The sequence below is a fragment of the Homarus americanus genome, unplaced genomic scaffold (assembly GCF_018991925.1).
Source record: "Homarus americanus isolate GMGI-L3 unplaced genomic scaffold, GMGI_Hamer_2.0 scaffold367, whole genome shotgun sequence".
NCBI classification, from domain to species: Eukaryota; Metazoa; Arthropoda; class Malacostraca; order Decapoda; family Nephropidae; genus Homarus; species Homarus americanus.
This window is the reverse complement of record NW_024743709.1, coordinates 46,396-118,484: the sequence shown is the minus strand read 5'-3', so window position 1 is coordinate 118,484 and position 72,089 is coordinate 46,396. Positions and strand designations below refer to the sequence as shown.

The window sequence follows — 72,089 nt, the reverse complement described above, 5'->3', positions numbered from 1 at the left end:
AATAATAATAATAATAATAATTAACGGTTTATTGAAAGAGCTTACAGCCAGAAGGCTGAAAATACAGTTACATATTTGGGGAATGGGGTGTGTGTGTGTGTGTGTGTGTATGTGTTTTTTTCTGTGTGTGTGCATGTGTGTTATGTATAGGGGGAATGTGTGTATTTGTCTGTATACACAAGTCAGATATATATATGTGTCTGTGTGTATGTATATGTATGTATACACCTACACATCAACACAGTACATATTGAAGCACATAAACTAACCCTGACCTAGACCACACTATCCCAGGAGCCAGGAGGAGTCGACTTACAAGCACACGATCACAGTGGGTGTTTGTTAAGCAGTTAGTGAAGTGATTTACCTGTGTAATTATGATCTCCTTATCACCTGGTATTTCCTGTTTACCTGTGTGTGTGGCACTAGACTACGTGGGGGGTCTGTTGTATTGGTTTATATGTAACTATGTATGTCTGTGTCTGTAAATATGTATATCTGTGTGTGTATATGTATATATGTATGTGTATATTTATGTAGATCAGTTTAACGCTACGGTGATACATGCTACCACTATTAAAACACCTACTACCTTATTGTAGTAACTACCACCACCACAGTCAGCGCTTCTATCACCATTACAGCGACAGTTCAGAAATAATGACGTCATCAGTATTTATAATGAACCAGGGTGAACCGCAGTACAGTCATAAACATTATATAAATTCTTTCACCCCTTATACACATTACTACACCTCTCATGTATATTGTTTCGCCATAGGAGTGTATAGGGAAATGTTGCTATAGTTCTGATATATAATGTATGTATGTATGTATGTGCGTATGTATGTGTGTATGTATGTATGTATATATATATTATCACGGTCCTTCACTGGTCAGAGAAGAGAACCTCTCTCTCTCTCTCTCTCTCAGGATCTAATTACTAATGCTTCCCGTAAATATCTATATATCTGTACATATATATAGTACACATATATATATAGTATATATGTATATAGTATACATATAGCAAAGTATTACCATAAATAAAATAAAAACTCAATAAATGTTTATAAAAAATTTCCCTCAATTTAAAAGTTTAAACAAATACTTACGAATCCAAATTAACAATACGAATAATAACAAAACTTATTATAAGGACTAAAATACTTCTATAATGTGTGTACACCACTAACACACCTACAGCACATAACAAACTGCTATGTCTCTTTTAAAACACACACTCAGGTGGTGGTAATGCTGAGAGCCGCCACCAGATGTCAGTTTAGTGGCGCCCTACAACCTGTGTTTGTTGGCCACAGGTAAATTGGATAATTACCTTCTGCTGTTAATGTATCTTTTAAAGTGGGAGGAATTTGTCGTGTGTTGGAAGGAGTGTGTGTGTGTGTGTGTGTGTGTGTGTGTGTGTGTGGTGTGTGTGTGTGTGTGTGTGTGTGTGTGTGTGTACTAAAGAATGTTCGCTGTATCCAAGTCTCGTGTTCGCTGGAAGTGTTTCAATAATAAGTATATCTCTAAGTGTTCGCTGGAAAGTGTTTTGTTTTTCCCTACTGTCATAAGTAAAGCTGTGTGCTGGCAGTAATGTACGCTGGCCATCTTGAACGCTGGTATAATTGTTCCTGGAAATATTCAGCTGGGTGAGTGTTGTTCTTCCGGGTCCACAGATAATGTTTAAAATTTATCACTGGGTACATACTCACCTGAAGATTAGACACCCCAAGCTTATATCACCAGTAGATTAGACACCCAAGCTTATATCACCTGTAGATTAGACACCCCAAGCTGTAGATTAGACACTCAAGCTTATATCACCTGTAGATTAGACACCCAAGCTTATATCACCTGTAGATTAGACACCCCAAGCTTATATCACCAGTAGATTATACACCCCAAGCTTATATCACCAGTAGATTAGACACCCCAAGCTTTATATGATTAGACACCTCAGCTTATATCACCAGTAGATTAGACACCTCAGCTTATATCCTGTTAGATTAGACACTGAGAAACGACTACTTGATAGATTAGACACCTCAAGCTTATATCACCAGTAGATTGAACACCTCAAGCTTATATCACCTGTAGATTAGACACCCCAAGCTTATATCACCAATGATAGATTAGACACACCAAGCTTATTTCACCAGTAGTTAGACACCCCAAGCTTATTTGCCAGTAAGATTAGACACCCCAAACATATCACCTGTAGATTGAACACACAAGCTTATTTCACTGAAAGATTAATCACTACAAAGGAACCTGGGTTTATAGGTTAGGTTAGCGTTAGGGGGTTCAATCTTCAGGTGAAATAAATGAGTTCATTGCCTTTCATTAATGGTGGAGAGAGAGAGATAGGCAGGTATAATAAGCTCCCTGCACACAAAAGCTTATCTTAAGTACTGTACTCCTGTGTGTGTGTGTTGCACTCAATCAGTCGTCTTCACTGAGAGCTATCTTGAGTATTCCTGGATCTAGGCCTGTTCGCTGGAAGTGAGTGTGTGTGTGTGTGTGTGTGTTCTAAGAAGTGTGTGTGTGTTTTTTGTATTTATTTTGAACGACTACTACCAGCGACCACTTGTGTGTGTGTGTGACAGTGACGTAAGGAAGTCTCTCTCTCTCTCTCTCTCTCTCTCTCTCTCTCTCTCTCTCTCTCTCTCTCTCTCTCTCTCTCACAGCTGGTCGGTAAAAAAAAGTAATTATCCGTAAAGTCGTTCGTCGAATGTCCGCTATTTTTGTCCTGGCTATTTATAATTATTGTTGTTGTTATTGTGGTGGTGATGGTGGTTGTTTTTATTGCTTCTAGAACAAGAAACACAAAGAAACACAAGAAGAAGAAGGAGAAGAAGAAGAAGGAGAAGAAGAAGAAGGAGAAGAAGGAGAAGAAGGAGAAGGAGAAGGAGAAGGAACAGGTCACTACAGTATATAAATAATTAGTGATGTATTACAGAAGCTTCAGCCAGGCGCCATCTTGTTATATATTTAGGTGTGTGTGTGTGTGTGTGTGTGTGTGTGTGTGTGTGTGTGTGTGTAGAAACATGTCACACTCTCTCTCTATCTATCTATCTATCTATCCATTCATCCATCCATCTATCTATCTATCTATCTATTTTTCTATCTAGTCATCTATCTATCCATCTATCTATCTATCTATCTATTTTTCTATCTATTCATCTATCTATCTATCCATCTATCCATCTATCCATCCATCTATCTATACACCAACACTATCACCACTACCATCCCTCCCTATCCCCGGCACGTGGCTGTGGTGTGGCTGTGGCCCTAATGACCATCACCACTGCTTGGTTATCAGTGTTATCACCCATTAACTCTCTCTATGTTCCTTTTCTTCATCATCATCATCATCATCATCATCATCATCATCATCATTAACAGCCATTGTTTGGGTATCCGGTCAGCGTTCGTCCGGCCATGAGGTGGAAATCCGGATGTGGTCGGATTTTGACTTACACGAACGATAGCGATTAGGAATTTTGCCTTGTTGGTGATATTTTATTTTGTTTGTTTGTTTGTTTGTTTGTTGGTTGATTGGTTGGTCAGTTTATTCGTTCATTCGCGTTTATTCATTTACCTGGGTCGTCCTTGAGAGGTTAACCAGGTCGTCCTTGAGAGGTTAAACGGGTCGTCCTTGAGAGGTTAACCAGGTCGTCCTCGAGGGGTTAAGAACCAGGACCAGGATGAAGGCTTGGGCGCGTCACGTGTTGCATAGTGAGTGTGTGTGTGTGTGTGTCTGTCTGTCTGTCTGTTCTCAGCGTTGTTGATATCTTGAGTTTGTTGTATACCTGGTGTTGCAGTGTTGCCATGTGTTCCTCCCTCCCTCACTTCCTCCCTCCCTCCCTCCTTCCTTCCTTCTCCCCCTCCCTCCCTCCCTCCCTCCTTCTCCCCCTCCCTCCTTCTCCCCCTCCCTCCCTCACTACACTGGGAGACTTGAGAAGTTTTCCTTGAACTTAGACGCAGTGTGGTGCTTGACCCCCAAGGTGAGAGAGAGGGAAGGAGGGAAGGAAGGAGGGAAGGAAGGGAAGGAGGGAGTGATCAAGGTCAAGGTCACTGCCACAGAGGTCAAGGTCACTGACGCCTTAGTGGCAGTAACCTTAACCATGGCAATTCTATCATGATGAACCTATTCTATCATGTCTTGGCTACCATGATGGGAGAGGTCGGCCAGTACGAGTAAGAATGCAAGGCTGACCGGCATGGTAGGGGAGGGGGGGGTTGCTAGTTGGACCCCACCTCCTCCCTGGATTCCCGGATACGCTAAGGTGTGTGTGTGTGTGTGTGTGTGTGTGTGTGTGTGTGTGTGTGTGTGTGTCAGGCGCGGCTGTACTCTCTCTCTCTCTCTCTCTCACTCTCTCCTTGCCTGTTCTTTTGTATAATTTCCTGCAATTATTATTATCTATTCTGAAAGCGATTATTATTATTGCTATTATTATTATTATTATTAGTAGTAGTAGTAGTAGTAGTAGTAGTAGTATTAGTAGTAGGGTAAATAAATGGTGGCGAAGGTGTGGCTATTGGGGGAGGCTGGAGGCCACGATAAAAAAAAAAAAAAAAAAAAAGTAGTAGTAGTAGTAGTAGTAGTAGTAGTAGTAGTGTAGTTAAGTAGTCACAAGCAAGTGTTCCTCAAGTAAGATATTGAGGATGTAGTGTTATAAGCAGCAGCGGGAGACAGTGTACTGAGACACGTGAAATCACCCAACCTCCACCCACCCCCTCCCCCACACCCCCGCAACCCACACCCACCACCCACCCCCACACATGCCTCCCACCCCCATAACCCACACCACCACCCCCCACACACACACATGCCTCCCCACACCCCCCTAGCCCACACACCCCACCACCCCACCCCGAGGACCCAAGTTTCACAACGTCCTCATGGAAGTTAGAGATGAGTTAGGTACTCAAGGGGTTAAGTCATCGTACTCTCAAGGGGGTTAAGTCATCATGCTCTCAAGGGGTTAAGTCATCATACTCTCAGGGGTTAAGTGTCTATTCTCGCAGAGAGTTAAGTCATCAATATCTCAAGGGTTCAGTCTCATGCTCTCAAGGGGTTAAGTCATCGTACTCTCAAGGGTTAAGTCATCGTACTCTCTCAAGGGTTAAGTCATCGTACTCTCAAGGGTTGGTCATCTGTTACTCCTCTCAAGGTTAAGTCATCATGCTCTCTCAGGGTTAAGTCATCGTACTCTCAAGGGGTTAAGTCATCGTACTCTCAAGGGGTTAAGTCATCGTACTCTCAAGGGGTTAAGTCATCGTACTCTCAAGGGGTTAAGTCATCGTACTCTCAAGGGGTTAAGTCATCGTACTCTCAAGGGGTTAAGTCATCGTACTCTCAAGGGGTTAAGTCATCGTACTCTCAAGGGGTTAAGTCATCGTACTCTCAAGGGGTTAAGTCATCGTACTCTCAAGGGGTTAAGTCATCGTACTCTCAAGGGGTTAAGTCATCTTACTCTCAAGGGGTTAATTAATTATGACAGGTAGAGGTTTTGCGTGACAGACTGTTGAGTGAGTGAGTGCAGGAGTATCTATAGAGTGAGTGAGAGTGATGACAGTGTGTTGTGATGGAGGTGTTCCGAGAAGGATATTATTGTTGATTGTTCTAATGGTCTTTGTCTGTACCTGCCCACAGTGTACCAACCCCACAGTGTCCCAACCCCACACCTGCCCAGAGTGTTCCAACCCCACACCTGCCCATATATTTGACGGCCCGTTACAGTGTGGATAGTTAAGCCTTTGTAGAAGAGGCGAGAGTGTGGAAGAGTAAGTCAGGATTAGGTGAGTATAAGTGAGTGACCAGTATAAGTGAGTGACCAGTATAAGTGAGTGACCAGTATAAGTGAGTGACCAGTATAAGTGAGTGACCAGTATGAATGAGTGACCAGTATAAGTGAGTGGCCAGGATAAGTGAGTGACCAGGATAAGTGAGTGACCAGGTTAAGAGAGTGTTAGGGGACATACAGTAACTCTTCTTGCCTATAATACTGCCACTTACTATGAGTTATTGTACCTCTAACTTCCTATACCTGGGTGAGTAGGTTTGAGTTACAGTATGAGTAGGTCTGAGTTACAGGATGAGTAGGTTTGAGTTACAGTATGAGTAGGTCTGAGTTACAGGATGAGTAGGTCTGAGTTACAGTATGAGTAGGTCTGAGTTACAGTATGAGTAGGTCTGAGTTACAGGATGAGTAGGTCTGAGTTACAGTATGAGTAGGTCTGAGTTACAGGATGAATAGGTCTGAGTTACAGTATGAGTAGGTCTGAGTTACAGGATGAGTAGGTCTGAGTTACAGTATGAGTAGGTCTGAGTTACAGGATGAGTAGGTCTGAGTTACAGGTTTATACATTCCAAGATTAAGGCATCTCCAGTGTAAAACTCTCACTACATTACAGCGACTGTATCTGTACTTTTTGCCTTTATATGTATGTTAAGAAGAGTACAGCGATCAAGTGGATATGCTGTAATACTTGGCTTCCCATCCATCCATCTGTGAAGGAGTGACTAATTTTACCGCCAGGGAAGTGAAGGTGTCGGGGTGTACTGACTGGCGGTCACACATCTGCCTTGTATACCCAATGTTTATTACACAGTGTTGGTGTATACACGGCCCTCTGTTGTATGGGGACTCACTTTTCACAATGTTAAGATCGTTTTCACTTTATTTCTCATCAGAGTTAGACTAAGGCGCCACCGCTCAATGGTTACCGTGGCTCACTGTCTTAGTATCTGTGAGGTGAGTGTGTCCAGTCGTCCTTCTCAATACTCCAGCGTCAGGAGCCCGTTTTAAAGAGTCAGGCCTCCGTCAGCTCGTTGCTTTATACGTGGGGGATATTATGACACCGTGGTACTGGTGGTACACACAACACTGACTCCACCCCGGCATCTGGCCACCTCGCAACAGAGAGAGATGTTCCTACACAAGCAAGTCAGGTGGTGGTGGTGGTGGTGGGACCTACTTATACCTGAACTAGCACAGGTAACAGTTAACAAGGTGACCTCACTCCACCTGCCCAATCCTGCTGTTCTGTATTGACCTGTGTGTGACCTGGAAGTAGAGGCCGTGACCGCTCTCGTGTTATAGTATTGAATTGAATTGAAATAGTTTATTTAGCCAGAAAAACACAGACACAGAGTGGATAATAATAACAATATTAACATGGCTGAGAACCTGAGCTGCACCTGATATATACTATACATTTATCTCAAGGAAGTATTATGTAACATTTAGTATCATCTGGAATAGTACAACAGCATGGTGGTAATAAGAACATGTTACCACGGTTATCACTTCAATATTTATTTATTTTATTTATTTAAATTTTGTTTTTTTTAGCTTTAGTGGAATTGAAAAACATAAGTATAATGGGGGAGCAGTACAACAAGGGTTAATCTACCTCTACCTCTACCTCTGCCTCTACCTCTACCTGTACCTCTGTCTCTACCTCTACCTCTGCCTCTACCTCTGCCTCTACCTCTACCTCTGCCTCTGCCCCCACCTGCACACCTGTCTCTCATCTGTGCCTCTACCCTTGTAATCTCCGGCCCCCACCCGCACCTCTGCCCCACCTCTACCCCGCCTCCACCTGCACCTGTCCCCCACCTGCACCTGCCCCCACCCCCACCCCGCCCCACTCCCCACCCCCGCCCCACCCCACCTGCACCTGCCCCCACCTGCACCTCCTGCCCCACCTGCACCTCCCGCCCACCCTGCACCTCTGCCCCCACCCGCACCCTCCGCCCCCACCCCACCTCCTGCCCCCCACCCCCACCTGTACCCCTGCCCCCACCTCTAATTCTCCACCCCCACCTGCAATTTCCGTCTTCACCCGTACCTCTGCCCCACCTGCACCTCTGCCCCCACCTGCACCTCTGCCCCCACCCGTACCTCTGCCTGTACCTCTACCTCTGCCTCTGCCTCTGCCTCTACCTCTACCTGTACCTGTACCTCTACCTCTGCCTGTACCTCTACCTCTGCCTGTACCTGTACCTCTACCTCTATCTCTACCTCTGCCTGTACCTCTACCTCTACCTTCTACTTTGCGCTTAAATTATAATTGTAGATTCTTTTATACAGAAATTTTTAACAATATTACCATTTTTCTGATGTTGTCACCAGTTATTGTGTCTTCGTGGAGTCATTGGCAAGAGTTTATAAGTTAATGTTATATACTTTTAACGCCTCCGTCCACAACAACAACACATTAACCTCAACAAATACAACCCGTGTTAACCACCACTTAAGTCTTCATTATATATTCCGTCACCTAACACTACACTGCGCTTGTTATCCCAGCAACTGATTCATTATACCATCTCGAAGCAGAGGTGTCGGAGCTTCATTTGAACTGAATGAACCTGTCTCATTACTTTACAGTCCCCTTCACCTATTAAATAACTCGTCAAATAATACCAGATTTTTTGTCTCCCAACTTTTTATTTGATGGCTCTGTCCCCTCCTTTCTCCCTCCTCCGTCCCTCCCGCTCTCCTCCCCCTCTCCCCTTCCCTCCCTATCCTCTCCTTTCTCTCTCAATCAAAAATCCTAACTACGCCCATGACTGCACAGGCTATAACGAGCGGTGATCTCGGGGTTGCGGGACGATGGGTATCTGGCAACACTGTTCACTAAATCCCACACACCCTCGGTACTGCCACTTCGGGACCTCTGTTGACTTTGTTTATTTCGGATTTTCGATTTTTTTACGGATTTTCGTTTCATGTCACTAATTCAAAAATAATAATACAGGTACAGGTACAACTACAGGTACAGATACAACTACAGGTACAGGTACAACTACAGGTACAACTACAGGTACAGGTACAACTACAGGTACAGATACAACTACAGGTACAACTACAGGTACAGGTACAACTACAGGTACAGGTACAACTACAGGTACAGGTACAACTACAGGTACAACTACAGGTACAACTACAGGTACAACTACAGGTACAGGTACAACTACAGGTACAGGTACAACTACAGGTACAGGTGTGTATATATGAAGGGGGGTGTACTTGTGAATCTGGGTGTAAGTACAGTATGTATGTGCGTGGTAGTATGTGAGTAGGCTTGTATACATATGAAAGGCTGTGTGTGTGTGTGTGTGTGTGTGTGTGTGTGTGTGTGTGTGTACCCGGGCGTCACCACAGGACATACACACACTACCTCCTTCAGTGACGTCACACAGAGAATCTTTCAGCATGTGAGCAGATCATGTCGTGAGCAGACGACACCTGACACTGTCTGGCCACGCCAACACGAAGGTACTAGAGAGAGAGAGAGAGAGAGAGAGAGAGAGAGAGAGAGAGAGAGAGAGAGGCGGAACCACCTCGTATATGTGCCAATCCACCTGACCTGACCTGACCTGACCCAACCCACCCAGTGCCTCTCACCTGTCACCTGTGTGGGCCTGACCTAGTGAGTCGCACCTGTCACCTGTGTGGGCCTGACCTTGTGAGTCGCACCTGTCACCTGTTCGACGGAGTGGCCCTCACCTGTCACCTGCATGACCCACCTGTCCCCGTCCCCACCTCGACACGCCCTCCTCGTGACCTGACCTTCACTATTGACCAGGTAATGTTGACCTCACTCAACATACGCCCCTCATTTGTGTCATGGTAACGTTTATGACTTATATTACATACATACATACAAACATACATACATACATACATACATACATACATACATACATACATACAAACATACATACATATATACATACATACATACATACATACATACATACATACATACATACATACATACTAATACCAGCTAAGACTTAGGTTAACGCGGAATAAATTAATATTATATTTCTTCACAAGTTGTTATAAATTTATGACAAGTGTTGTAAGTTACGTCTGGTAGTAGTATAGCAGGATAGCTTCTGATGTATTAGGATATTTAATATTAAGGTAATTAACTGGTGGCGAAGGTGTGGCTATTGGGGGAGGCTGGAGGCCATTTATTAATAATAATAAATAAGTAGTGGTGGTGGTGGTAGTAGTGGTGGTAGTAGTAGTAGTGGTGGTGGTGGTGGTGGTGGTGGTGGTGGTGGTGGTGGTGGTAGTAATGGTGCAGTCTATAAACATTGTTTGTATACCTGCTTTGTTTATATAAATTGTAAGCCAGTATTATCTAGTTGCACTGGTCATCTGAAAGCAAAGGAAACACAGAGTGAGAGAGAGAGAGAGATAAAGAGAGATAGCTTTACTACTGACGTCACGAAGGAGTTTATCAAAGGAATTCCTTTGATAAACTCCTTCGTGACGTCAGTAGTAAAGCTATCTCTCTTTATCTCTCTCTCTCTCTCACTCTGTGTTTCCTTTGCTTTCAGATGACCAGTGCAACTAGATAATACTGGCTTACAATTTATATAAACAAAGCAGGTATACAAACAATGTTTATAGACAGTGCAGGTATATAAAACATTATATAAACAATGCAGGTATACAAACAATGGTAAACAGTTGAGTTCGGCCTAGTTTAGCCCTGCAGTAAAGCCATTAAATTAGAAGGTGGAAAATTATCTTGGTGTGTGTGTGTTGGAGGACTCAAGTTACAGGGAGGGAAGGATACGCGACTCCACGGGTGTCCGGTAACACTGGCCGCTCCCAAACTTGTTCCTGCTACTGTGTTACGTCATTATCTCTCTCTCTCTCTCTCTCTCTCTCTCTCTCTTCACTTATCTTCCTCCTCCTTCTCTTCACAGGAGTAATATATAGACCTCCCAATCTTGATAGAGTCAATGAGCGACTTATCTGGGATGAAATGCGCAGGGCTTCCATACACAACAAAGTTTGTATAGTAGGCGACTTTAACCTTGGCCAAATAGATTGGACTGACCTTACGGGTAACTCAGAATCAGAGGATTTTCTCGAGACGATCCAGGACTGTTTCCTAAGTTAACATATAACCGAACCCACACGGGGTAATAATATACTCGATTTAGTTCTGTCGAACAGAGAAAACCTCATTAGCAATGTCGAGGTAGGGAACGAACTTGCAAACGGCGATCACAAAGAAATTAGATTCCAGTTAGATTTTCAGGGCAGACGTAAGGAAAATTCCACTAAAGTACCAGATTTCAGAAAGGCAAACTTTGACAGTTTAAAGAGGCAGCTGAGAGAGGGGGTGTCGCGCTTGGCCGTGAACCTGACAGATGACTCAGAACTGATAACGACATCTGAGATTGCCGAGTTCCACGACAATTTAAATAATGAGTTACTTAAAGCACAAAGGCAGAACATACCATACAAAAACTCAGATCAGACAACAATGACCCTAAATGGATAAATAATTATTTAAAGAACATCATTGGCCAAAGGAAGGCTATAGGTAGAAGGATAAAGCGTGGCGAAATTTACCTCCAGGATTATTATAAGATATTGGCGAGTAGGGTTAAAACCGAGATAAGGAAAGCCAAGAGGAATAATGAGGTAAGGATAGCAAGGGAGGCGAAGACAAACCCCAAAGGATTCTACCAAATGTATCAAACTAAAACACGAGAAAAGATTGGACCAATACGGTCAGATACTGGCGAACTCACTGATAACGACGGAGAAATGAGCAATAATTTGAATAAATATTTTTCAACAGTTTTCACCACCGAAAATTTAAACATGATACCCGAGGCACCGACTCTATTCAGAGATAGTGAAGAAAACAAATTAAGCGAGATAGTAGTGACTAGTAACGATATTAGTAAGCAAATAGACAAACTAAAGCCTAATAAGTCACCTGGTCCCGATGAGACATTTGCCAGAGTATTAAAGGACTGTAAGGAAGAGCTTAGTCTGCCCTTAGCAAAGTTGTTTAACATGTCCTTAAAAACAGGTGTAGTACCAGAATCCTGGAGGATAGCGAATGTAATACCGATTTTCAAGAAGGGGGACAGATCACTATCCTCTAACTACAGCCCAATCAGTCTAACATCAATAGTAGGCAAATTACTGGAAGCAATCATTTCAAACTCTATTCGAAATCACCTGGAGAAGCACAGATTGATCAATGATTCCTAGCATGGCTTCACAAGCGGACGTTCTTGTCTAACTAATCTATTAACATTCTTTTCATCAGTTTTCGAATCGGTGGACGAGGGGCACAATTATGATGTGGTATATCTCGACTTTAGCAAAGCCTTCGACAGAGTCCCCACGAAAGACTAATTAGAAAGGTAGAAGCACATGGCATCAAAGGTAACATCCTTAAATGGATTAGGGCGTGGTTACAGGACAGGAAACAGCGAGTGAGCATTAACTGCACTAAGTCCCATTGGAGCAACGTCACAAGTGGAGTTCCCCAAGGCTCAGTACTTGGACCATTAATATTTATTATATACATAAACGACATAGATATCGGCATAGGCAGCAACGTAAGTAAATTTGCTGATGACACTAAAATAGGACGTGCTATTGAATCTGACGAGGACTCCGCAAAACTACAGGAAGATCTAAACATAATTTTTCGAATGGTCTGAAAAATGGCATATGAAATTCAACGTCGACAAACGTAAAGTACTCAGTATACCAGATACCAGATGAACAACGATGCCATAGAGAAATCCGACTGCAAGAGAGATTTAGGAGTAATGGTAAGTAGGAACCTTAAGCCAAGTAAACAATGTGTTTTTGCTCGTAGCAAGGCTAATAAAGTACTTGGGTTCATACAAAGGTGTGTTAGTTACAAGACTAGCGAGGTCATCCTAAAACTGTATCTTGCTCTTGTGAGACCACACCTGGATTACGCAGTTCAGTTCTGGTCACCGTATTACAGAATGGATATAGAATCATTGGAAAGAATTCAGAGGAGAATGACAAGACTAATCCCGGGCATTAGGAACCTTGAGTATAGAGACAGGTTAAAGCATCTTAATTTGCAATCCCTCGAGAGACGTAGAGCGAGGGGCGACCTGATAGAGGTGTATAAGTGGAAGGCAAGGCTAAACAAAGGGGACATTACAAAGGTACTCAAACTATCCAACCAGGAGCGAACTCGTAACAATGGTTTTAAGTTAGACAAATTTAGATTTAGGCATGAAATAGGTAAACACTGGTTCGGAAACAGAGTAGTGGATGAATGGAACAAGTTACCAATTATCATCATTAACTCGAATACGCTGAATAGCTTCAAACATAGGTTGGATGCTTATATGAGCAATAGGGGTTGGGTGTAAACGGGACTGCCCAGTATGGGTCAATTGGCCCGCTGCAGTTTCCTCCATTCTTATGTTCTTATGTTCTTATTCGCTTAACCAACTAATTAGTGACGCCCAACAAGGATGTATGTATGTGTGTATGTATGTATGGATATATGTATGTATGTATGTATGTATGTATGTATGTATGTATGTATGTATGTATGTATAGTGTGTAGGTAATTACGTCACTGTCTGTATATCTCTCTCTATCTTTCTCTCACTCTCTCTCTCTCTCTCTATCAATAAATAAGAAGACAAGGAAGATAAATGGAGGAATAACACACAAAAGAAGACAAGAAACAGAAGAACAGAGACGGAACAACAAGATATAATAGAAGATAAACGAAAGACGTGAGGAAAGATTGATAACTAAGGAGCCGATCTCTCAAAGGTTCTTAGAAGGTGGATTATGTTACGATATCGGGTTGTTAATAGACCTATATCGGGTCTTTAATAGACTGTTATCGGGTCATAGATTTATATCGGGTTATTAATAAGACTTATATCGGGTTATTAATAGACTTATATCGGAACAGCAAGAGACTTATCATAAAAATAAAAACTAACAAAGAAATTTTTTAAAAGAATAAAACAAGTTATGAGAAAATGCGACAGTGAATAAACGACGTAAAACGAACAAATAAGAAGCAAAAAAAAACGCTAAGAAAAAAGTGGTAAATAGAGGAAACGCAAAAGTGGTGTTTAATTAAGTGTCCAAGTGGTGAGTAAACACCATAACAACAACAGCAGCAGCGGACCGTCTACCTCCCACGCACCTCCACGGACATCTAGTGGAGCTCGAAGCCTCATACACGGACGGAGTGGGAGGAGCCAGAGAGAGGAGGTGCTGGGCGGGGGAGGGGGGGGGGCGCGAGGTGTTGGTTGGGGAGGGTGTTTTTCTCACAAACAATGATTAATATAAAGTGATTAATAATAGTGATATACTTATAAGGTATTTTATAAGTGATCTTTGAGTAGTATACCTTCCATTCCTCTCGCCCTACCCCTCCCCCCACCTCTCCACCCACCCACTCTGCGTTCCGACCTTGCTGTATTTGGCTATCCTGAGTCCATTGTATCACCATATTACTCATATTTTTTCGTTTAATTTCATTTTTTACTGTCTGATGAGGAAGTTTTTTCAAAGGTAGTAACGAGAAAACTGTGTGTCAGCGTGCTGAAGCGTTGTGTGCTATTGATCAGATTGATTCATGTTTTCTCCGCTTCCCGCGCTTTTTGGTAATGCTTTCCTTTTAGAGATAATCTTACGTCATCGAGAATAACTCCTCACGATTGGCTATCTCTGCGTTCTCCCATTGGCTGCCAGCCTCGGCTCGGTTCTCATTGGGTACCGTCACGAGTTGCTACGCGCTGATTCGTCCACCGCAGTTAGTGACGTCTACGGCTCCGTACTAGGGACGTTTTCATCAATGGTCTGCTAATTCAGATGGTGGTACGACTGCTTGGAGTGAAGACGTGTCTTGTTGAGCTGTGCTTGGAAAGTGTGTGTTGACGTTGGTGGTTGACAGTCACAGTTGATGTTGCAGTAAGTGTATGTACATGTCCTGGAAGAGCAGTAATAGTCGTGGAGTGCCCATGCTCCGCCATGCCTTCTCTTGATGGTGAGGCGGCAGCAGGATACAGCGGCGCCAACAGCAGCATGAGCGGGGTGAGCGTAGCACCGGTGGTGGAGGCCAGCTTCCTGTGCGAGGCGCTGCGACAGGCGCATGGCGTTGAGGAGATCCTGGTGCTAGATTGTCGAGGTGCGGACGACTACGGTGCGGGCCACATCCGCGGCGCCGTCAGCGTGGGCCTTCCCTCCCTCATGCTGAGACGCTTGGCCTCCGGCAAGTTGAGTCTCCTGCAGGTGGTGCGTCACCTCGCTGCTGACGGGGGTGACCGCCTCGCCAGGCTCCACCAGTGTGTCCCTATCGTCCTCTACGACCACGCCCACGCCTACAACCCCCACAAGCCCACGCTCATGAGCATCCTCTGCCGCAAGTTCAACCAAGAGGGCTGCAGTGCTCACTGTCTAGCAGGTAAATTAGTGGTACTGTCTCTTGCAGCTCTACACACTGTTTATATATTAATGCACAGAGGAGGTCGTTACTCTCCCACATGTAGGTCACCACACTCCACTGTCACTTGAGACGAGTTGTCACATAAATATTGGCTGTCACGTAACAGTAGTTGAATATTGGTAGGTGAAAACCACCCACATAAAATCCACTTCCTCATATCCACATATTCATGGTAGGTGGAAGGAGTTAGTAAGTGGTGCTCTCTTATCTGCTTATCACCACATCGTCAGTATCTTATCAACGTGTGGTGTAGTGTGTGTGTGTGCTGTGGCCATCGTTTTGGTGTTGACAACTGACTATTACGTTATGTGGTGACTGTATTTACCGTGGTGGTGGTGATGACTGTAAGAGTGAATGAAGCAACTCCCCGTAATGGTAGTTGGCCTTGACTGTCTCCCAAGTCTGTTTCTATTGATTCATGGCCACGGCTTAACCACTCCCTCGTATATTGATATTATTATTATTGCAAGATTCATTAACATTGTTGTGGTAGAATAATCATGCAGTTAAGGGTAATCTTTAAAGGTCAGGTGACGGGTAGAGTAGATTAGTACAAAATGATAAACATACCACCTTAATTATCTCAAATAATTCCTCCAGAGTATTGAGAGAAAGATGTAAGGAGAACTAACGCGAGGAAAGAAGACGAGGTAGGGCAAGAGTAGAGAGAGAGAGAGTAGGCAGTACCGGGAGGAGGAGGGGGGGGGGGCAGGGGGGGAGAATGTAGCTAGCCTCTGCTGTGGGTGAATGAAAGAATAAATAAACAGGACCCATTCACCCACGCGCTCGGGCCGAGGGGGGGGGTTGCCATCCCAGCCAAAACAATCAATACACACAGGGAGTACGGGCCGACACGCAACCTACTGGCCTGCAACACAAACACACTCCTTCTGTCACTCTTGTTGTGGTAGAGACGAGAGGAAAAGTTACCTGTCTAAGTGATGATGGTGGTGTGTCTGGTGTACAGTAGGTTGGTGTCACTTTCCTGGAGGGTCTTTCTAAGTTAATCTTTACCATGTGGGGGAAATTCCGCGCGCGAGCAAACGGTTATCCCAGATGATTTGTGTTTGTGGCGTTTTTTTTATGTTTATGTGCGTGTTTATGTTTGTGTGTGTTTTCAATGTTTATGTATATGCGTGTTTTTGTCAAAGTTTGTTTATAATGATGGAACATAACACTGCAAACAAAAGGTAAACATCAAAGACAACTCATTATATAGATAATGACGACACACGTAATAAAACCAAAAATACTTCTGACGTCAATATTTTCAACTCTGGTGATAATATGATGATTTATTTATGTATCGTATAAGGGGAAAAAAATAGATGATAATCCATTCATTTTGATGAGCACGTACACCACACCACCTGTTATTTGATGTTGTTAAGTTGTGGGTATCTTATCTACACCTTTGTCCTCTGTCCTCACCACCACCCACCACCCCCCCCTACCACACTTACCCGTGCCTGCCTGCCCCACCACCCCCCTGGGCACACACCCCACCCGTGCCCGCCTGCCCCACCACCACACCCCTACCACACTATTCGTGTCTGACCCTCACCACATTTACCCGTGCCTGCCTGCCCCACCACCACACACACCCCTACCACACTTACCCGTGTCTGACCCCCCACCGCACTTACCTGTGCCTGCCCCACCACCACCCCCTATCACACTTACCCGTGTTCGACCCCCCTACCACACACTCCTCACCCGTGTCTGACCCCCCACCACACCTCACCCGTGTCTGACCCCCCACCACACCTCTACCCGTGTCTGACCTCCCACCACACCACTCCATGCCTGCCTGCCCCACCACCACCTCAGCCCCACCACCACCACCCCTACCACACTTACCCGTGTCTGACCCCCCTACCACACTTACCCGTGCCTGCCTGCCCCACCACCACCACCCACCACCACCCCTACCACACTTACCCGTGCCTGCCTGACCCACCACACTTACTCCCTCATCACCAACACATCGCTTACTTGAATATTCAGACACAAGAGTTTTGTTAGTATTGTGTGTGTGTGTGTGTATATATGTTTCTGGTGATGTGGAAAGTGTGTGCGTCTTTGTGTGGTGATGTGCAGTGTGTGCGTGTGCGTCTTTGTGTGGTGATGTGCAGTGTGTGTGTGTGCGTTGATGACGACGACGGAGTTGCTTGTTAATGTTTTTCTCTGCATATATTTTTAAGAAGATAAGTCAATTCCTGTACTGTATGTTACTAAAAAACTACATTATTTTGTTGTAAGCGATCTCCTGCCGCTTCTGGGGGGGTACACTGTAACCCTGGCACGTAAGAACAGAGTACTGGCAGGGTTACAGCTGTAGAGACAAAGGGATACAGGTGTTGTGGTTTTTCCATGAGGGTGGGAGAGGTGCAGGTGTGGTGGTGGTGATGGTGGTGGTAGAGGTACAGGCAGGTGTGGTGGTAATGGTGACAGGTACAGACAGGAGTGGTAGTGATGATAACAGGTAAAAACAAGTGTGGTAGTGATGAAGCAGCAATGGTAGGAAGTGTCCGCCTCACATTCCCAGATAGTCAAGCAATTTCACCCTGCTGTTTTTTGTTGACACGAGAGGGCCACTAGTCCTTGACCCTCACAGCACCGTGGGACGAGTCGGGTTTCGCTCGGTGAGAAGAATAAAAACAAAATCAAGGATCATCACACACCAAAAAAACAACACACTAAAAAAATTACCTTTCTATACTCTCTTAGGTGTATTTACGTTTTCTTTAAGTAAGTATGTACTGTATACTAATGTGTATTTCTCTACCAACCCCAGCCAGAAAATGAGCGAGAAATTGAGCGAAACAAGACTGAAATATAGATTGACTTAGGGTCGTTATTCCTGCTCTGCTCTACTCTACCCTACTCAGTCGTCCCTGCCCATTGACTTCTAACCCTCTTCTCCACCCACATGAGGTCATAACGCAAGCATACACAGGGTCATGGACGTACGTGTGTGTGTGTGTGTGATATTTCTTTTAACAATGGGTGGGGGTTATTATGGGGGGTGAAGGGTGTTGTACCTCCTTCCTCCCCACCCCCCTCCCCCCCTCCACTCCCCCTTACATTCCACTCCCTTTCCTTCCCCTTTTATATCCATCACACCTACATCCCCTCCCTTCCCACTCCCCTTCCTCGACTTCCTTCCTACTCTACCCCCCTCTCCTTACCCTCCTTCCTTCCTCCTCCCACCAGCACTGCCTCTCGACCTGGAAGTGTTAAACGACTCTGATAAGCACATAAGGTACAGTGGTGCCACGCTTCCCCTCCTCCATTGCTACCCCTTCCTTCCTCCCCTGCACCCTTCCCTCCACCCCTCCCTCCCCTTCCATCAGTGCCTCCGTGCATTATTGAGCGATCCCCTGAGCTTGGGGAAGGAAAAGGGAGGAAGAGGAAAGGAAAGGGTGAGTGAATCAACGCTTAATGAAGAATGTTGATGTTAGGTGTTATGTTTACCTGTGTTTGTTTACCTGTGGCAAAAAATAAAGTGTTTTTGTTAAGTTAGTTGATGTTAGTAAATCCTGGTAACGTTGTGAGGTACCAGCGCTCTCTCTCTCTCTCTCTCTCTCTCTCCTTCACGTGTTATTCTCCCGTCCCCAGACAAAAAGAGGGAAGAGAGAGGGGAGGAGAGCAAGCATCAAAAGCAGGGAATAAAAGGGAGAGAGAGAGGCTTGGTGGGAGGAGGGAGAGAGAGAAAGATATCATGACGCGTGGTGTGTGTGTGTGTGGCAGTGGGCGTGTGATCCTCATGGGCGTGTGTGTGTGTGTGTGTAGGCAGCAGGAGGCGTGCTGTCATGGCAACCGTCGCCACACGCCACCCACACGCCCAACCTACCCACCCGCCTCACTCTCTCTCACATACTCACACTCACTCACTTTCTCACACATACACGCACTCACACTTTCTGGCTCTCACTCACACACTCACCGTCTCCAGTAGAGCTTTCTGGCTTTTCTCTAATCTATGTAATATTACTAAACTGTGTGTGTGTGTGTGTGTGTGAGTGTGTAGTAGGGAATGCATGTATGAATGATTGCGAGTGTGTATGTATGTATGTATGTATGTATGTATGTATGTGCGGATGTGTGTAAACTCTCTCTCAATATTAAAACAGTCAAGACCAAGCAACACCCTTTATCACCAGTGCTCGACCAATCAGCGTCAAGATGTGTTCTGAATCCACCAATCAACGCTCTAATTATATTTGTAGCGACCAATCACACACCACCTCCTCCTTAGTCTATACCGCTGGACACACCCACGCCTCCTCCCCCCTCCCCCCCCATCTCTCTCTCTACCTGTGGGCGTGTGTATAAAGTGGTGGGCGTGTGTATAGAAGGATCGTGGGCGTGTGTGTAGACAGTGGGCGTGTACCGATCACCATAGCAACGCCGGCAAGTGATGTGTTCTGATATTTTTTTTTTCGAGGTTTCTTTTAATTTTTATTTAATTATTTTTTTCGTTTCTATTTTTGTTTAATATTTGTTTTGTTTTTGTTTGTTTTATTTCGTCTTCTTTGTGATTTTCTTTTATTTTTCGCTGTTTTTGGTTTTTATTCCGGTTTTTTTTTTGATGGGTTTGTGTGATGTTTAATATAACCTCTCTCTCTCTCTCTCTCTCTCTCTCTCTCTCTCTTAAAGTTAGTTTAATAAGCGGCAACTTGATTCTTTGACTTAAATTGGCTCATTGATGAAATCTGGTGTGTGAGGGAGAGAGGGAAAATATAGAGAGAAAGATGTAGATGAATAGAAAGAGAGAGAGACGTAAGAACTGCGGGTGGGAGGCAATAATGGAGGCACCAACTCTCTCTCTCTGCCTTTGTCTTTATCTCTCTCCTCTACTACTACTACATAATACAGCTTATTTTAATAATAATAATAATAATAATAAAATAATAATAATCACAAGTATTGTCAGCAGTGTTTTTACTCAGCGGAAGCAGCGATTCAGAGGTGTGTGTGTGTGTGTGTGTGTGTCAGTCAGTCTTCAGTGTAATGGACCAGCTTGTTCCAGGAATGGCGTTGGAAGTCCTGAACCACCTCGGGCCATTTATGTAAACAGTTCTATAATAATTATTTTTGGGTGGTGATTAGTGCAGATAACGATGTGGAAACAGGTCATTGAATCGTTATAATCTGGAGATGGTATGTGTTCGAATCACTGAATTACGTATACGGTTTATAAGTGGGCGCTTATAACCATGAATCACCGTTTGTAATTTTATGTTCGAAATCAATGAATCCGTTCTGGGAAGTGTGTGTTTTGATACTTGAGGTATGTGTGTATGTGTGTGTCGAGTCAGTGAGTGTATACTTGTACAGGTATTGTTGATAAGTGAATCTGTTTGATGTATCTGAAGCAATGAATCATCTTAAACCCTTTTGTATGAATCAATGAATCATCCCCTGACTCAAGATTCACATAACAATGAACCCTGCTGGAGTACTTTAAATGAATCCGTGATCATACGTAACCCAATCAAACCTAACCTAACCAATGAGTCACTTGTACGACTCTTGTGAACCACTTAGATTCACTTTGACACGGTTCATAAAGAGAGTGTTTCTGAACCCGTGTTGGTTGGCTGGGAAGGAGACCCTCAGAGGGTCAATTGTCATCAGTGAAAGTACCCTACTTGTACCGTACCCTACCTATACCGTACCCTACCTTTACCGTACACCACCTGTACCGTACCCTACCTGTACCGTACCCTACCTGTACCGTACCCTACCTTTACCGTACACCACCTGTACCGTACCCTACCTGTACCGTACCCTACCTGTACCGTACCCCACCTGTGCCGTACCCCACCTATACCGTACCCTACCTTTTCCGTACCCTACCTTTTCCGTACCCCACCTGTACCGTACCCCACCTTTACCGTACCCCACCTTTACCGTACCCCACCTTTACCGTACCCCACCTTTACCGCACCCCACCTTTACCGTACCCCACCTGTACCGCACCCTACCTGTTCCGTACCTTCAGTTGGGTTCGGGGTTATCACATTACTGCCTCCGTCTCGTGTGGGTAAGTTGGCATCACCCGACACTCTTAAAAGATGTTGATTTTATTCCGTTTATGAAGCCAAATGTCTGAGGGTACATGTCGCAAGACGATCTTTAAATGGTGTAAACAAACGTGTGTGTGTTTACATGTGTGGGTGTATGTTTACGTGTGTGTATTGCCCAGTGGGAATTGGGAAAATTTGTTTGTTGTTGTGGTGTGCGCATTTGTGTGTGTGTGTGTGTGTGTGTGTGTGTGAGTGTTTTTTGTGGAAGTTTACATGTATGTGTATTGTTATAAATTGGTAATGCCAGTTTGGTTTTTTTACGCCGTGTGTGTATGTATGTGTACTCATTATGTGCGTAACATGTATGTACGTGTGTGTGTGTGTGTATTGTAGTAGCTACCTGCAATCTAGTTCATAATTATGTCTTTGTTTGGTGCTTGGTGTGCTTGCGTGCATGTATGTAAATTATGTTCGAATGTATTTGTGTGTGATTCTCAGATTGTTATTTCCTTATGTACACTAAAAGATATAGGTCATGTGCATAGTACCGTAATATGTGTGTGTATGTATGTATGTATGTATGTGTGCTTGCGTGTATATGCGCCTGCAAAGCAATCTCGTGGCTCTGTGTGTTTGTGTACCTATCACTGTATGTACACCATAATATAACTGCCCCCTTTTATATGTACACCTAACTCGTTGTATGTACGTACCACACCTAGGTATATGTACACTAAAAGTACTTGTGTATGTTTGTATGTGCATGTGCGCTGTATTTATGTACGTGCGCGCGTTTGAGTGTGTGCGTGTGTACGGTTCAAGGTCTGACTCAGCCACGTCGGATCGATAGACTGGAGAGAGGGAACCACCACCTCCACCCCTACCCCCCCTCCCCCTCCTCCCCCCTCTCTCACTCCTTCCCTCCCCCCACCCTATTTCACTTTAATTTCTGACCCCACGCCTATGTTGACCTATATTGGCCTAGTTCCCCCCCGTGAGACACACAGAAGGTGAAGATGATAATGGTGACTTAAGATAAAATAGAAGAGTCTGGGGGGGCCGGTGGAAATTTTTAGGCAGGAATAACAAGTTCAGATGATAGGCAGGGGGAAGGTCCTCGCCCCTCCCCCTCTTTCCTCCCTCTTCCCTCCCCCTCTCTCACTCTCTCTCACTTTCTCTTTTTGTCTTTCACTTTTCTCTCCTACATGTCTCCTTTCCAAAGAGTGCTCTCTGTCTCTCTCTAAGCCACCACTTCTCCAACTGTGCATTACACTCTCTCCTCACCTCCTGTTCCATTCTCCCTCACTCCCCCTCACTCCCTCACTCTCCCTCCCTCCTCACCTCACCTCTTGCTGGCCTCACGCCCAAACCCCAACCTCCTATTTCTTGAGTTTCACACCCCCACCTCTCACCCCCTCCTCTCCTCTCTCTCCATCACCTCCCCCCTCCATCTCGGTATAATAGTAAACCCAAAAAAAACATAAGTCTCATGTTATGTAGTAAAGTCCCTGGCTTAGCACCACCATTTTGCTGGGGCCAAGAGGGGGGACCTGGTTGGGGTGTCAGGACATGGCGAGAAACCAGGCACCGCCTCCTCTCTCTCTCTCTCTCTCTGGCGTAGCTGAACTGGTTGTGGGGAGGGGCGTGCCTGGCCTTGAGTGGGAGGGAGGGAGAGGGGGGGAGGAGAAGGAGTAAGAGGGAAGGAAGGAAGGAAGGGGGGATGTTTGTGTGTGTTAGTAGAGAGTGTGAGAGGTGGTGGTAGGGATGGAGGAAGGAGTGTGTAGAGATGGAAGGAAGGAGGGAAGGTATAGTTTGTGGAGGGAAGGAGGAATGGTTTACTATTCAACGCCTTCACATCCGGCACTGGAATAGTAACCGATCCGGACAAGACTGGTATCCGGCCCCTCTCCCCCCCCCCTCTCTCTCTTTCTCTCTCTCTCTCTCTCTGTGATGTTTTGGTGTAGGAACTTTTAATGCGTTTCAAGTGTCAGGATTTTTTTAAGTGTTAATTCTGTCTCTCTTATGTCCCCTCTTCCCTATCCTCTTATGTTCTCTCTTTCTCTCTTTATCTTATCCCCTCTGTTTCCCGTTTTCCCCTCATCGTCCCCTCTCTCACCCCCTCCCCCCACACAGAGGACTTACCGTGTCTCAAGGTTGTGGAATATTAGGACAGTGCCCTCCCCCTGCCCCTCCCTCTCCCCCCCTCACATACTCTCCTCCTCATCTTCTCACTCTTCCCACACACACACCCCTCGCACTTGCTTTCACACACACCACGCCCTCCCCCTCCCATTCTCCTTCCTGTCCCCTCATACCACCCCCCTCCCTTCCCTCGCTTACTGAAGAACCAGCTGGTTAGGTGACGGCGGCCCACCACAACCGGTTGGGTGGTGGTGGTGGTAACTGTATCCCAGGGTACACCACAACCCGGTGTTAGTCTTACAGGTCGCGCCCCCTCTGTCTCTATGGGAGAGGGGGGGCACTATGGTACGTGGGGGGACGGATAATTTGATAGGGGACACACACACACACACGGTTAGCTGTCGGTGGGTGCCAGTTGTCAGTCATGAATGAATGGCTGTGTGTTGACAGACAAGTTTCCTCCAATCAGCGGGTCGAGTACTATGAAGGTGAGGCGTTGATTGGTGGAGGTAGTAGTAGTGGTGGGAGGGAGGTGGTCATGGTGTGTCTTAATATTTGATGTAATTTCTCTCTCTCTCTCTGCCCCGTAGCTGGCCCCGCCCCAGCCCTCAGGTGGGGCGGGGCGGGGTGGGTGAGTGGTGAGTACATTCATTCATTGTGGCGGCCGTTCAGTGTACCTCAGCCCCCAGTACTGCCTCCTCCCTCCTTCACCCTTCCTCCCTCTCTGAAGCTCTCATCCTCCCTCATGTCACCTCATAACCCCCCACCCCACCCCCCCCTTATACTCACACCCTCACTGATCAAGATTTACACTGTTATGTTCAGCTGTGTGAGGGGGGAGGGGGGTTGGTGAGTAGAGACGTAGTAGTGGTGTTAGTGAATGAGGGAGGGGGTTAAGTAGGGCGAGAGGGGGGGAGGGGCAAGTGGGGGGTAGTGGCGCCAATGTGTATATAACAGGTAAGTGGAATCAAGTCTTATTGAAGGACGGTTGTTTTGAGCCTCCACCAAGTGGTGGCGGAGTGGGTAGGGGGGCTAAGGGCGGCCTGTCTGACACCTGTCTCTATCTGGCCTCAGGAGTAATGATGGGGTGGAGGGAGGAGGCATAGACATCCCTGGAGGTACAGTCAGGTAATCATTCTCTCTAGCAGGTCAGAACATCGCTTAGTTTATATATATTTTTTATAATCTCTTGCCCCCTCATTTATCTCCCCCTCGAGCTGAGTAGTCTGTCAGACCGGCGCCGTCTGACTCTACCTCGATGAATAGTTACGATACCATGATGAATACTGATGATTCTCTCTCTCTCTCTCTCTCTCTCTCTCTCTCTCTCACCTGATAGTGTATAACCACCTCCTCCTCTTCATCCTCACATCTCTCACCTGATTATCCTTCCCTACACACCTGTGAACTGATTGTCCCTCCCTCACACCCCTCCCCCCACTTCCAACAACATCTGTGCTGAATGAATGGACTGAAGAGAGAAAGAGATGTTCACGATGATGAACATATAACATGAACTGAAGAACAACAATAACAAACCTATTGACCTTTGTGGCGTTGATAAAAATGGTGACCTTTGACCTTTGATAATGACCTGGCTTCCGCACGTGCCTCTCTCTCACTCTCTCTCCACCATCCCCTCTGTTGTCATGTGAGAAGGGACTTCGTGCGTGCGTGCGTATGTCAGTCCCTCTACAGGTGGGTGGGCGGGGTGACACCTGGGAGTGGGGGTGGGGCAGGTGTGGTTGATCAGCTGACTCCTGCAACACGTGATCTATTCCAGGTGTATACTGAAGGGGTGTAGTTTATTTGTTTATTATTGTTATTGTTATTAGTAGTAGTATGTTGTTGATGGCATTGTTATTTTTATCATTATTCTTATTTTTTATTGTTTTATTAACTTCACCCTCGGGGACATAAAGACGATATTTTTTTGTATACGACAGAGGTCAGCATATAAAAAAATATAAGTAGATTCCTCAAGTTACCTGCGTATAAGAACAGGTTTTGGGGGGAGGGGGGTGGTCATTATAACACCTTTGTCGTGTTATATGTAATTAATTGTTTTACCTTAATGAGTTGGGTATATCTTATCTCACACCTGGAGATAGTTGTGCTTTGAGAAGGATTGGGGGGTTTTGGGGAGGGAAGGGGGGTTGGTGGGGGAGAAGGTGGGGTATAGGTAGGTAGAAGTTGAACAGGTGAGATAGGGTAGGGCAGCAGGTGGGTAGAATAGGGTAGGGCAGGGCAGGGCAGGTCAGGTGTTAAATTATTTTGGGTTATACAGGTGGGTGTGGGGCCCAGCTGTTCAAATCAGGTGTGCGTGTGTGTGCGTGCGTGCGTGCATGTGTGTGTGTGTCGTAAGTTATTTTTCTCTTGTTATCTTAGTTTATAATTAGCCACTGTGGACGTGACTTCGTTAATTAAGCAGACAAGTTATCCTGTTATCTGGAGTGTGTGTGTGCGTGTGCGTGTGTGTGTGTGTATTCTGGTGTGGGTGTATGTATGTTTGGGCACACACACACGCCCCCACACACGCTCACACACTATATTATTGGGGGCTCAAAAGTCCTTCTCGCCTTGAACGGTGTGGGCCAGTGGGGGATTAACCCGTAATAAAAAAATCCTCTTAAATCTCTTTGTTTATCGGTGTTATGAGTGAAGGGATTACAGGTACAGATAAGACTTACAGTACAGGTGTTGTATGAATGACTGTCTATTGGCTAGTATATACGCCTTCTGATTGGCTGGCGGCAGTGATGGGGTAGGATTACAAACTCCCTAACTGGCAACTCACACTCCTATTGAATGGGAGGAGGGAGGTGTTGCGGGATAGACGACCATATGGTGAGGGGGTGTAAGGGTGAATTTATCTCCCCAGAGGTGTTCCCATCATCAGCTGTAGTCTCTCTCTCTCTCTCTCTCTCTCTCTCTCTCTCTCTCTCTCTCTCTCCTCCCTACCCTCCCTCTCATCTACCTGCCCACTCATACCTCTTCTCCCCCCCTTCTCCCTCTTCCCACGGTCGTATTTAGTACCTACAGGGGGGAAATGGGGAGGGAGAGGGAGTGGGTTCTAGTACTTTGGGAGGGAAGAGAGGCCTGCTGCTAGTACTAGAGGTTCTAATAGCAAGTCCTTGAGAGAGTAATTAATAATATATACCTTTATTAATCGTAGCTTTGTTTACTAATTATCTATATATATAATTATCTCCTGTGTTTAAATTCCCTTAATCATCATCACCTGTTGCCTCTACTACTATGACGGGAGACACCTTGTGAATGAATGGTCTTACTACCTTACTTCGTTTAATGAATGAACCGGCTTTTCTTTCCTATGGCCAGATGTTAGGTGATACTGCCCAAGCCTTAGTATTTTTGGTCTAGGGCAGAGTGAAGGAGGGGGTTTATAGGAGAGAGGCTTCCATGGTTTTGGTAGGCCGAGATGGCATGGAGGTAAAATTTAGGGGATGGAGGCCTGTTTTGGGAGGTCTTGTCTGGGGAGGTATTTGAATAAGCTTAGGATGGATTTGCTTCGCTGTCTCACTTCACCTCAATAACGAAGCAAAAAAGAACAAATAACCTCAGTTAATATAATCTAACATAACTCGTATTCCTGAACTGATTTTTTTTACCATGTTATAATAATGTTAATTTTGTTTAATTGTATTGTGAGGTGTTAACTTTTTTAACTCCAGTGTTAGCTATTAGTGTTAAATGTTGCCTGGATGTTAAATTAAAGAGGCAGATAGGACTTTATTTACTGAACTGTTGTTGTTATTATTATTTTGTGATTATTATACTACTACTACCACTACCACTACTACTACCACTACACTACCATTACTACTACCACTACCATTACTACTACCACTACCATTACTACTGCTACTACTACCATTACTACTACTACTACCATTACCTGAAACACAAACATAACAGAGATAGTGACGTGTGTGTGTTAAGCTCGTCAAGGTGTTGTGTGGTGGAAGGTGAGAAGGTAGAGGGAAGGGAGGAGGGGGGGGGGCACCCGTTTGCCCAGGTGAGTTAATATAGTAAGTGTGTAATGCAGTGTTGGTAAGGTAAGTCGGCCCCCTCCTCCCCTTCCTACCTCCCTTTCCTATAGATGTAAACTGGTTTCTTCACGCCCTCCCTCCCTCCCCTCCCTTCCTCCCTCCCTCTCCCCTCCCTTCCTCCCTCCCTCCCTTCCTTCCTTCCTTCCTTCCTTCCTCCCTTCCTTCACACATTTCAGTCTGTGTACCTCTAGTATACAACCCTATTTGCTCTCCCTCCTTCCCCTCCACTGTACACCCCTACCTGCCCCTCCTTCCCTCCGCCCATCCCCCCCAGTCTTTTTCCCTACCCCTAACCCCCACCTCCCTTTTTTACCCTAGCATTAAGGAAGAGGGGGCACCTGTCCTCCCGGGGAGAGTACCTAGCGGAACAGTATCAGGTTAATCCCCCCCCCCCCACCCCCCCCAGGACTCATCCTCTGTACACACAGACTCATGCGTGCACGAACGAAGCAGTTTATAACGTAGTGTACACACACACTTACACACGTACAAAACATACATAAACTACATACATACACAACATATACAGTGTGTGTGTGACGCTGCCCACCAACCATCTTACCACATTTCACACTTCTGCCCCCCTTGCTGACGTGCAGGAATGTAAGGTAATTATGACCGCTGGTGTTTCAGCCACTGACTGAAGGCGCGCACACACGTGTACGTACACATCATCCGTCCATGTGAACATATACATACGTACACAGGGCTCCACCTCAAACGCACACACGCTCGTGTACACTTCTCTGTGCACCTCTACCATCTATGTAAACAGTCCTTAGTGATTTTCCGTCGCCTACATGTTCAGTTTTGATATATGTGTGTGTGTGTGTGTCATTTGCATACGTACACAGTTGTCTGCTGCACACACACATGTATACATAATATAGTGTACACCTGTGTGTGAAGACTTCACTTCAGGTATAATACGACTGTTCGATGACTGCCGCCATTTTGTGGATTCCTTCCCCTTCGACCTTGTCCTAACACTTGCCTTAAGCACCACCATCACCACACTCACCATCACCATCAACACCACACTCGCCACCAGCACCCTCACCATCCATCACCACCACCCTCAGCACCACCACCACCCTCACCACCAAGGAGGGGGGGGGGCATAGATGTGAAGGAATGCGAGGCTTGTTGGACGAGCTCAACTTTCTTTCATGTTGGATTTTAACCACATATGGCCTGTGTGTGTGTGTGCAGACTAAGATGTGTACATGAGTTTCATTAGCACTTTAAAGTATTTACACTTTCGAGAGGAGAGAATAAAGTGAGGAAAAGGAGAGAGAGAGAGAGAGATGCTGGCCTACCCCTCACAGTGGTCTCGTGCCATCCAGTGCTGGTACCTGTGTGTGTGTCAGTGTCAGTGCCAAGGTAGTGGTGGTGGTGGTGGTGGTGATGACCTTTTGAGTAACGCGGGGTCGCTTCAGCTATCCCCAGGCATCCACTACACGGCAACACCCACACCTACCTCTCTCTCTCTCTTAAACCAAACCACCTGCACCTCTCCCCCCATGATATAAACCCCATCACCCCCCTACACACATAATCTAACCACCCTTATCTTTCTCACCACCTTCAGGAGGATTTGATGAGTTCCGGTCGAGGTTTCCGGAATGGTGTGAGTCGGCCTTACCATCGGAGCCTCCCATCGTGGGGCTGAAGAGCTTGAGAATCACCTGTCTGGAGGCGGAGGAGGAGGCGGTGGTGGAGGGAGCGTGTGATTCCTCCCTGGGTAGAGACACACCCCTGGATGATCTGGGCTTCCCCGTGGAGATCCTGCCTCACCTCTACCTGGGCAACGCCAAAAATTCGGGAGATCGCGATGCGCTTAATAGACATAAGATACGGGTGAGTACTAGCTCTTGTTATTGTTGATGGTGTGACTATTATTGTTGATGGTGTAACTATTATTGTTGATGGTGTGACTATTATTGTTGATGGTGTGACTATTATTGTTGATGGTGTGACTATTATTGTTGATGGTGTGACTATTATTGTTGTTATTGTTGATGGTGTGACTTATCATTGTCATAAAGTCTTTGTTATTATTAGCATTACTGTTATTAATGATCCCACCACCACCCCCTCTCCCCTACCATCCCCTTCCTCCCCTACCATCCCCTTCCTCCCCTACCATCCCCTTCCTCCCCTACCATTCCCCTATCACCACTATCCTCCCTCACCTCAGCCATATAGATAAGTTAACGAGATAAGGCGCTACACACCCTCACCTATACACAAGGATAAGGCAAGAGATAAGGTATATAGCCTGGGGAATAAGGTAATAGAAGGGGGGATTACCTCACCCCCCTCCCTCCCGTTAACTTCCCTCCTCGTTAACTTCACCTGGGGAGAAATTTGTCGTAAGTATCTTTGAAAGAATCTTGTAGATGTTTATCTTAGAGTCATAAGGAAGGATTATTGACCTAAAATGACCCTTATCTGTTGGTTATCTTAGGGTCAGTTTAGGGAGGTGTAGGGAGGTCTTCTTTTTCTTCTTCCCCAACAGTACCACAGCTTCTCAAACACCTCTCTCCCTTTGGGCTCTTTTTACCCTCTCCCACTTTCATTCATTCCCTTTCTTTCTCCCCTCCTTTCTAATGGTGTGTACTTCCTTCCCTATTCCATTCCTTTCATATCCTCCTCGTCCTCCCCCTCTCTTTCCATTCACAAGACCTTTTCAGTAAGTCGCCTTTTTCTTGACACTATCTCAGTAATCTCAGGTTATTGATGCCTTGTACAGGTCGTTGTGCTGTTCTTCCTCTCCCTATCTTTCTTCCCTTCTTCTCCTCTTTCTCCCCCCCTCCCCTCTGCCCCCACCACCTCCTTTCTCCTCCCTCTCGCTTTTGCCCCCTCCAGAATTCTCCTCCTCTCCAACACCTCCTCCCTCCTCATACCAAGCATACCTATCTCCTCCTCCCTCCCTCCTCCTTCCTTCCTACCTGAGCTTTCTATTCATAGACGTAATGATGTGAGTGGCGTTGGTATGTGAGGGTGTGTGGGTATGTTGCTGTGTGGGTATGTTGATATGTTGCCGTGTGTGTGTGTGTGTGTATGTAGTGAAGAATAGTGTGTGTGTGTAATTTACCGTCCCGTTAGTATTATGAATCAATCCCTTATATGTCTTTTATGTACACACACACACGAGTTTGTTGGTGTAATGTATTTATGCCCGTGTGTGTATGTATGTATGTATGTATGAATGAATGAATGAATGAATGAATGAATGAATGAATGAATGAATGTGTGTGTGTGTGTGTCTGTGTCTGCCTCTCCACTGGACGCGTCGAGGTGGTAGAGAAGAGGAAGGAGGAGGAGGCTAGAGAAGGATAGAGAATAGGTATGACTTGAGATACGCCTTTGTGCCTCACGGATGTTGGTGCACCGTCTTACCTTGGAGGAGGGGCTGGGGGGGTGAAGAGGGGGAGATGGGAATTTACTTTGGAGGGGAGGGGAGGGGGGGGGAGCTGGTCTGGAATGTACTTGGTGTGGAGAGGGGGTGAGGGGAACTGCCCTACCTTGAACTCCCTTCCCCCCCCTCCCCTCCCCTCACTCGCCACCCTAAGTTCATTCACTGATATTGTCTAATTGAGAAGCCGGACACCATTCTTGTTTAGTGATGCGTGTCTCTCTCTCTCTCTCTCTCTCTCTCTCTACTAACTTATTCACAACAGGAGGAGGCGCACTCATCCGTTCATTCATAACCTCGAAGCTGACACTCATTCATAACTAAGAGATGTACTCCCCCATTCATATCAGGTGACTGGTGTTGACTCATCCACACACACACAGACTCATTCATTCTTTCATTCATTCATTCATTCGATACCCTGGTTGATTTCCTGCTAAAGACTATATTCATTTGTTCGTTCAAGCTTTGACCTGTGGGTGAGGGGGAGGAGGGGGTCGATGGAAGGGTGAGGGGGGGGAGGTTGATGGAGGGTCAGGCCCCCCGGATTCGCCGTCAGGTAAGCGGCGGCAGGTAACCAAGGTTATATTAATTCAACTCGTCTCTGGGTGTCCGTCTCTCCCTCCCTCACCTCACACAACACACACCTGCGTAGTTACTAACCACCGTTGTAGTTGATAAGATAAAAGAAAAAAACTTCAATTAGTCGTATCTTTGTGAATCCCAGGTTGTTATTGTGGTGGTGGTTGTTGTTGTTGTTATTGTTCTTGTTTCCAGCTTGGCCGTACGTTCAAGGCAGTTCGGGTTTTTGTGTGTGACGGATCATTCAAGAGTGCGGGTTAGGTTAGGTTAGGTTAATTCATTCATTCTTTCACGCCGTTCATTCACCAGAGTCAATTCATTCATGCATCTAGGTCGGTTCATTTATTCCTCGCTCGTTCCGCCATTCATTCTACCTTCAGTCATCTCCCCCCCCTCTCCCCCTCCCTCGCCCCCTCCTCTCACGCTCCCACCCCCCCTCTCTCTCTGTCTCTCTCTTCCACCCCTCACTGTGTGTAACAGTCGATGATCCAGGCATTAAAGGTGCGAGATGTATGTACTCTCTCTGTCTCTCTCTCTCATCCGTAGTGCGGTACTCTGGCATGGCAACTCTCCCCCTCATATCTCTCTCTCTCTCTCTCCTTTGTCTGCTGACCCTCCCTCCCTCACCCCCCTCCTCTCGATACACTCTTCACCACCTCCTCCTCATTTCCTCCTCTTCTTGTCTCCTTTCTCTTCTTGTTTGGTATTGTTAGTTATCATCCATTCTTCATGCAACTCTCTCTCTGTCTCTCTCTGTCTCTCTCTCTCTCTCTCTCTCTCTCTCTCTCTCTCGTGCCCAATTTTATCACATTATCCCAATTCCCGTCGTTATTATTGTTTTTTTAGCTCCGTAATTAACTTTTCATTCATAAGTGAGAGTCATTCACAAAGTCTTTAATATATTTATAATTTAGTCCGTAATAAAACTTTTGTCCTACGCTAATTAATTAACTCGTTCAGGTGTGCACACGACCAGGTAGGTGTGTGTGTGTGTGTGTGTGTGTGTGTGTGTGTCCTTTTATTATTATTCGTATTGTAGTTTTTGTGTGGCACTGAATTAATTGCCTTGTCATTGTTGGCACCCCATTACAGGCACTAAACCCATTGATTTACTGTCATTTGTATTGTATATTGTTCCTATCCATTCCTGCCCATTACCACCCATTCACCACCACCCCATTACCACCCATTCACCACCACCCCATTACCACCCATTCACCACCACCCCATTACCACCCATTCACCACCACCACCCCATTGCCACCCATTCCCCACCACCACCCCATTACCACCCATTCCACCACCACCACCCCATTGCCACCCATTCCCCACCACCACTACCCCATTGCCACCATTCCCCACCCACCCATTCCCCACCACCACCACCCCATTACCACCCATTCCCCACCACCACATTAACCTAACCATTCCCATCTCTCTCTCCACAGTACATAATCAACGTCACCCCAAACCTGCCAAATGTGTTCGAGGAGTCTGGGAGCTACAAATACATGCAGATCCCTATAGCTGACCATTGGAGTCAGAACCTGGCTTCATTCTTCCCCAAAGCTATCCAGTTTATCGGTGAGTATCTCTTATGGTGTATGGGGAGGGTGTGGGGGGAGGCGGGAGGGTGGGGGGAGGTGGAGAGGGTGGGGGGAGGCGGGGAGGGTATTTTATTGAGGCTGTGGGGAATTTTTTTTTCGTTATTTAATATTCATAGTTGTAGAATTTAAAGAATGTTGTTTTTGTTTGTTGTTGTATTTAAAGGTTTCTCTAGTTGTGATAAATGATACCTGAGGTTTCTAAGGTAAAATTGATAACACAGCTGTCCTTTTGAGGTAATAGAAAACGGGGTGTTGAGGTTCTCTTAAAACTTAAAGAAAATAAATGTTTCTTTAAGTCAGCATAGAAGAAATTGAGGCATGTGTCTTGATATAGGAAAGGAAAGACCAGAGAAGGGGGAGAGAGGGAGGGGAAATGAAGGGGGGGGAGGAAAAGAGGGGGAGAAAGGATATAGTCAGATGGTGTAAGCCTGGGAATAAAGAAGAGAGGGGGGTAGATCCACGAGTGAGTAAAGCAGTGTTAGTTGTGAGGATTTCCGAGGGTAGTTGAGTAATGTCCGTTGTTGCGGGGGAGTGAGAGAGAGGAGTCCTGAGTGTTACTTTCCTTTATTTCACTCTCTCTCTCTCTCTCTCTCTCTCTCTCTCTCTCTCTCTCTGAACACCTCCTTACACACACCTACCGTCTCTCACCCTCTCCCTACACACCTCTCCCTCCCTCTCCCTCTCCCTCCCTCTCCCTCCTTGTCTCCTCCACATCTACACACTCAATGGGTAGATCAGATTGGAGATTTGATAACTAAAGCGAATTTGTGACGTTTAATCAGAGGAAGCTGTAAGTACAAGATAAAATAAGTCCGTTGTAGGGGAGTGTGTCCGTTGTAGGGAAATGTGTCCGTTGAGAGAGTGAGATGAATAGAAAGAGAAAGAGAGAGAGAGAGAGAGAGAGAGAGAGAGGGGGGGAGGTACATGAAGCAGGCAAGACACCCCGACAGGAAGTATGCTCCTGCCGCCTCCACCAAGGCTGTTATACTTCTTCGGGCCACAGACTCCTCCTACGAGTATATTCAGCTGGGGATAAAGTATACGCCTACATGGGTATACCTTAGTATGCTTAGAATCTGAATATATCGGTTTACATTTACTTATGGTATACTTAGGGTTTATATATTGGTTTACAGTATACCCTAGTATATTAGAGGGTTTATATAGACACTATCCTGGAAAAACCTGAGAGAGAGAGAGAGAGAGAGAGAGAGAGAGAGAGAGAGAGAGAGAGAGTAAATATTAAAACGAAGAAAATTAGAAAAGGAAAATTAAAGTCAGGAATAAAGAAAATTGAATAAAAAATAATAATAAGAAGAGCAGCTGACAGGAACAGGGAAGCAAGAAGAAGACAGTGCTATAAGAGAAGAGAGCATAAGGGCGATAATCACAGTCAAGGTGGCAGGAAGTGTCTACCTTAATAGGGGGTGTCGGTTGTCTTGTTAATTGTCTTGAGACGATGATGTTGATTACTGAGATAAGGAGATGAATGGTAAGGGGGGGAGGGGGAGGTGATGATGGGGGAGGGAGGTGATGATGGGGGGCACTGATGGGGGGAGGGGGGAAGTAATGCTAGTAACTCAATCACCACTCATACCCGTCCATCCACCCGTCCAGTCGCCACCCACTCACCCGTCCATCCACCCGTCCAGTCGCCACCCACTCACTCACTCACTCACCCACCCACCTGTCCTTCCACCCGTCCAGTCGCCAGCCACCCACCCGTCCATGCATCCTGCCCGCCCACCCAGCCAAGACGGGAAGAGAAGCGTGAAGACGTCGTTTGTCGGTACAAGACGATGTTTCCGGTCCTGGTGAGACCCCCCCCCCACCTCTCACTTGGGGGTAAAGGGGGGGGGGTGAGGGTGAGAAGAAAGAATGAGGTACAAGGAAGTGTGGTAAACAGGGAATAGGTGAAAGGGGATAAAGGGAGAGAGGATGAAGAGATGGGAAGTGAGGGGTGAAGGAGGTAGGGTGAGGGAGGTAGGCTGTGGGTGAGGGCTGTGGGAGGTAGGCTGTGGGTGAGGTCTGTGGGAGGTAGGCTGAGGGAAGGTTGTGGGTGATGAGGTAGGAGGTTGGGGGGGTAGGGTAGGATCCCAATGGCTACAGGAGAGAAAGAAGGATGTCGTTTGGCGCCACACGAGACGTTTCCGCTGTTAACAAGACCCTCTTAAGAAATGTCGGCGTGACGCAGGAGGGAGGGAGGGAGGGTAGCTGTAAGGAGGTAGCCTGAGGTTTAGGGTTGGGCAGGAGGAAGGAGAAGAGAGGGTAGGAGGAGGAAGACATGGGTATTGCGAAGGAGGATGTAGTGAAAGTGGAATAACAAAAGATGGAGGAAGAGAGGAAGGAGACGAACCAGTAAAGGGCAGGAAAGAGGAACAAGAGGAGGAGGAGTTTAAGATAAAAAGTAGAACTTTGGATGAGTGAGTAACACAATCACTCGAGTTACTGCGGTAATTGTCACTCAGCAGCGTCCGTCAGTCACTTGGTGTGTGTGTGTGTGTGTGGATGAGAGGGCCTCCTATTCTTTTATCAATATTCAATACACCTTCACCGTCTCACACACACGGGAGGGAAGGGAGGATAGCGTTTGTTTTCATTGGTGATGTCACAAGAACTTAGGATCAGCTGAGTAAAAAATTTCAACCGTAAGAGAGAGATTCTGATGTTGTGTTGTTGACGGTAGAGGAATGTTATCACGAGAGGGAGAGAGAGAGAGGTGAGAGAAGGGAAGGGAAGGGAGGGCGAGAGAGGGTGAGAGAGAGGTGAGAGAAGGAAGGGAAGGGAAGGGAGGGAGAGAGAGGTGAGAGAAGGGAGGGGGAGAGAGGTGAGAGGGGGCAGCAGGTACCCGTACAAAAATAGGAGATGGTCGCTGTGTTGAACATGTGTCACTATTGGCTGTTAGCGACCAATAGATGACTTAGTTGTTTTCAAGGACAAATATTGTGTTTCTTTTAGCCACTCGGAAACAACCTGATGTAGTGGTAGTTGTCTGTGTAGTGTCAGGGTGGCACAGGATGTTTTAATGAGGGATATGCTGATTGTCTTTTGTTTCTCTGAGGGGGGAGGAACACCTTCACACACACACACACACACACACACACATAACCATCCTTGTTTCGAGTTCGTCTCCGGATGATGAAGCCTTAACGGTTGAGGTGGTTCATTCATTCATTCATTCATGGGTTTACGACTTGACCTCACCACTAATACCTTCCCTGACGGATCCCAAGTGGAAAAAAGGAAACTTGGGGGAGTGAGTATAACCCCCTCCTTCCCTCCCACCCCCTCCCCTCCCCTCATTTTCCCTCTCTCCACTTCCCTCCACCATGAAGACGTTACGTGGATCTGCGGTTGGGCGGTCAAGGAAGAAACACGAGAGGAAAAAAGGCCGCATAGAGGAAGTCCTGGTGGTGGTGAAGAGGGAGGTGGTGGTGGTGAAGAGGGGGGTGGTGGTGGTGGTGGTTATAAATTTGATCGCTGATAAGATTTTCAGATTTTAAACTCTTACGTAGATACTTGAGGAGGAGGGGAAGGGTAGGAGGAAGAGGAGGGGGGGGGCTAGTTTATTGTGCACCCCCTTTTACATCCTGTTGGGCAAGAAGCACAACAAAGGCATCACAGCGACTTACAAGGAGGGATGCTGAGCTCATGTTATTATTATCAACTCTGCATCTGTGTTTTTCTGGCTAAATAAACTGTTTCAATCAATCAATCGAAGATGAAGGAAGGGATTAGTGTACCTAGAGGGGATTATCTGTATATAGGAAAGGTAATCTCTATATCAAGGTCATTTCTCTATATCAAGTGACCTAGTATGACCACACAGTATGACCTCTCCCAGATGGCGGAAGTAACCCCCCTCTCTCTCCCTCCCTCGACCTCTCTCTCCTCCTCCTCCTCCTCCTTGCTGAGTCAGGTGGTGGTGGTGACCCAACCATCATGGACTGCTGCTGGTGGCTGGCTGGCCCTTCCCTGCATGACCACGCATAATGTGTTCTCTCTCTCTCAGCCACAACCAGACACCCCCACCACCTCTCCCACCATCACCTCTCCCACCATCACTCCCCCACCACCACCTCCTCCATCACTACCCCCCACCACTACCCCCACCTACCACATCTTTCCACCACCATCACTACCCCCACCACTACCCCCACCACTACCACCATCTCTTCCACCACCACCAGAAGGATTTTGGAAATGAATCATGAATGAGTGAACCGTTCCATTCATCCACGGTCTCTTCTCATTCATGCCGCTGATTCATTCATCGCTGGTGTGTCCTTTCTACTTCGCTAAAGGCCCGACTCCACCCTCCCCCCCACCCCGCTAATCCGGCCCTTACGCTCCCAGGCTGTAAGAGCGAGGTTTCTACCCCTCTAGGGACGTGGTTTCCATCACCCTGTCACCGGCAGTAGTGTAAATAATAACAAGAATGATAACCGAGGGCTGTTTTTATTTATATTGTCGTTTGTTTGTGTTTTTTCTGTGAATGAATGAATGTTAAGGGATGTGTTTGTTGTTGTTGTTGTTATTGGACATGGGGAGGAAGATGAGGGTGTGATTTGGTGAACATGAGGAGGAAGATGATGAGAGTGTGACTTGGTGATGGTGAGTGTGTGTGATAGTGATGGTGTGACTTGGTGATGGTGAGTGTGTGACTCGGTGATAGTGATGGTGTGACTTGGTGATGGTGAGTGTGTGACTTGGTGATGGTGAGTGTGTGACTCGGTGATGGTGAGTGTGTGACTTGGTGATGGTGAGTGTGTGACTTGGTGATGGTAAGTGTGTGACGTGGTGATGGTGAGTGTGTGACGTGGTGATGGTGAGTGTGTGTGATGGTGAGTGTGTGACTTGGTGGAAATGAGCTTATAGACATGAATGAATTGGCCAGCACGTCTCGAGTCACTTCCGGCCACAGGTAAACAAGAGGTAACGCTGAAGGAATTAATATGGCAGCCGAGTGTTGACAGTTGCTGTGTACCCCTGGGAATGTTGATGTTCTCACGTACACACACACACACACACGCACACCACCACCACCACACAGGTACACACACACCATATACATACACGTTCACACCACACACCGGTACTCACACACCACACAGGTACACACACACAGGTACACACCACAGGTACACACACACACACACACCACATACACAAACTCATATACTGTACGTACACACATTATTTAGGGCGTGAGACGAACAACTTATTTCATCATCCCTGGGAAGAAGTCGAATCCTTATATCCTGAGGGATTAGACAGACCCGAATCCTACCTAATCCCTCCTGTGTGTATCTGCTATACCTCGGAAGGAAGGAAAGGAGGAGATTAGAAGTAAAATATTTGGACTATGTAGCCTGTGTGGGATTTAGACAGACAGACCCAAATAAGAAATGTTTCTCTCTAAACCCAATACTGTAATTTTGTGTACCGAATCGATCGCCACCACCCACAGTAAGAGAGAGAGAGAGAGAGAGAGAGAGAGAGAGAGAGAGAGAGAGAGAGGTAGCGACCGGAAGTAGACCCATGCTTAGGGGGAGGTAGGACGGACCGGATGCTTTTCGGGAGACTTCCGCCACGACCACCGTCAGCCTGGGTGCCATCTGGAGGAGGAGGTGGAGTTGATTCGAGGGAGGGAGGGGGGGGCGGGGGTGTGGGGGGGTAGGGAGAGGGAGGAGGAGGAGGAGGAAGGACGTGATAGAGAAGGAAGGGATTATTCTCCATTTCCTTAATTTTGTTTTACAGTATTAATGAATTGACAGGGAGAGAATTTTTTATCATGTTGCTTTCACTTCCTTCAATTATTGCATTTTCTCCTTCCTGTTCATAGTTTGTCTTTTCCTGTATTGCTCCCTCTTCCTTCCTTCTCTCTCTCTCTCTCTCTCTCTCTCTCTCTCTCTCTCTCTCTCTCTCAAAGTCGTAAGGTATTGTGGGAGCGATCCTGGCAACACTGACCATGATGAAGTGTCGCCAATTACAATTTTATTAACTTGGTCGAGTGAGAAACATATGGTGTGTGTGTGTGTGTGTGTGTGTGTGTGTGTGTAAACGCGTCATGTTCCTCGAAAAAAAAGCGACAACTCTGAAATCTTAAAGAAATTTCTAATAGCATAAGTCAAACTAATTCCCAGTGACGACAGACCCTCCTCTCCACCCCTCCCTCCCTGTCTTCGTGGAAGCCTCTGACCATTACGTCGAGAGAGAGAGAGAGAGAGAGAGAGAGAGAGAGAGAGAGAGAGAGAGAGAGAGAGAGCCCCATAGTGTGTGGAAATGATTAGTAAATTGTTTGTACGGCTGGCAGTAAACAATGAGGAGGCCGCGGCACACCCAGGGGAAGAAACTCGTACGGTGCTCTGGCTATCGGCATTCAGAACCTAATGAACCGCTCGGGAGGGGTGGAGAGGAGGGGGGGTAAGCACTGTCAGCAGGGAGGGAAGCGGCTTTGACAGTAGACCCGTCCATCCGTCAGTCAGTCAACGACAGCCACATGATGTACAACATTTAAAAGGAAGGAACTAGAGGGGTCTTTACGCGGCGTGGTCAGACCCGAGGTGAAATTCTAGGCCTAGTTGGGTTTTCTCCCTAAAATGTTCGCTTTGTTTATTCTGGATTTCGTCTCTCTCCTCCACGTTGTATCGTATGGAGGAGTAAAAACCCATTGCGTTATTAGCTCCCAGTACGCGTGTCGTTATGTTTGAGTAATTACAACTGGTAGATTGACGAAACAGAGGAGGAAATGACGGTAAGAGTAGGCGCGGGATACGAGTGAAAAGCCCGAGTGAACGAAAGTAGTGAGAAAATCCGTTGAGTCGCTCGTTGGGAAGTGTGGAGGAGGGACGGAAGTGTTGCCATCATGTGGGTAGTTCATTTCCTTTTCGTGTGCCACATTGGTAGTCTCTTAATCCCCTTAAAAGCTCTTATTTCTTACACTACTTTTTTTTGTTTTAATTGCGAAGAAGATACATCATAATTATTTTATATTATGGGTGAGGAAGTGAAGTTTAGAATGTGAAAGTTTGAGGTGGGACTGCATACGTCACTGGTGGATGCTGGGAGTGGTGACTGTGGTGACATTAGACTAGAGGTTATGTGTAATGGTGTTAGTTGTGGCTCACTCTCTACGCCACCATCTCTCAAGGAATGTCAAGGTAGTCTTCTTCTTTAATGAACTTCTGGTTTTTGCTCGCTTGCATTCTTCCTCAGGCAATAAAAATGGGCGTAGCAACCTTCCAAGATGCTTAGAATTGGCTGCTACTCCACACTCTTCTGTTCGTTCACAAGTGTAATCTCCCTGGATTTAAACGGACTTTTGGCGCGAATCTACCAACACGTGATGGCAAACAACAAAACATTAGTAAACACGACCAGGTGATGGTATAAAGGCCACAGTCCTCGAGTAAAGGCTGAGAATTTCACCCAAATGATCCCAGCTTCCGGTCAGGGTTCGGACGGTCTTTGGCTGCTTTTTGTCTACCTTCTTCTTACGGTCAAACAAATTATTTTCCTTGCACATAAAACTTTTTATTTACAAGTGTACATTTTTATTTACGTGCTTATAACTTACATTTACCCTTACATGGCTGGGCTCTCTCTCTCTCTCTCTCTCTCTCTCTCTCTCTCTCTCTCTCTCTCGCACACACACACACAGACGTTCGTACCTCTGCTTACCCCCTCCCTCTGCCCCTCCTCACACGTCAGTTTTTAAAAGTCCCTGCCTGGCATTATACAAACACTTCTTAAACGGTCGAACCCTAGTCCCAGGGTGGTGGTGGTGATGTTTATTGCCGGGTGTCAGGGAAGACCAACACACATCAAGAGGTACACACACGAACGCTGCTGCCCCTCGCGGATTCGGACGAGTTTTTTTTTTTTACAACCGTTGCAGGAAGTCATTCGGACGTGACAGAAGGATTTAGTTTTGATTTTTCTTCTTTTTCATGGAGGACATTATATAAGAACGGAATATAGAGGTGAAAACTGTAATAGTACTGTACCAATACTTATTCCATGATGGTAGTACTAGTGGTTGCTTAATGTAACAGCAGCGGGATAACAACAGGTTTGTACTTTGTGTGATAGAAGTGACATACATTCAGTCGTAACGCAAGTAGTAGTAGCGGCAGTACCCAAAACAAGGCACTCTTCCTGCCTACCCTTCTCCTTGACCGCTTCCTGGAATTACTGCTTTTTATTGATGGTGTTGCCACCCCCGCCCGCCCGCCCGCCCGCCCACCACCCTCTTGCCAGGGGCGCCGCCGCTCGTGATGGACGCCCGCCCACCAACACCTCGCCTCTCTCAGGAACAACCGTGAGGGAAAAAGACCAAGCCAGTGTCACGGAGGTAGAAAAAAGTGCCACCCAATTACCATGACTGGCACTTGGCAACGTGCGTGCATCTAGCGTGACGCCCCCGTGACGTCACGGTGCCAGCGAGGGCCACTTCTCGTTTTCTTTCAAGGGACCGCTTAAACAATCCCGTAAAGAAGGCTTCGTGTTTTGTTAAAATATATTTCCATCTTAACTGTGAGCACATCGCGAAAACTGTTCCAAGAGAGCACAGTTAAAGGTAGGAGTGCCTTAGGTGATCCTCCGGGAGTGTGGGAGGGCCGCTGGGCCACCACTAAGTAATCTTATCCCCAGTTCCTCCCACTTCCGTTGGCAACCTCCTCTACCCCTCAGCAGTTTTCCTGCCCCGCCCGTGAGCTGCCCCGCTGTTTGTTCTGCATAACATTACACTTGAGGCTATTATAGGAGGGAAGAGGGAGAGTTTTACCCGGGGCCAGATGCTGGGATACAAGACGTCTTGCAGCGATTGAAAAGTTTTGGGGAGAAGGTGGTGGTGGATAAGTACCACGTGATGCTGCTGGTGCACGTCTCTCTCTCTCTCTCTTTATTTCTGAAACTCATTCACGCGAAAGCCGGCGAGGATTCTCCCAGCAACAGGTGCGGTGTGTGTAATCCTTCCCATGAACCAGCTGGCCCGTAAACCCCGGTGTATGACGCAAACATGCTGAGGTCTTCAAAAGCTGCCTCAATAATGTAAGGTTTCTCAACCGTAGGCAAAAGCGACTGTGTAATCGAAAAACTGGAAGTTTTTACAGTAAGATCTCTCTCTCTCTCATCTTTTATTTAGAAATTTACAATTTACATAATATTTAACTCCTTATTCTTTATTATTACAAGTTATTTACGTAATCCCCCTAGATAATACAAATAACAGTAATAATAATAATAAATAAGAACATACCTTAAAGCACCAAAGGTTTTCCCGCCATGAGGTCGCTCAGCTGATTGACAATAACAAAAGGGTTGGCGACACCTTCTCTCAGCTCAGGTGAGGTCGTCGCCGCTCTGCCAGGACTCGTAGTATACTCGGAGGCTGATTCACAGTCGACACAGTGATTCATTCACACGTATGTTCGCTTTTTCGTTTTACTTTTGTTTTTTACCTCACAGAGAAAAAGATACAAACAGCGTGGGACGTGGGAGATGGTCGGCTGGTGATCGAAGCGAGTAAAATTAGCCTCTGTGTTCTCCTTTACGTTGAGGGGATTTTTAACGTGGTTTAAATTCACATATTTCTGTACATGCTTTCGGGGCGAGTAAAATTAGCGTCTGTGTTCTCCTTTATGTTGGGAGATTGTTTTTTTTTTCGCTAGGATTAAATTTGGATCTTTCTGGACATACATTTCTGTTGACGTCACACACCTAGCCGCCATCACGAGATAGACGATAGAAGCTCACTTGATCATCGTTAACACTGCCATTACGCGGTGTTATTGTGGGGAGTCTCTCGCTAACAACTATATACTGTAATTTTTTATTCATTATTATGCTATACTGATAATACGTGTGATGATGACCCAGGTACAAATTGGTCCATTCAAGACTGAGATTGACCGTTACCACCACAAAAAATGCCCGCCCGCCGCTGAAGTTTGCACAGGCAACTCGCCCGACTACCCCCTACCCCCATCTCTACCCCCTGTGAGAGTCATATGATGTACGGTAAAGTGAATTACGCTGCCGGAGAGCCTCAGCATGGCTGGGGCAGCATCAAAAGGTTCGCCGACGTCTGTATTTATAACACTACTCTCTCCCTCCGCTCGCCCGCCAAGAGCCTATTACCCACGTCATCATCATCTTCCCGACTCTTGTCTCTGTCACTAGTTTATTTTACTCTTGAAGTGTATCTATATGATTTTTTTTAAATTATAATGAAGATATAAACTTTTATAGTCTATTGAATTATATTTTTTAACGGTAGGTAAAGTTGGGTGAGAGGCGCCAAATGTAGGGGTGGTGGGAGCGGCGGCGCTGAGAAGTTTTTGTCAGGTTTATTCTTTCTCTTCGTCAGGTGGAGTCGAATCCCATGGCTTACCTCACTTAAGACCTTCGAGGTGTTGATTCTCTAGTTGCCTCTGATTACGTCATTCCCATTGGCCATCATCATTTAGGTCAGGCATAAATCAGATAATTTTGAAGAGGTTTAAAATTCTATACACTAGGCTTCACATCTTTGTAAGGAACTATAGACTTTACGTACTGTGCTTATGTACCTCACTATCTCGGTAAATCGGAGTGTGAATGTTTAGTTGTCAGGATAATTCATTATATAAGTCGTGTACCAAGATGAGACAGTTATATTTGTAATACTGTAAGTGTTTGATCATATTTTTACTCTACTTCAAGACGGTGGGGTTGTGGCTTGGAGGGGGGAGGGGGTGTTGTCAAAGCGTTTCTGAGGAGTTTGTAAATTTTATTAGTACATTCATTCCTTTATCTTTCCTATACCTCTAGTCTGAAGTATTTGCTAATTATTTTTCATGATCTAATCGTTGTTGATGTTTACTTTATTATGTTCTCAACAACCGTCGCTGTTCGTAGCGTGTGTGTGTGTCTTGTTTCAGTGTGTATGTATACGTGTGAGCGGTGTACGTACTGTATATATATAAGTAGGTGTGTGTGTGTGTGTGTGTATTTAGGTGACGCGTACACGAGTGTGAACGTGCCTTTTGACTCATGTGTATTTCTGGCGAGGACCATGTGCGACCTTGTGTGAGTCAGAGACGTGTACACATGGCAGTGCGCTCACGGCGTCCTTTGATCTGTCACGGGCCGGGGGGGTGGGGAGGGACATGAGAGGCGAAGGTTAAGAATTTAGGGATGGGTGTAAAGGGAAGGATTTTAAATTAGTGGTGAAGTTTTTAATGACCAGTGCGAGGGTTTTTAAATTAGTAATGGTGATTTAAATTAATGAAGGAGATTAAGCCAAGTGATTTTTAAATATTGCATTGAAGTTTTTTTTTTTTTTTTTTTCCTGTGTATAATTTTAGATCTGAATTGAATGTGGATTTTATATTTACTAGAGAAAGATTTGGGTTTTACCTATTGGATTCTGAAGATAATGATAACGTTAGCTTTGTCGTGTTGTAATAATAATAACAACAGCCTGGTTCATTATCAAGAAGAGATCTGTTTTGCAGCTGTCATACCTATAGTCACAGGGCTTGGTAGAATAGCAACGGCGGGCATTGTAGCGTAGCAGGAAGGGAGGGGGGGGAGGTCGGAAATAAGAAAACCTTGTGTATTCTTAGTTGTGGTTAGTTAAAACATTTGAGCAGTAGTGGAGTTGAAAAATAGCGAAAAATTATATGTAGTCAGCGAATAGTAGCGGTTATAGTCTTAACAGTAGCGTTAGTAACAGTCTTGCCTGTCCGGTGTTGGCCAAGACCCAAAGTGGTAGAAAGAGAGAGAGAGAGAGAGGTTTAAGCGGGAATTTTGGAGAGAGAGAGAGGGGGGGGGTAGCTGCGCAGGGTTGGTAGCTGGAGTTTAGCGACCTCGGGGGCGGGCGGCGCGCGTCTGTGTATATGTACTGTGGCGCCATCACATCACTGAGATTATTTTCCACCCCTTCGTGTCATCAGTTTTTGCTAGTCTGTTGTGATAGGGTAATTGACTGAAAAAAATAAAATGATAGGCTTATAGTTTAAATCTGGAGGTCTACTACCACAATTACTGTACTATCCTTCCTCTTTTTTATTTACTCTCCTTTACCCTCTTCATTTTTTGCCTCCTCATCCGCCTCCTCCACCCTTCTGTACCTCAACCCCCATCCCTCCCTCCAAGCATCACGGTCGAGGGTACACCGCTGTGGCTTGCGTCAATTTCGCCCGCAAACGAGAGCCGGATGTGACGTCATTGGCATATTGCGTTTTTTTTCTTTTGGTGTTTGTTAGCCAAGACTGTGTTAGTGTGTGCGTGTTGTGGGCGTCTTCAAGCCTCCTCGTTTTAACATTAACAATTTGACTTTTACGTTCATTGATTTTTTTAGAGTGTTTTTAGGAGTTTGTTGATGTTCATTGGTGGGATCAAATATCTGTACTGCATTAATTATTTATTGTTTGTTATATGATAAGTGTTTGTGGTGTGTGTGTGTGTGTGTGTGTGTGTGTGTGTATGTGTATGTGTATGTGAAGTACCTAACGTTTGTTGTGTTGTGTTACAGAGGAGGCGCGTGAGTCAGGCGTGGGTGTGTTGGTCCACTGCCTGGCTGGCATCTCCCGCTCCGTCACCATCACCGTCGCCTACCTCATGTACAAGGAGAAGCTCAACCTGGAGGAGGCCTACGAGTACGTGCGCGTCAAGAAGGCCAACATCGCTCCCAACTTCAACTTCATGGGTCAGCTGCAGGACTTCCAGCAACAGCTGAACCTGTCCCCCCACAAGTGCCAGTGTGTGTCGGAGTGCCGCTGCCGCCACCTCCATTTCCTCACCCCCGCGCGCACCTCCCCAGACTCGGGCATCGAGTTTGACCGCTTCTCCTGAGGACTGACCCCCGCTGCCTCCACGCCCGCCGGCGGCTTCCCAAGGCTCGCCATCGAGTCGCCGCAGCCGCCCTCCACGCCGCCCGCGGGTCTGCAGGCAGTGGCCACTGCCCCTTCCCAGGGGCTGGTTTCACCCTGCCGCCCCCACCAGCATGGGGGGGCGCTACCAGAGGAGGAGGAGAGGGACGAGGGGGAAGGAGGGGAGGTGGAAGAGGAGGAAGAGAAGAAGGAAGGAGAGGAGAGGTCTAACCTCCCCACCTGAGCAACCTCGGCGGCGATGGCCCCATCCAAGTGCCAAAGGTGAGCCTCCCCTTGGTGGGCCCCACAGGTGCCCCGGGGTGCCCTTGGGGAGGGCGTGGGGCGCCACACACGGCAGGGGACACAGCACCAGCCTGTCGCCTCCTTGCCATAATCCAAACTCCCAGGTACAAATTTTCTCGACGAGTGATCTCGCTTCTTTCGGGGAACCTCGGCGGCTGGCGGCGGTGGTGGTGGTGGGCGGCTCCCCGCCTTCCCCACGCCCGCCTGCCCGACGCTTCATTCACAGGAAAAAATATCTTTATTTTTAAGGAAGATATATTAAAGACAAGTTTTTTTGGAAATGTGTGGTGAAGGCTGCCACAAGTTGGCCTCTGACAGCCGGTGTGTTCAGCAGTGGACGTGTAGCCAGTGTGTGGAGATGTGTTGAAGGCTTCTCGACTCGGCTCGTACAAACTCAGTTGCCAGGACAAACAACGCTCCAAAAAGTTGGAACTTCAAAAATGATATTTATTCAGCAAAACAAAAAACTATTCAAATTAAAAAAGTGATATAGATCTCGCAGTATTTTCATAACAGATATGAAGAAAATATTAAAAAGCATCGTTGGTGATTTTTTTTCTTTTCTCCTTCTGGAAACAGACACAGTTGTTTTTAGAAGGACAGACTGACAGCCTTGTGTGTGTCGTACCTCGGTGTTGTTGGTCGTAAGCTCAACGTGTATAGCAGCATCTCCTTCAGTTACCGCTGACGCCTTCTGAGAGCCAACACCTCCCAGGACCTGGCAGGACGCCTCCTCCACCTGGCTTATGTAGGGTGTTTCTTCACCTTCGGTAACGCCGAAGGACCCTGGAACACTCAAGCCAAAACATCAGGTGTTTGCAGGACCTTTAGCTACAACACCAGGTGTTCCGGGACCTTCAGGGCCTTGGTGGACACTCCAGTCATGACACCAGACACACAGCGTGTTGAGGCTGGAGGCAGTCCATGTGATGTGTTGATGTTCACCTTCCCGGTCCTGCAGGAGGTCTGGCTTCACCTTCCAGGTCCTACAGGAGGTCTGGCTTCACCTTCCAGGTCCTACAGGAGGTCTGGCTTCACCTTCCAGGTCCTGCAGGAGGTCTGGCTTCACCTTCCAGGTTCTGCAGGAAGTCTGGCTTCTCATGTGTAAATTGCTTCAAGCCGAAATTAACAGACATAGCTTAAAATTATACGGAATGGACTATGTACAAAATTTTTATATAATTTCTTATGTATCAGATGAACTTTTTTTTCTTCGTTGAAAAAAGAAACCTAATATATTTTTAACATGTAACTCAAAGCGGCCAATGTGTGCGTGTTATTAACTAGTGAACACTGCTGTACTGTACACAGTTACTGGTCCCTCGAGTAACATTGTTCATATCAACGCTCAAATGACCGGGTCAGCCGGGGTCAAGGAGTTGGCCGATTCTCACTTGACCTAAGTAACTTCTTGACCCCTCTGACCTTCTCTCCCCCAACCCCCCTCCTGTGACCCCTATTCTCCAGGTCTTCTCTCCTCCATCCCCTCCCTCCTCCCTTAACAAACTCTCCTCTCATCCTTCACCTCCCCCTCAAACAATATATTCGTTGACGCTTTGATACAAAAAATATAGGAACTATAAGATATTCGCACAATTCTTGGAGGAGTGGAACCTGTGGTCTCCATAACCAGCCGCCGCATATGTTATACATGTGTGGGGGACGACTGTAGCCGTCAGTGCCTTGACATCAATCATTTTTCTTTGTGTATTTTATGGAAGCTGTAAGTAAGGTTTTATGTAAGTGTAGTTTTCATCCACGCTCATACAAGAGAGTATATAAATATATAAATATATATAAATTATATATATTAGAGTGTGTATATATCACATGATGGGTATGTGTAGTATACATACACATGGCTATGAATAGTATTTTTGACACTTTTCTCAAACTGACTTAACTGACTTGGCCACAGCAACATGTATGGTTACCTGTCCACCACCCACCTGTCAACCACCCACCTGTCAACCTCCCACCTGTCCATCCACCCTCTCGCCTGTCTATCCCTCACCCTCATACCTGTCCACTCACCTAGCCATGGTAGTGTCACCGGCCTCCATGGTTGGTTTTATTGTAGAGGATTTACACACACACTACTGCTACTACTACTTACTACACACACACACACACACACACACACACACCAAACAGTATTTTGTAAACAGATTCACAATTTCACAAGTCAGTATTTTCCTCCTTCCACCCCCACCTTCACCCCCCACCTTCACCCCCTCCCTTACCAGTCAGTATTTACTATAGATAATTCCCCCTTAAACACACAAAGTCAGTCTATAGATGATAACCTCATAACACACAATTACCTAAGTCAGTGATCTGATGAACTAACGCCCCTCCAGCCAGTATCGTCGTCTCTCAAAAACACAAGTGTCACAACCATGATTTTGTTCACACACACATTGCATTAATAACTATAGGGTGGAAAGATTAGCCAGTCTTGCCAGAGTATGATGGTGATTGGGTATTGTTGAGGTATAGGATTGGTAATGGATTAGTTTTTGTTATTTAAATTGGCTTTTCATCGTCACGTTAACCAACTTTTTTTTTATCAATGTATTTTTTTCTTCAAGGGTCCATTAAAAGTATGGGGAGGGGGGGAGAGGAGTTGTTTACAGTCAAAAGTAAACAGAGGGTAAAATAAACAAAGTCGACTATATTTGGGTAAAAAAAAAGGTTGGTTTGCCATTTTAACAAATGTTTTGAAACACACACACACACACACACACATACACAAACACAAAACTCGGGTGAAGATTTCATTCCTTTTTTGATATTGTATTTAACAGAAAAGCCGAATTAGGTAGTGCACTTTTTTATATACTATTACATCTAAGGTAGGAAGAAATAATTTGTAGTGTAGTGATTTTTTATAAACTTTTGGGTGTTGACAGTGTGGTGGTATTGTAGGTTCACTTAAACACTGCTGGCTGTTATGGTACAATAATTACTGCTGGCGGTGTTATAGTACAAATCACTGCTAGTGGTTATTAAAAAAAAGTCATATAGTACACTTAACATCATCAACACAACAACCACCACTACCACTATTGTTATGGATACACAGAAGTTAAAAAAAGAACGACGGTGCTTTGTAAAGAGAAAATATAAACCATCCCCCTTTTTTATTATTATACTTAAACCAAGCTGCTGGATTTTCTCTATATTTAAAACAAAAAAAAAACAAAAAACAAAACAAAAAAGTCGAATTCTCCATCCACTTTTCTTCTGTATACACTCATCCATCCATCCGCCAACCCACCACGTCATTCACTCGACAGCTTCCAAATGTTCTCCTCAGTCTTAGCAATACCGAATTTTTGGTCAATATGTAAAACGAAAACCTCTTAACAGTCGGGAAGGATAGTCGTGAGGCCAAAAAAATAACTAAAATAAAAGCAAATAAAACACATTTGATGTATATACAGTATATATATATATAATTTTTTTTTAAACCAGCTGATAGAAATGTATACTATGATCAGTATTTGACAAATGTATATACAGTACTACTGCACTTTGATCAATGTTGAGTGAAAATGTATTAAGTTGATCAGTGGTTATTTTAAAGCTGACTGATCAAATGTAATACACCTTGATTAAATGTAATGTCCAAAAAAGTTAAATGACCCCACAAAGGATACAAGATTATTATTATTGTTTTTGTTACTAGACTCGTTTTCAACAAGACTAAAAAACATCTTGAGTGAAAGAATATTTTATATCTTTAAAAAAAAGGCACTAACTGTAGTCTCTTTGTATTTTTAACTGATTTTTTTTTGGCCCAATGTACTATTCTGCCCAGCTGTTCATTTAGCATAATGGTTGTCAGAAATTTTAAAGATTTTTTTTTCTGTCAACCAATTTGCTAATTTATCATTTCCCAGAGAGAGAAAGAGTGAGAAATACGATGTCTTCTATTTTGAACTGATTATATGATACAGAAGAAAGAAGAAACAACAAAAAAATAATAGAAAAAGAGAATAGTTTTTTGTAATAGTAATCACTGTTAATGTTATTGCTCTATTTAACTAGGACTATCGTTATGATGACTCTCCTTAATATGATTATTATTTTAACATGAGTTACTGTAATTAGTATATCATTTATTATTATTGAATCTTCCTATTTTCTTTAGGTTTATATTGTAATGCAATAAACAAGACAAGTTTTATTGTTAATTTCTCCTTTAACCTCCCTATTTATTTAATTAGTGTCACTATTATTATTATTATTATCGTTTGTCTGAATCGTTTTCTTTCTTATTTTCCGTTTTCTTTCATCTCACCATTTTCTGTGATTAAATTGCCTTTCTTGTTTACAATCGTTTTTAATTGTTTTGATGTCTTTTTCTAAAGTGTTAGTTTACTCTCTCTATCCTCCATTTATCTCTCCCTACCTGATTATTCTCTCATTTATTTCTCTTCATTATCATAGTACTTCCTAATCATTCTTTCCTCAGCCTAGCCCCTACCTCATACACCCTCCTCCCCCCCTTCCTCATTATTTTAATTCATTATTTTCGAAAAATTTTGTTTTCTCTTTTCTTTTGACTTTATAGTTGTTGAAACCAGTTTGTATGAGATCCTTGTGCCCCTCCTGCCGTTCATATGGAAAAATGTTACTATATTTTCGATAATAAATGTTACAAATGATTGCCTCGGCTTTCTGGATATCCTATTTACACCTACTACTATTACTATTACACCAACCAACCTAATACTATTACTACTACTACTACTATTATTACTACTATCATCTAAGCTATTCATGATTCATTGATGATACTAGAGTGAAAATAAAGATAGTATCAAATTATTTATGATTTGGTGATGTTACAAGATTTAAAAGTTGATTATTGAATTCTTTTTAAACTAACCCAAGATTTATTGACGATACCAAGATTGAAAAACTTGGACATTCATTCATTTTCAGGATTACGTAAGAATCATTTTATAAGAATTCTTCATTACCACAACAAAAGAAAAACAAAAGACCTACAATTGAACTATTAATATTAAAGGAAGTACAACACACCCAAGAAACTACCTTTACAGCGGTGTCCGATAAATGTCCAAATGAACACCACGACTCCTGTTGTCTCAGTAAGGTTGTCAAAATCATTCGTCCGTTGTCATATCTCAAAAAAAAAATCGTAAAGATACTTTTTTTGGAGCTAGTGTTTATACTAGCAAGTCTCTTCCCAGGTGTTTTAAGCTACATTTAACAGCTTTACGTATCTAACATAATCTAATAAAAAAAATAGCTATCGTAAGTGGATACGTTCTCTTAAACAGGTACTAGTGTTTGAGGATGAGGGCTTTGGTCCGCGTCGATTATATTGTCATCAGCGGGGAGCGAGCGAGCCAGCCAGCCAGTCACTATACCCCAACCTGGATCAACTGGGCCACCGAGCTGTGAACCTGATCCTAGTGACTTGGAAGGTGGGTTAGGGGTTCGAACCTCAATTGCGGGATATGTATGTATGTATGCATGCAATAATAGAATGATCTGGTGTCTTATGGTAATACTTTAGTTACCATTTGTAGTAAAGTTATGTATTTAAGTTTTTAAGTGTCAGATATAATAACGACACTTAATACCTAAAATAAAGTGATACCGGTTTTAAGTATGATCCGGTATAAGTATAAAGTGTGTGTAGATGAAAGTCTTAAGGGATGAAGTGAATGAAATAAGAATAATACAACACTAGGTATCATATAACTGTAACTTGATATGAGACGTGAAGTATTTGTAAGAACAGATCACATGCTGAGGTTACCATCACTAAACCACGCTTACTATAACCTCCAGGAAGTTATTTGTAGTGTCTATAGCTCACAATACCATAGATGCGATGCTCTTTTGTCACACAGGAGCTTTGTTGAGAGAATGTGTGTGTGATAGAGGATTGGATACCATCTAACTCGACTCGATCCTCTCGATCCTCCTTGATCCTACGTGGCTCTGAGCGTAGAGAGAGTTATATTTTACGACGCTCTTTAATATACATACATAGACCATGGCACCACTGTGGGAGCTTCGCCATCACTGTCAGAGCCTGGTCACCACTAGAGATTTGACCAGTGAAGGGTTAAGGTTAGGGAGGTGGGATAACATGAAGATTACACCCCTCCCCCCTCCCCACAGCTGGGAGGGGTTAATTGGTATGTAATCCTGAAAGCGTCTTTAAGGTGGTGTTAAATCTTTGAGTCCTGAAGGATTAAATCATCATCATCATCATGAAAGTGTTAAATCATCATATTCAAAGGGTTAAGTAATCGTCCTCAAAGGGTTAAAAGATAGAATAAGACCCCAGAGAACAACAACGACATTCATAAGAGAGCAAATGTTCCTCAAATACTAATGAAAAAAAAAAACAGTTCTCTATACTTTATGAACAGTGGCAACAGATTCAGGACAGCTACGAAATTGTTCAGACTCGTATGAAAAAAAAAATAATAAATTAACTGAATATTTCGAGTCTCAATATGCTCTTCAATAAAGTCTATTACCTCAGTATATCACCCACACTCAATGGAGGACAGATAACAGTACACCTGAGGATGATAAAGTAGAGGAAGAGAGAAAGAGAAAGTTATAGAAAATGCCAAGAAGAGAACCAGCGAGAAGTTGTTATTGTTAGTGATTTGTTGGTTGTAATGGCGCCGCTCCCATCCCTACAACACAACACGCGTTTAAAGGGGAACATCCGGGTTATAATCCTCCAGGGAATTTCACTATGGAACTGAGAGGGTGATGGGGCGAAGGGAGGGTGGGAGGGGGAGAAAGGAAGAGGGGGAGGGATGAAGGGATAGAGTGAAGGGATGGGAATGATAGCAGTGGTATAGTAGAGGATGGGGGGAGGAGAGGATGGATGGGATGTAATAAAGGGAAGGTAAGGACTGTGAGGAGAGAACGGAGGTAAGGAGGAGAAGGAGGAACATTATTTATGTGCCTGAGGAAGAGAGGAGGAGGGAGGGAGGGAGACACTATATAGACAAGGGAGGCGATGTTTACATACATGATGATGGAGATGGTGTTGGTGATGATGGAAGGTGGTGTAGGTTGGTGATGAGTGTTGGTGATGATGATGAGTGTGGTAGTGGTAGTGATGATGATGAAGGTGGTGGTGGTAGTGTTGGTTATGATGGTGGTAGATGATGGTAGTTGGTGAGGTAGGGTGTGTTGGTGATGATGATGATGAAGGTGTAGTGTTGGTGATGATGGTGATGATGATGATGAAGTGGTAGTGTTGGTGATGATGGTGGTGATGATGATGATGAAGGTGGTGGTAGTGTTGGTGATGATGGTGGTGGTAGTGTTGGTGATGATGATGATGAAGGTGGTGGTAGTGTTGGTGATGATGGTGGTGGTAGTGTTGGTGATGATGATGATGAAGGTGGTGGTAGTGGTGATGATGATGGTGATGGTAGTGGTGGTGGTAGTGGTGATGATGATGGTGATGATGGTGGTGGTAGTGGTGATGATGATGATGGTGATGATGGTGGTGATAAATAAAACCTCGCAATAAAAGAAAATTTATTCACATCTGCCGTTTCCTTGAAGCTATGGGAGGGGTGGGGGTCAAATACTTCGAGCTGTTTCGAATGATATATGAAGCTCTAATAAATCACATCTCAACCTTGGTTTAATCTTATTTCAAGCTCTTTTGATGCTTGAAGTCACCATTAAATTTTAAGCTGAAACATTTCATATTCCATGTTACTTTGGATAATATCTACAGTAGTCATGAGATGTGTTTCATAGGTATTCAAATCGTGTTTCGAACTGTTCCGGATTCTGATTCACACAAGGAAGAAGAGTTACTGTATAAAGTTCTATCTTTACACTAGTCATTTATTGATGAACTAGTGTAATTACTACCCTTGTTACGTGCTTAAAGACCTTAACAGCCGAAACACAGTAGCAACATACCCAACGTCAACAAGGCGAGAAGACTAACAAGCAACACCTTTCTCAGTCGTCGTGACTCAGCCGTTGATGGTGTGTGTGTGTGTGTGCTGCCATACAGGACACTCTCTCCACCTCTTCACGCAGTTAACTATCAGTATCTGAGGTAAGTCTATCAGTACTTTAATTTTTCGGTCTTTAGGTGTTATGTGTTTACAGTTATCAATAGTAAGGGTTGAAGTAAATAGGTTCTTCACAGAGTTGAAGAGCTCTGGCAAGGCGTAACGAATTGCTGTCAATACTATGCCCATGAACGTTGACTAGGTTAGGTTAGGTTAGGTTAGATTAGATTAGATTAGGTTACGGTTAGGTTTACTTTTCTGTGGACTTTTTTGTCAGAGTTTGGAAAATGTCCATTCTGATCGAAGCTGAGGTGAAACTGTGACTCGGGAGGAAAGTCTGTACATTGTTTTTATGCTGGTAAGGTGTGATAATAGAGACCTTCATTAACATTCACTGCTGTTTGTCACCTGTTTCCTATTTTGTCTTTATTATTCACTGGCCTTCTTCTTTCTTCTTGTTATTGTTCCTTTTCTTCTTCTTTGTGTTAATATTCAGTGATGTTGTTGTTGTTATTGTTATTCTTGTTGTTATTGTTATTCTTGTTGTTATTGTTATTCTTGTTGTTATTGTTATTCTTGTTGTTATTGTTATTCTTGTTGTTATTGTTATTCTTGTTGTTATTGTTATTCTTGTTGTTATTGTTATTCTTGTTGTTATTGTTATTCTTGTTGTTATTGTTATTCTTGTTGTTATTGTTATTCTTGTTGTTATTGTTATTCTTGTTGTTATTGTTGTTCTTGTTGTTATTGTTATTCTTGTTGTTATTGTTATTCTTGTTGTTATTGTTATTCTTGTTGTTATTGTTATTCTTGTTGTTATTAGTGTTCTCGTTCTTCTTCATCATCTCACTTTGGTTGACACTATTCCCTTAAAACTCCTTCTGAAACGAGTGTGGGAATACTGTATTCTTTCACCCTCTACCTACTACAGTACAGTACCTTCACTCTGCCAGCCCTCAAGCCTAGCCACGTCAGTCAGACTCTAACCGTTTGAATTAACTGTTCGTTGTCGACTCGTCCTATAAAACAAGAAAGAAAAAAATTAATTGGTCGTGTAAATGACCTTCACGAACATGATAGAATGTAGTATGAAAGGAAGAAAATAGAAGCCTATGTTTTTTTTTTTTTTTTTTTTGCCGTGGATGAATGTTTTTTTAAGTCTGTAAATACTTAACATGTTATTTCAAATTGTAACAAGTATATGGATACGAAATATGAATACGGTAATAAAAACTATTGAATTATTTATGAAACAAGATACATTTCTCGTGTTTGTAAGATGGTTTTAAGAAAGACGTTTTGAAAAAAGATTGACGACGAAACATTACAATTATTATCTATCGTTCAATATTACGTTACATTCTGGTTCTCCGGGGATTAATTTAATTCCAGTCTTGCTTGAAGTGGCTTCGTACCTGCTGGAAAGGTTATAACAGTACTAAAGATATACTATACCACGTTGATTCATGAGTAAAAAAGTTGTATATAGAATAGTAACTTAACCTAGTACTGAATCTGTTGTGATGGCTGACATGTTGCTGTTTCTGTGAGGACCGCGGCTACTATATTGACTTTAACTGAACTTGTAATAAATATAAAACCATATTTACCTAACTAAAACGGGCCTTTAATTAAACAAAACCCAGCAGAGTGATAGTAATTTAAGTAATGTTCACCTCCGAGTATTTCACAACCTAAATAAATCAAACGAACGGAATAAAAATAAAATTATATTATTCTCATTGCTTTGTACAAACTGTCAAATGAGAATTATAAAAAGTTAGATAGTTTGTAAGGCGGCCAGTGCGTTGTTATACTTTAATTAATATTTTGACATTTGTTTGAGTCAGACGCGACGTACCAATGTTGACTTCGATAGTGAGAATTTTTCTTATAGGTTTACGAAACAATAATTCCTATTATGACAGATTGTTCTGTAAATCAGGAAAAATATAATTCAACTTAGTATTACTTTTAGTTACACAGGATGAGCAGCGTCCGACCACTTTCATTTGTCGCGTCAACTAAGATATTAATTATATTTTCATAAAGTTTGTACTGGAATATTCTTATGTTGATTATAATATTAAGTATTTCCCTAATTTAATTCTCAATAAATTACTAAATACTGAATATTACAAAACGCGATTCTGAACTAACTTAGAATCAAGTTGAATATGCAGGCAGGTAACAGCGTCCGGCCGTCGAGATCCTTGTTGACATTTACGAGGTGTGGGGCTACGGGCTTAAATAATTCGTAGCAGTTGACACCGACCAAACTAACCTAACCCTAACTTAACTACCGTAATGTAATACAACTATAAAATAATTCAAGATAATTAGGTTAGCGTAGGTTAGGTTAAGTAAGGTTAGGTTTGGTTCATGTCACAGATTTTTAATGTGTTAACTGTGTCATTTTTGTGGTGGCGGTAAATATGCTTTGTAGATCACTTATAACACGTACCCAACACCAGCCAAGACAACCTCCTCTAAATTACAGAAATACTTAATAAAACCCCCCTTCCCTCCCCCTTCCCCCCAAGAAAAAAAAATCGATAACTAGACAAATCTAAGTCACTTCTCTTATGATTCTCTTGTCAAAAACATTATGTCTGCTTCGTGGGCCGCACTGAAGCCTGATTTAAATACATCTCTTTCACTCTTTTGATGTTTTCGTTAATGTGGTCTTTTGTTGAACGTGGTGTGTTATTATTATTATTATTCCTGGAAGCGGTAATCAACTTTCGGGAGAATAGGAATTATTTTGGTAAGATGGTTCTGTTGTTCCTCGTGAGCCGCTCAGGTAAAACATTACTTACTAATTATACTACAACTAATTTACAATACCGCCTCAAAATAGCATCAAACACACACACACACACACACTGGCAGACGTTGACTTACTCCACCATTCTTTCTTCCCTCAGTGAGCTACCCGTTCACTGGGTCCGCTTCCTTTCGCTAAGCCTCACCACAACTCTTTTAAAACATCTCGGTAAATTTAGAACGGTTATATCATGTCCGTATGTTATGAGGAGTGTGAAACATTACCATAAATTAGCACTCTAAGCCAAATAGTATCGCTCAGACGACGTTTACTCCCGTACACCCACTACTTGGTGGAGAATTAAAACGTTACAGTCCCAGCGTTGGTCTCCGCTCTATGATAGAAGTCTACAATCTTTTGAAAATATTTATTCACTGGTTGAACTCTTGCAAAACTCAGAGCGTGTACTAAAAATACAACCAAATAGGATTAACAAACAAGCGCCATGAACGTATATAGGAATATTTAAAGAAAAACAACAGAGTTTGGTGAGAGCGGGGCATAGTTAATACGTGAAATTCCTGCACCTACCCCCAGCACGGGCTCAGTGTACTGCTCGAACTTCTGCCATTGGCCCGTTGCCCCGACACTCGCCTAATCAAAACGATGGCACGATGCGAGCTTGATTGTCATTGGTCAGTGTTACTTAGGGTAAGACGTAAATAGATAACTCTTGTAGGTATCAGTTTCTCCACTTGGTATTTTACTGGAGGTTCGTGTACTACATCGTCTTAGTGAGGATTTACGTGTTATTGAACATACTCATTCAGAAATACCACCGCGCGGATATACTTAGATACACACACACAGGTATATACAGTACACTTAGTTAAAGGGTTATATCAGATCAAATTTGGCAATATATTTTTTTTAATCTGTCTCTGTGTGTGTGTGTGTGTGTGTGTTTAGAGTGTGTGAATATGGACCTAACACAATCAGTCTTACACACACACTGTTCTCTGAGGAAAGGAAAAAGACTGATGAAGATAAAGGCAAGTGATAGGATGAGAGGGGTGAGTGAGTGGGTGAGAGAGGGTGAAGGGGTGGGAGGAGAGGGGTGAGTGGTGGGGAGGGAAGGTGAGAGGGGTGAGTGGTGGGGAGAGAATTGGAGTGGGGGGAGAGGGGTGAGAGGGGTGAGTGGTGGGGGAGGAGGGGTGAGTGGTGGAGGAGAGGGGTGAGGGGTGGAGGAGAGGGGTGAGTGGTGGGGGAGAGAGGGGTGAGTGGTAGGGGGAAGGATGGTAAGAGGAAGGTTCAGGAAAAGTGAGAGGAAGGAAAGGAGAGGTGTACATGACTGTGTACACTAGGAGAGGTACACAGTGTAGGTAGCTCTCACGCGTATACACCATGATGATTACCGGTGTGTAACTATGTATGTGTTTAACCCCCAGTAGTGTGTGTATGTGTATGTGTGTGTGTGAAGCAGTTAGATTCCAGAACAAATTAGTCGTCACAATATGGTAATGTTACTCAAACTGGTTCACCTTGGAGATTTAGCGCACATTTCCTCTTCATTGGGGACTCGAACCAAGGACCAATCAGTTTCTTGCCACTTGCCAGTCTAATACGATAACCACTCATCCACCGCCGCACCCTCATGATTCACTTAAAAAATATATCAGGCAGTGAGTTCATCTAGGTGACGTGGTGGTGAGACTCGGTAGATACATTGTGTCCTAACCTAACCTAACCTAACTAACCTAACCTAACCTAATCTAACCCAACCTAACCCTAAATCAGTATAATGTTGCTCAGTTCTTCAATTAGATAGGGAATATTTATGCATTCTAACTCCATATTGTAATTTAAAAAGAGTGTTTGATGCTTTTAGTGTTCAATCATCAGGTGATATAAACTGGGGGGGGGGTTAATGTTCAGGTGATACGAGAACATCAATAATAATAATAATAATAATAATAATAATAATGCCAATAATAATAATACAGTAATAACAATAATAAATGGTATATACCCACCCCTTTCCTCTCCCTCTCTCTCCCTCCCTTCCCTTCCTCCCTCCCTTCCTCTCCTCTCTCTCTCTCTCTCTCTCTCTCTCTCTCTCTCTCTCTCTCTCTCTCTCTCACACACACACCCATTGGGAAACGTGTATACAATAATTGTCAATATTGGCTGGTGGCAACCTGTGTGAGTGTTGCCATGACTACGCGTGACAGTTTGTGAGGGAAAGGATGTTGTTGCAGTGGCAGGAGACCGGACCTGGGCCAAGGAGTTCCGGCCACTAGCATCTGGCAACACTGAGAGAGAGAGAGTTATTGACCAAACGTGAAAAGGAAATAAAAGTTGACATCTTTTTTTCTCTCTCTCTCTCTCTCTTTCTCGTCTTCCTCTTATAAAAGTTCACGATCTCTTGATATCGAGGAGAGAGAGAGTTAGAGAGAGAGAGGAAGTCTTACGTTACGTCCCCTTTTGTTTTATAACTTGGGGAGAGAAAGAAAGGGAGAGGGAGAGTTGGGGGGGGAGGGAGGTATAGTAGAGAGGGAAAGGAGTAGGTAAGAGAAAGTGAGAGGAGGTGAAAGAAAAAATTAATGGGAGAATGAAACAGGGAGGAAGAGGAGATGGGAGGAAGAGGTGGGTAAGAGGGAAGAAGGAAGAGGAAGGAAATTTAAGATAGAAAAAAGGAAGGAAGAAACATAAATATGTGACCGTGAACTAAAAGGGGTTACGTAAAAGTGATTGGATCCTCTGGTTAGCGTAAAGAGTGATGACATTCCCTGACACACTACAATATTTCACAACCTTTTAATTCAAACACCAAATATATCTATAAAACTGATATTAAAAAAAACACACACTTTCTCTGTCAGTCATTCAGTCAATCAGTCAGTTAGTATTTTAAACTAATAATTACAGTGCTACAACTCTTCAAATCTGACGGCATTAGTTAAAACATGGGCAGCTCCTCTCAGCTTCCCGAGACGACGTATTCTTTACATGTGACGTCACCACCAGCTGTTGCCATCACGCTGGGTCGACTTCTGGTCTTACGCGTCGTGAGGGTAAACGTATATCATCTCTGTTAATTTACTAAACTAATGTGATTTAAATTTTTCACCATACACCTGAATATAGTACACGTAATGCGTATGACGTCAGTGAAGGTAATGCGTATGGCGTTAGTGAAGGTAATGCGTATGACATCAGTGAAGGTAATGCGTATGACATCAGTAGGGGGTATTGTTGTGAGAATGATAAAAGGAGAAATAAATAAATAAATAAGAACAAAAAGAAGAAGATATAACAAAGGATAAAGGGAGAACGGAGAGAGAGAGAGAGAGGTACAGAAAAAAGGATGAGGGAAAGACAAAGATAAACAAAGAAATGAAGATATAAATAAAAAAAAAATAAAAAAATTATGAACCAAAGAAATAAATAAAGTAGAATAATTTATACACAGAAGACAGGAGATAGGAAAGAGGTGGATAAATAATGGAATGAAATCACGAAAGATGGTAAAATAAATAAGAAGAGAGAATGAAAGATGAATGAAAATGAATGAAGAATGCAGATGAACACGGGACCAACAAGGGTATGTGGAGGTGTAGTGACGGGAATAGGAGGAATAAATAGTGAAATAGAAATAAGAGAAAATGATAAACGAAGGGAATAGAAAAGAACAATGATAACTGAAGTAATTGAAGAAAAAAATATATAAACCACAACTCTTTAAAAAAAAAAAACTTAGTTGACAAATAAATCGTCTTTCAAAATGTGTCTGGACTTAAGTTGATTATGACGTCACAGGAGGTAGTGGATAAACAAATACAACCTTGATAATGTTTGTAAATAAATCTGAAAGAGAAAACGGTATTGGGGTTGACAACTTATTAGTAAAAAACGAATAAAAGGAGACATGAGAAAAACACAGAAATAAACCAAAATAAAAGAGAAAAGGAATTAATGAAAAAAAAAATTAACTTAAAGACGACAAAAAATGAAACCAGAGAAGAAGAAAATTCGATAGAATGAAGGTACAATAAGAAAGCTTGATAAAGGAGAGTGAGAGAGAATGCAGGTGAGAGAGAATGCAGGTGCGTGAAGAATGCAGGTGAAGCAGGTAGACACGGGAGGAGAAGGGAGGAAGGGCAGAGGGAGGTCCGAACAGGATGTGAAGGGGAAAATAGCAAATAAATACTGGAATAAGTGATGGAAGTGAGAAATATTGATAAAAGGGGATATGTGAAGGTGGATGAGAGGCGGTGAGAATAAGGTGCGTTAATGAGAGTGTGTGCTTAATGAAGATTGCGTTAAAGGTTGCGTCTTAATGAGGGTGCGTCTTAATGAGGTTGCGTCTTAATGAGGGTGCGTCTTAATGAGGGTGCGTCTTAATGCGTCTTAATGAGGTGCGTCTTAATGAGGGTGCGTCTTAATGAGGGTGCGTCTTAATGAGGGTGCGTCTTAATGAGGGTGCGTCTTAATGAGGGTGCGTCTTAATGAGGGTGCGTCTTAATGAGGGTGCGTCTTAAGATAATGAAAAATAAGAAGAGGAAGAAGAAGATAAGAAGAGGAAGAAGAAGACAGCACTACTAATTACTTTCATTAACATCTGTTGCTCTACTTATTTCTCTGTTCTCTCTCTCTCTCTCTCTCTCTCTCTCTCTCTCTCTCTCTCTCTCTCTCTCTCTCTCTCTCTCTTTCTCTCTCCTCTTCTTCCTCTTTACCACCACAATCATCACCATCACCTTCTTCTTCCTCCACTACCATCACCATCTTCTTCTCCTCCTCCTTACTCCTTCCTGCTCACCATCCTCCTTCTCCTCTTCTTCCCCCTCCTCCTGTGAGTCTTATACGTAGCTGAGAGAGGAGAGGGGGAGGAGACAAGAGGCTGATAACTGGCCGCACGGTGAGAAAATGTCGCCAGTTTGACCTCCAGAGAGAGAAGGAGAGAGAGAAAGAGAGGATGAGAGAGAGAGTAGGGAAAGAGAGAGAGAGAGAGAGAGAGAGAGAGAGAGAGAGAGAGAGAGAGGGGGGAATAATCCGGTCTTGAGAGTCACACCTAAATTCATTCATGGGGAGCGAGCGAGAGACTGAGTGAGGTTGCCGGTGTGGACGGACTTTTAATCACGTTATGTTCTTGCCTTTCGTTCTTGGTCAATCCGGTTCTCTAAATGTTGTTGTTCGCGACCTCCGGAGATTGTGGCCTCATAGCGGGAGGTTGGAGGGAGGTTAGGGAGGGGTAAGTTTTCTCCTCCCTAAAACCATGAACACGGAGATTTATGAGTATAATTAAGTCCGGGTTTATGGGCCGGGGGCTGAGTCCTGCAACACGTAACTCCGACCATCGGGAGTGTAATTAAAAAAATATCCAAAGGAACGAAAGCGTGTGAGGAGTCCCAGATGGCTTCGGTCAGAGTCGCGGCCAAGACAACTCCTTTTAGGGCGGTAGAATGCCTGACTTGCCTCTAGAAAGGTGAGGAGCGGCAAAAAACAATGAATGGATGAAGGCTAGCGAGTACACGGCCACTAGGCGCCAGTGAGGAAAATTCCACGCATTTTCGTTCGTTTGTATAATAGTTTAAACGCTCAGAGGAGACATTTTTATTGTCTGGACGTGATGTTGTGGACGTGTCGACCCGGCACCACAACATCTCGTGGCCACAGTCGGCAAATATTAAACACCGCCAAGAATTTTTTGCAGGGAGCGGCCGGCCCTTGGTAATTTTCGCTACCTTTTAGGAGTCTCAACTCGAGCGAATCTTAAAGGAAAGACAGACATAAAAATTGTTGACCACTGTGGCTGTCTGTGGTAGGGGGAGGGGTGCATGGTGGTGCTCCGGCCCTAGAAATTACTCACAGTCCAAAGGCAGTTTTTATAAGAGTTTAACAGTTTGTGTCTTGGTGGGGGTGGTAGTGTTGGAACAATCTCGCTGCACGTTTTTACACCAGAGCTTGGCGGCGACGGTGCGGACCTCGGCATTTCCCGCCCAGCTCCCCGCGGCGATGTTTCTGCTTGTGATAAGGAAATGCCAGGACCCTGAAGCCTCCATCTCCAGCAATCACGTCTCACTTTGGGGGATTATAATTACTCGGTTATTATAGTTAGTTTTGAGAGAAGAAAGAACCTAGTCCGTCCTCCCGGCCACTTGCCTCCCGCCATCCCTCCCCCTTCCCCCACCCCAGAAGACGAGGAGGCACCCACCAGAGCGTCGTCGAACCGGACCTCATCTTGCGGGAGAGAAAGAAGGGAAAATAAGCTTTATAGACCAGCTTATTACGGCTTAGAGTCGCGCAATCGGCGAATAATTCCTGGTTGTCGACCGGCCGAGAGCAGCCGAGGTACGCGGCTCCAATATTAATGCTGCCGTCCGAGGTGACCTACGCAGCCAGCCACTGGGATCCACTCATTCATAAGGAGGTTGGACGCTCTATGAATGGGACTGAATCCTCTCATATTGATAGTCACTTGTTTTATCTACCAACAGAACCAGATTGTCTTTCAGTGATGTTAATACTCTTTGAATGGCACTCGATACTCTTTCTTACTAATATACACCTTGTTCTTGAACTTTTAATCCATGGATAGGATTCAGACGTTTATATTGTCACTTTGTATACGTCGATTTGTTTTTGGTAATGATGGTGAGGCAAAGTTCTCGTGTTTAGGTCATTCTTGAATATACTGAAGAAAATTAGCTCTCTTTCATGTCTCCTTTTCCTTTTTCTTCCTCCTTCCTTTGTTCTCGCCCTCTTCCCTTCTCTCTTCTTCCTCTCAACTTTCCCTCCCTCCCTCCCTCCCTCCGAGACACTCAGGATACGTATCTATTTGTGCGTTAAAATTACAACATATACCATAAAGTGTTACTGATGTTAGCATGCGTGTGGGGGAGGGTGTAGGGGTTCATGGGGTGGAGGGGTGTGTGTGGGGGGGAAGGGTGATTAAGTATGTAAGGGGTGATTGTCTGTAAAGGGTAAAGAAGAAGTGTGTAATGGCGATGGTTGTAAAGGAAGTATAATGAGACAAAACATATACATTATCTGTTATAGTAGAGTCGTACCCCCTGTGTGTGTGTGTGTGTGATGGCTAACGTGTCGGAATCTATTATAAACTCCTATACCATATCCTTGTTGCTTGTGTTTTTGTCTCTTTTTTGTTATCTCCTTTAGTTATTCTCTTGTTATCTCTTGTAGTTCCTTCATTCCTTTATACGGTCTGGCCTTGGTCATGGGATCTTCCTTTGTTTTGATTCACAAACCTCGACCGCCGGTGCTGCCATCTCGCGGCGCTTCTTGGCGTAATGGTTACCCTCTCTACCACTATAACAGGTCAGAGTTATGTTGAGATGTTTATGTTATATTGTACAAGATTAAGAGAGATGGATCGCTCTGAGTAGTTACTGTGTGTGTGTGTGTGTGTGTGTGTGTGTGTGTGTGTGTGTGTGTAAAGTTACGTATCTTTAGGCCAGAATTCCCAAAGCTTTGTCCTTTGTATCTCTCCCTCGTAACAAACTCAGAGCTATTAGCATCTGAATTACACCGCTACTCTACCTTATTTAGATAGCCTTTCACTCACGACTCTCTCATGAAATCCTGATCTTGAACTTTTCTGTAGGACATCAAGGAATCGCGTGCGTGGTGATGTCCGTCGTGTCCGTGGCCTGCCCTTGGCGTGGAGGGCCCTGGGGAGATGGGGTGTGGTTCCTTGAGACGTGGTAGGGACGTGTGGTCGCCCCGAGAACTTGAACGATGACACTCATGGTGTGGTTACTCTCTCTCTCTCTCCTGGGTGATGAGGTCGTTCGGGATTCCACCGGGTCCTCGACTTAATGTTAACTCATATACATCTCTTCTAGTTCTTCCTAATCGTCGACAGTTCCTCCCAATCGTCGACAGTTCTTCCCAATCGTCGAAAATTCTTCCCAATCGTCGAAAATTCCTCCCAATCGTCGACAGTTCCTCCCAATCGTCGATAATTCCTCCCAATCGTCGACAATTCCTCCCAATCGTCGACAATTCCTCCCAATCGTCGACAATTCCTCCCAATCGTCGACAATTCCTCCCAATCGTCGACAGTTTCTACCAATCGTCGACAGTTTCTACCAAGTCTCAGTTCTCAGTTAATTTTCTATTGTATTTCCTATTTATGAAGAGAGTCACTGTAGGCAGAACGTAGCAAGCAAATATTCGTCAGGTGGGAGTTTTACGCCAGGCACTGTTGTTCGCTCGTGCTGGTGCTGCTGGCCTTAAGCTCCCCCTCCCCCCTCCCCCCCTCCCCCTGCCACCACAGCATCTACGTGTCCCTCATCTGCATCCGTCCCAACACCCCGCCCCTGACATCCACACCCAAGATGGACACACACACACACACACACACACACACACACACACCCAATAGGGGTGTTGGAGGAGAGATGGGGGGGTTAATGGGGTGGAGGAGGGGTTAGGGGGAGGGAGGGGGAGACGTAAAGGGAGAGATGGAGGTGGGAGGGGGGGGCGTAGAGGTAAGGGGAGAGAGGGGTGGTTGGGTTTTTGTAGGTCGATCTGTCGCGTCAAGGAGGCTGACTGGTTCCTGGACAGCAGAATGAATGGAACTGGGTTACTGGTGGCTGGGTGGGGAGAGGAGGGAGGGGAGATGAGGGGAGAGTGTCAATGAGGGGAGGTGAAGGGGAGAGAAGAAGGGAGTGAAGGAGAGTTTGACCCTAGTTGTGAATGGCTGGCAGAGAGAAGGAGAGGGGAGGGGAGGGAGAGGGTGGGGAGGAAGAGAGAGAGGGGAGGGAAGGTGAGTGGGGAGAAGGGGGGATTACTGCTATCGATAATATGAATATTAAGTGATTTTGTTGTTTTGTTCAGTCTTATTCGTTTCATTGAGTTAACAGAACGGGATTAACGCTATCATTAATTCGTGGGCTTAAGAGGATTATATTGTTATCGTTTATGGATTAACTGAAGAAGGATTAATGTTATCTATGACTCATGAACTAATTAGGATTACCGTCGTGATATTGATCAAGAGTGGCACATGACGTGTTGATCAGATAAGGATTTTGGCTTTAGCGAAAAACAAATGAACGTCGAAGGATTACTTGCGTCAGAGATGTCGATACAGGGCGGGATTTTATCAGTACTAAGGGATTACTTCTCCTTTACTGTCGTTTATGAGTACTGTAGGATTTCAGGAGGAACTTCTCCCGCATCATAGGATTTCATGAACAACTTCTCCCTCATTGTAGGACTTCAGGAGCAACTTCCCCCGCATCATAGGATTTCAGGAACAACTTCTCCCTCATTGTAGGACTTCAGGAGCAACTTCCCCCGCATCATAGGATTTCAGGAACAACTTCTCCCTCATTGTAGGACTTCAGGAGCAACTTCCCCCGCCTCCTTAGGTTCCTGAACTCCAAGGACAACCGGACGTCTTACAAGAATCCTTCAGATGGGGGAAAAAACGTCTTTATGTCTCTCTCTCTTAAGGTCTATTTTATCCAATCATTTATTTCCTGAGCAAGTTCTTTTTCCCCCCAACATTCTTCGGCTTGTGATCAATTCATAAAGGTTAACTTTTTTTTTAGTGTAGGTCTCTGGTCTAGGTTCAGTGAGGGATAGTTCATTCATTGATCTGATGCTGAGGCTTGTTCATTCATTTGTTGACATGTTTATATAGAGTAGACTTACCTGTTTACCCACCTGTTTATACCTTAATTATCCTCCTGAGGTGTTTGTTTACTTCAGCCATTTACCTTGTTTATTACCATATATTTAGATATTTTTTTTTATTCTATTGTCACTCATTAAAAGATACGGTGGTTGAGTGGCTACAATACTCGACTTCTGTCCTAAGGTTCGCTGGTTCGCATTGATACTCCTCTTAGCCCATCCAGCTATTGACGTCACGAGGGCTTTGTTTACTAATGTGTTTTTTTGTTCCTACTTTGCTAACACACAACACTGCCAGGCTACAGCTGTGTCGACTATGACGTTATAACCATTGGAATGTTTCGATGTTTAATGTTACTTTAGATCAATCAGTTAGTCTGTTTGCTGCCTCCAACACACACACACACACACACACACACAGTGATCTCATGAATAGGTTCCTTCTCCTTAATCTTCTTCTCTCTTTTCCCTCTCTTTTTTTCTCTCTCTTCCTTCCTCCTCCTCCTCATGAACACAACCAAAGCAGCAGGAAGTGGGAGTCCTCTCGGCTGCATGACACGTATATAACAACACCCAGACGCTGTTTACAAATATGGTAACATCCTCCTCCTCCTCCTTCTCCCCATCCTCCTTCGTTCCTCCTCCTCCTCCCCCCCACATCCGCCCCCTCCTGAAGGTGCGTCTCTACAGGCTATAACTAATCCTAATTTACTTTAATTACGTAGAGAGAAAAAGAGAATGAGGGGTGTTGGGTTCCTCTGATCGTGTATAAACCTGAGTTGTTTTATTAATTCAGGGTTGTGTTGGGTTTTTGTTCCGGGTTGTGAAGTCTCCCGGCCAGCGGTATTGAATATGTCTTGAGTTGACAATTTTTATTTTTTTTAATCGTATTTTTGTCCGTATGTAGTTTTATTTATTATTATTATTATTATTATTATTATTATTATTATTATTATTATTATTATTATTATTATTATTATTATTATTATTATTATTATTATTATTATTATTATTATTATTATTATTATTATTATTATTATTATTATTATTATTATTATTATTATTATTATTATTATTATTATCATTATTGGTGTTGGCTTTGTGTGTGTATATTTTGGGTTGCCTTCACCACCACCACCACATTAACACAACAGGCAATAGGGGTAGCTAACACTAACCACAGGTCACAAGATTAGGAGTGGGGTTAGCAACTGGTGTGAGGGATAAAGGTCAGGAGTCAAGGTCACGTGTAGTCGAGGAGTGACAACACAATGCAGGTCAGGTCAGATGGCACTAGGTTAGGTTAGGTCAGATGGTACTAGGTCACCTGTGCTGCCATCCAGCTTCAAATATTCATACAATATCTTCAACACCGAACTGAGGGGGTAGAGAGGGGGAGGAAGGAGGGGTGAGAGGAAGAGGGAGAGAGGAGGAGTGGAGTAAGAAGAGGGAGAGGGAGAGAGAGAGGAAGATGGAGTAAGGGAGTTTATTTACTTCAGTTCGAGTCTAAGTTTGTTTTGGCAGCCATCTTTGTAAAAAATATATATAACGTAATAATCTATAGGAATTGACACTATTAGTTACCAGGGAAAGATTTAACGGGGGGGGCGGGGAGGGGGGTGCAGGGGTGGAAGGAGAGTATACACACACACACACACACACACACACACACACACACACACACACACACACAACAGGGCCTCGGTCGTACAAATAAATATCTTGAAGTTATTTCTTGACCAACAATAGACCTTCCTTCTCGTTACAGACTCACACACTGTCTTTATCCGCTGTTTGTCTCAACCCCACCCCACACCCCCACCCTACCTCACCCCACCCCACCCCACCCACACCCCACACCCCACACCCCCACCCTACCCCAGCCCACCCTCCTCCTGCTATAATTATCTTGCTTCACTCACTATAATATTATCATACACGTGGTACAATGTTCTGTTTCCCTTGACAATGGTGTATAATTTACCTTTATATATATATTTTTTGAGGGGCTCTATATTTAGTTATACTGGAGTTGTAATTCACTTAATAACATACACAACATTGTAAGGACTAATGTTTTGGTATTGTCTTATTTATTCTTTAATTGTCTTGGGTTTTTTTTAATGACAGTATTTCTCTTCATATCATATTTGGTATTTAATTATTTATATATATATTTTTTTCTGAGTATGGTGGGATATATGGTGGGATATTTTTTTTTCTCTCTCTCACAGGTTAACTACAAACGTATATTTATCGTCAGCATCTGTGTATAAAGTTGCCTTCTGAACCCCACCAGTGTGTGATGTCAAGAAGTTGTCTGAATTCACTACCGGCCAATACACGTATCTTCCATCTTTCGTTATTTTAACAAAAGAACTTGTTTATATTGTTGTTACTCTTTATATGTTTTTTTTTAGTTTATTTCTGTTTTGGATATTGTTTCTATTCCTCTATTCGTAAAAAGAATGTTCTCATTAACGTATTATAATATTATTAATGCGCTTCAATAACTAAGATCTTTAAGCGTATCTATTAATTAAAGATGGGAATTATACGAGGAAGTGAAATGTCTTTATTTTTCCTATAAGATAAACATTGATAATATACGTGAGAGTCATCTGGCGACGGGACCTCACACTACCCAAGAATGAGAGAAAACGGATGCGTGAGAAGGCATACTCTTCATCCTTGCAAGATTCGTCTCTCGATTTGTAGAACTTGGAAGAAACTCTTATGTAAGATAACTGTTTGGTGCACCCCATACTGTATAATTTTACAGAAATAAATGAATAATGACGTATTTACTACAATCACAGCGTGTTGACGAGTATTTCTCTAATAATTCTGGACAACCTCCAACAAAACGGTACAACAAAGAGCGAATAAGATTATCCCCTTACACACACACACTACAAATACACACACAAACACACACACAAACACACACAACAAACACACACAAACACACACACAAACACAACCTTACCTATAAAAATCACCTCAACACCACCACCACCACCACAGTTCTCAGTCACTTTGCAACCTAACCCACCCATCTTATCATTTACAATCTCACTGCCACCACCAGATGATGCTCCTTGGATATATCATTTGTGGACTGTGAATGAACCTTCCTCACATTACAGCACCGAGAGAGAGACGAGAATGGTATAACCCCACACACACACACACACACACACCTTGGCCTCTGTAGTTGGTTACGTGATGATGGAGGATCCTGTTTTTGGGTAGAGATTATCGTGGTTAGTGGTCGTGATGATGGGTGATTTGGCTAGGCTGTTTGTGGTGGTGGTGTCTGTTGTTGTGGATGGATGGCTACTCTACTCAGCTATCTATACATCCACTCCCATACTTTCTCCCTCCATCATCCTCTCTCTCTCTCTCTCTACACCCTCATCCTCCTCCTCTACACCCTCACCCTCCATCATCCTCCTTCTCTACACCCTCACCCTCCATCATCCTCCTTCTCTACACCCTCACCCTCCATCATCCTCCTCCTCCATCATCCTCCTCTACACCCTCACCCTCCATCATCCTCGTTCCATCACCCTCTACACCCCTCACACCTCCATCATCCTCCTCCTCTACACTCACCCTCCATCATCCTCCTCTACACCTCACCCTCCATCATCCTCCTTCTCTACACCCTCACCCTCCATCATCCTCCTTCTCTACACCTCACCCTCCATCCCTCCTCCTTCTACACCCTCACCTCCATCCTCCTCCTTCTCTACACCCTCACCCTCCTTATCCTCTCCCTTCATCACCCCTCACCTCCACCCCCCACCCCACCCATCAAATCTTCCGCTAAAGACAGTGTTCCACCCTCAACTTTGCCTCAACTCACATAAAAGCACAGGTAAGTCAGATTTAGCCAGGTGTGTCGAGTTTCCAGCGTTGGTACCTGTGAATTATTGACCCCAGTCTCCCCCGACAACCAGCCCTCGCGTGTTTCCCTCTCATCTTTCACGCGTGTCAGTGATATTTTCGACATGATGTTCAATTTTGATGAGTGAAAGCTAGAGAGAGAGAGTGTGTGTGTGTGTGTGTGTGTGTGTGTGTGTGTGTGTGTGTGTGTGTGTGTGTGTGTGTGTTTTATCAGACCAGGGTATCTATACTCAAAACTTCAGATTGGTTTATGTTTAATATATATGTGTGTGTGTGTGTCTGTGTGTAAATAATGCATGCGTGTATGTATGTATGTATGTGTGTTCGTGTATGTGTGTAAATGATGCATGCGTGTATGTATGTGCGCGTGTGTACCGATAAGACCAAAAACAAGAAAAACAAATATCTCTGAAATAATGCTGTAGAGGATGACCAATGTTGTTGTTTTTCTGTCAATGAACTTGTGTAAGAGCGCGCGTGAAGACTATGAATGGATGCGTGAAGACTATGAATGGATGCGTGAAGACTATGAATGGATGCGTGAAGACTATGAATGGATGCGTGAAGACTATGAATGGATGCGTGAAGACTATGAATATGAGATGGATGCGTGAAGACTATGAATGGATGCGTGAAGACTATGAATGGTTGCGTGAAGACTATGAATGGATGCGTGAAGACTATGAATGGATGCGTGAAGACTATGAATGGAGAAGACTATGAATGGATATGAATGGTTGCGTGAGACTATGAATGGATGCGTGAAGACTATGAATGGATGCGTGGAGACTATGAATGGTTGCGTGAAGACTATATCAACAATGTGTTTTTATGAATGAATGTAGCGATTTGGTTTTTGTGTATAACTGTGAATGTGTGTGTGTGTGTGTGTGTGTGTGTGTGTGTGTGTGTGTGTGTGTGTGTGTGAGAGAGAGAGTGAGGTTGAAAAGTTTCTATGAATGACTCTGTGTATATGTGTGTGTGTGTGTGTGTGTATGTGTAGAGTGGAGGAAGAGGAGGGAGAGAGGGGAGGGGTAAGAGGAGGAACTTATCTCAATGGACAATACTATGGAGATAAAAAAAAATAAAAAAAATAAAAAAATATATAGTCACAACATAAACAATAAAAATGACTTCCAGAGAAAATGATAACCGATAAATTATAAGGTAACGCTGTAAGGTGTAGGACAGAGAGAGACACATACAGTTAGCGGTGTGTGAAAGAACTTGTAACGTCACACCACCACCACCAGCCACGGGTTTAAAGGTGACATAATACAATGAGGCTTTGGCGACTACGTCTCTAAATCAAGGAACTATATTATGGTCCTAACTGTTGTATTATG

The 72,089-nt window shown here is 44.3% G+C and overlaps 1 protein-coding gene across 3 annotated transcripts; it reads left to right on the top strand.

Annotated features, from left to right (window-relative positions):
- Positions 1-14,699: 14,699 nt before the first annotated feature.
- Positions 14,700-50,536, top strand: LOC121877249 (dual specificity protein phosphatase 7-like). 3 transcript variants are annotated; one of them, XR_006090951.1, is made up of 5 exons: positions 14,700-15,279; positions 29,163-29,431; positions 33,023-33,158; positions 45,705-47,308; positions 47,340-50,536. XR_006090951.1 is itself a non-coding variant. In XM_042382900.1 (4 exons), the coding sequence occupies exons 1-4, from the start codon at positions 14,847-14,849 to the stop codon at positions 46,022-46,024; spliced, it is 1,158 nt and encodes a 385-aa protein (XP_042238834.1). In that variant the 5' UTR covers positions 14,700-14,846; the 3' UTR covers positions 46,025-50,536. The 3 variants fall into 3 exon arrangements, 1 of the variants encoding a protein (XP_042238834.1); XR_006090952.1 differs by having other exon boundaries at positions 45,705-47,358; positions 47,390-50,536; XM_042382900.1 differs by having other exon boundaries at positions 45,705-50,536.
- Positions 50,537-72,089: the final 21,553 nt, after the last annotated feature.

Excerpts from the sequence above, each read along its gene's own strand:
- LOC121877249 (XM_042382900.1), top strand. The coding sequence starts at position 14,847 with ATGCCTTCTCTTGATGGTGAGGCGGCAGCAGGATACAGCGGCGCCAAC. Across the intron at positions 15,280-29,162 it reads CAGTGCTCACTGTCTAGCAG|GAGGATTTGATGAGTTCCGG; the intron begins GTAAATTAGTGG and ends CACCACCTTCAG. Across the intron at positions 33,159-45,704 it reads CAAAGCTATCCAGTTTATCG|AGGAGGCGCGTGAGTCAGGC; the intron begins GTGAGTATCTCT and ends GTTGTGTTACAG.